The sequence below is a fragment of the Xiphophorus maculatus genome, chromosome 17 (assembly GCF_002775205.1).
Source record: "Xiphophorus maculatus strain JP 163 A chromosome 17, X_maculatus-5.0-male, whole genome shotgun sequence".
NCBI classification, from domain to species: domain Eukaryota; kingdom Metazoa; phylum Chordata; class Actinopteri; order Cyprinodontiformes; family Poeciliidae; genus Xiphophorus; species Xiphophorus maculatus.
The window spans coordinates 13,689,534-13,760,133 of NC_036459.1; the positions used below are offsets into that span (position 1 = coordinate 13,689,534).

Consider the following 70,600-nt stretch of genomic DNA (forward strand, 5'->3'; position numbering starts at 1 on the left):
CTGAGTACAAGTCCAGTTTAGAATTATTTTTGTTCCACAATGAGCCTCCACTTAGATATCTCACACATTTCTAAGGAAAAGCGGTTGACTTAATTGGCAAAAGCTTCCAGAATGAGTTCCATGCTTTCGGTGTTATATTTCAACGACGCAAATACATTTTGATCTAAATTGTGAAAATCATTTTGTTTTGGCCCATCACATGAAAATGTCAAAGAATGCAAGTTGTAGAGACACTTGCAAGGCAAACAGACCAAACATAGCTATACGTAATTCCTATTGCCTGAGCCAGATGGAACCAAAGGTTTGAGATTTTAAACAATCTGCGTCACCAACACTTTGAAGTTACACGAGAGTGGGTAAGGTCAGATGATTCTTAAGTGAGATGAGGACAAAATTTCTTCACTAAGCCAGGAACAAATAAGGTAAATTTTATTCAAGAGAGATGCAGCAACTAGACCCCCCATGACCAGCAGTCAGAGGTCTGACTCTTACATCTAACCGTGAACAACATAAAGGAGCCATTGTTTAGAGTGCAATTACCATCCGAGATGATTGTAAAACTCTCACAAGCAGCCACAAACAAGGTGAGAGAGAGGGACGACAAGAAAACATTGTCTGAGCGTTAGTGCCTGCTCAACAACACCATTGTATTGGCTTTCGTTTGATGGGTCCAGGTAGGGGGAGGTAGACGGACAAAGAGGGAAAATCCACTTCTAACAGCAATTTACCATGTCATGCGCTTGACAAAATCCACATTGTTCAACATTTAGACAGCTCTTAGAGATGAACTACAGAGAAAAAGAGAGAGAGTAGATTGACAAGAAATTGAGTTTGATGTTCTAATGGGTCTCAAAGGTGGCCATAGCTACTGGTGGGGTGGCAGAAAGTAACGCCGAACACGCAGTTTAGATCCAAATCCAGAGGGCTGATAACCTCCCTCACTAAACCTGTTGTTTAACTTAGCAAAACTACGAAGAGAAATGGGGAAAAATTGACAGAAACCATGGCGTAAGGGAAGAACATGAGTCACCGAAGATTAAGAGATGTGTACGTGGCAGAGGTCTCGTCTGTTCTCAGTTACCCCAACCTCCAAGCCCTTTCCTCCGCAGCTTGTAAATGGTAGCATTCTGCCAACAATGTGGGGTTGTGAGGGACAGTGGGCTTGACTGCCTGGCAGGGGAAAGAGGCGAGATGAACCCGATTAACAGTCACATCTTGTTCTCTTGTGATCTCTAGTTGCGTAAGCCTCGTCTTAGCAAAATGACAATTCGCAACCATTAGCCACAAGTCATGTTTATTGATTTGTTTCAGTGTTAGCCATGTATAAATCAGATTAGATGTACATTTCCTTTTATGAAATACTCTAATGTACTGGTAATAGACATGTTCTGTACAAAAGTAAATATAAAACGACTGCTGTATTTAACACATATTCTTGAAAAAAAGATTCACGCTTACTAAGTTACAACAATAAACTTGTTCAGATTTTATATACTAGACAAGTAAAACTAAGAAATGGATGAAGGAAAATGATAGGTGGCGTTCAATGTTTGATTTTAGGGTATGTCTGTAGCATCTTTGCTGCCAGATAAGGACGCCTGATGTTTAGCAGTAAATAGTAAAATGGTGGTTGGAGAATGATGTACATGTTCAATTTAGGTCTTATTTGAAAAACTTCTTCTACAAGATTACTGACTGCTTACATCCCCATGTCTGGCCGACCATGGAAGCAGACACCAGGATGCTAAGAAGTTTTACAACACCCTAAAATGCAATTATAGGACTTTGAGGCATAGAGTTGGAAGACCTGACTAGCTCACAATCAGAGGACCCACCATGAGTTGTACTGTGTCTCACAAGGTGTTTAAAATGTGAAACCATCTGGAAGAAAAACTCAAACTTAAGCAGAACTGGACCCTGCAACCTGAGAGTGAATCAAAACATGCCAGGAAATCCACCAACAACTGACTCAGAAGGACGAAATGGAAAGTCCTGGACCGAGTCAAAGCCCAGATCTTGATGTAACTGAGAGGACATGGGTTGACCTGAAACGGGAAACCAATCAAATATCTCTGAGCTGAATGTAAGGAGTGTGTTCTAACCTTTTCTTCAGCTAAGAACTCATTTTATATCTGCAGTTTAATCAGTAAAACAAAATTAAGTTTAGGTTGCCTACTTGCAAGTAATTAATACGTATTTGTCAATGATGTCTGAATATTTAATGAGGTATCCTAAACCTTTCATGTGATTGTAACAAATAGTCGACTCAGTTTAAATCCAGTTGTTCTTGGAAGGCTTTGTAGGATGGTTTGAGACTATTAATGGAAGAAGAAAAAAAGGAGAGATCAAGTATAGAGTTTTGGAGAAGTTTAAGTTCAATCCATTCTTCAAAATAAGAAAAGGACAGTGGCACAACTGCAAACCAACACAATGGAGCTGCATTAATTGTGGTGGAATCGTGCTTTTCTTCAGCGGGGAGCTAAATCCTGGAAGAAACTATGTTTGATGCTTTCAAATTAAAATTGATTTTAATCCAAAGAAGCACCAACAAAATCCATTGAAGTTTGTGATTGTAGTGTGATAAAATGTGAAAAATATCAGGGGATATTAATAGTTTTGCAAAACACACTGACAAAATTAAAGCCATACATCCCAAATGTGTTACCACAACTGACATAAATGACAACTGAAGGTGTGAAAAATAGAAGTTTATGTCACACATAAGAAAAGCCAGCCAATAGACTGATGCTCTATCAGCCACGCAAAGCATCGGTGTCTTAACATCGTTAAAAATCGTCTTGGTTCTCGCTTTAAAGTTTGCGGCTTGAAAACAGGCCTTTGTTATGCAACTGCTGCTCTGGTAGTAGTCCATCTGGGAGTTCTGTCCTGGCACGTACAAACATGTGTGATAGCGTGTCGGTGTGTAGGCGGGAGAACAAGATGGAAAGAGTCAAAAGATTGTGTGTAGCCCTTTGTATTCGGCGTCAGTTAAATTCACGTGCGATTTAAGGTTTGCAGTTTACGGTTCTCCACCTGATGGCTTCGGAGGTTGTGCATCAGCCGTCGTGGCTGCCAATATGTTCATATTCCTCACTACGTGCGGGGGTTTGTGTATGTCTGCGCGTGGGGGCCGCAGCAAGCTGGTGAGTGGGCCGCTTCGCCGCCTTTTCCTCCTCTCCGCAATCGGAGACGCTTCCACCGCGTTTCTCAACCGGAGCCATTCACAGCCGTGGCTAAATAGCCCCAGAAACAGGATGTGCGCCAAGTTGTAGCTGCTAGTGCTTGGCTACGGGAAACCTGACCAGCTTCCAGCATTATGTAAAACCTGCCAGATCAAGCTGTGTAGTCATTTGGTCACACGCTTAATTTACATTTTCTGCAACAGAATGAAAAGCACCGGAAGCTCTTTTTCTCTTTCTCTCTCTGCTTTTTTTCCCTTCTTCTTCCTCCTTGCTTGTGTAGGGACAAAAGTTTGGAAGGAAGCTAATTTCCTGATCAAATCTGCACATCAAAGACTGACTGAATGTTATGTCACCATCACTTAACCGATTCTTGGTTAGATTTTAGACCAGAAAGAATCTGCAACAAGGAAAGAAGGTTTTCATTGGACAATAAGTGTTAAAAGAATCCACCTTGCTGTGTTCATACCCCAGATTACAGGATCACTGTCCTGCTGGAAGCTGAACCTCAGTGCCATGTTTTTGTAGCTTCTAGCAGGTTTACTTTCAACTCTGTCCAGCTTACCTCTCCTTACTGAAGAAAGGCATCAGAGTCTGATAATGCCACTGCCATGTTTTGCCATGCCGACAGTCAAGTGGATATGAAGTGGTTATTTTTCCACCTCAAAATCGTTAAGCCAAAAAGTCCAGCTGAGGTCCCATCTGGCCAGAGGACTTTGTTATGCATCAGTCTTTCCAAAAATGCGTTTATTTGTGAATTATTAGTCTGTAAATTACTGATTACTGACTAATAAGTCTACCATAAAGTTTGTGACGTTTGTGCGATGATGTTCCCACCTGAGCCAACGTTCTCTGCTCCTCCTCCAGAGTTACCGTGGTGATCTTAGTTGCTTCTCAGATAGGTGATGGACTGAACAGTACTCTGTGAGATGTAAAAGTTAAAAGATATTGTATACGCTAAGATATTGTTTTATACTCTAATCCTGCTTTAAGCCACTCGCTGATGCCGTTTGTTCTGTGATGTCCTCAAACAATTTTCTGAGGTCCTCACAGAACAGCTGTATTTATACAAAGATTACACTGCAAACAGGTGGATTTCATACAAACAAGGGGACTTCTGAAGGCATTCTTTTGAACTTGATTGATTTGCGTCATTTTCCTTTTTAGTTGGCACTGTCCGATGTTGGTTTATCACATAAAATTCCAAAAGATACATAAGATTTCTGTCTATAATGTCACAATAAATGAAAAGGGTATTTTTAGTAACTAAACATATCTAAAATTACACATACACTTCTACTTTACCCAGAAACAAGGCCTATGTGACTAATGATCATTACCCAAAGGCCATATAAGAACTACAGTGAAGTTGTTTGTAATGCTACACCGAGGATCAGCCTCTTTAACACCATAATAAAAGATTCAAGTCCTCAGGAGAAGAGGCCCATGCAGCTGAGGACTGTAAAACAAGACAGACCACCCCTGCTGGCTGATTCCCGTCCACAGCTGTCTCTGCCCTCTCGACTTCTCGTGGGTCCACATGTTTTCTGGCCAGCAGCTCGCCATGTGTGGGCAGCCGTCCGAAACCTGACGGATCACCTCTTGCATGGAGGGTGACACCTAGTGTTCAAAGATTAAAAGACATACGACAAAGAAAAAGACAAAGATTAAAAGTGGAGAACTGGAGATCATCGAAGTCAGAGAAAAGCCACTTACTGGTGGTTTTATATGATTGAAGGAACAGTCCTCACTTTTTTTTTTTTTTTTTTTTTTTTTACATTAAATTGCATTTGGTGCAATAGCATAATCTCACTCAAAAAACAGCTTTAAATTTGAGTTAATTTAATTAGTGAGAACATTAAGTTTAAGTAAGAAAGTAAGTTGTTATAAGACAATTGCTTAACTTGCCTGTGTGAAACTATGTGAGCACTAGTTAAAAACTTAAAAACCACTGAAGCAGTGTCGAACAAAGCTGGATGAGGAGGAGACAAGTGGATCTCTGGGAGGATGGTAACAGAAAAACAGCAAAGTTCCCTAGTGGAGAACTGGAGTTAAGCCAAAGGAACACAAAGTCTCCTTTATAACAATTTATTTATATGGCTTCATATGGAGATGTGTGAGATATTGAAGGGTGGTATATTTAACTTGATTAACAAAGACAAAAAAATACCATGTTGAATCAAAGTCTTTTGGCTAATTTATGATTTCGTGATTTTTTTTTTAAAGATTTGACCTGCTGATTCCAGCTCTAGTTGATTTTGATTTCATTTCAGTGACAGAAGAGGGTAGAAGAACAGTGGTCACTACATCTTTGCATTAGGAGCAGTGGCGACATCACATGCTTTAAAATAGGCTTTATAGGGTAAACTCGGATTCAGACCAATGTTTGCTGTCACTACTGGTGACAGCAAACATTGGTCTGCTTGTGATTAATTTAAAAAAATTGTGGAACGTCAAGTTCTTTCATATCTTTGTAGTATGTGTGTTGGCTTTGATGTGCTCCCGCTGTGAAAGGTTTGTGTATATTGGGATCAGTGGTGTGGAACTCACAGTGTTCTGCTGCATAATGACCAAGTAAGTTACTTTTCTTTTGTATCTATGATTTTTTTCCCCACATTAAAGGATCATGGATCTATTTGGAAATAAATTTTCAGTGATTATTATCATTGCTCTCTGATAATTATTAGCCTAAATAATCAGGCACCATATGATGGCTAACCAACCATGTTTATTTTAGCTAAAACAAAAAACATTCTGTCCTATAGTCAGCTTTTCAGTGCACCTCTAGATTCCATTAGAATCTTTAAAGTTACATATTTAAGATATGTTGGATTCAGTCTTTAATCTGTTTTTGATTCTTTTATGTAAACCTGCAAATCTGAAAAGGCATTTCAGAAGCACTTTAGCACTTAACTTGAAAACCGTGAATGTGAATAACAGGATGCGTCGGGTACGCTTCAGTGCGGTGAGGTGCTGTGGGGAATGCCAGTGGACCGGCAGCTCTACATGGCAGATATATGCCCAGAAGTGCTGAGCTGACAGAGAGGTGACAGGCAAGGCTTAGCTGACCCAGCAGTGCTCACTCTGACTGCAGAATCATCAGCACAGACTTCAATACGGACCGCACTCTTTTTTTCTTCCTTCAAAGCCGACCCGCTGAGACGCTCGGAAGAGACAGAAAATGCCTAACTGGTGCTCAGGAAGAAGGCTGCACTTCGAAAAGAGGCTTCATAAGAAAAACAGCAGATTTTGTTTTTCCCCGAAGACTGTTGAACTGAACGCGAATCACCCTTTGTGCTGACCGAGAGTAGCCCTTTCCGTTGCATAACCGCCATCAGTGTGGTGGTCAGTGAGGATAAGCTGCTGAGCCCTCCTGTGATCGCTGCTCTCTCTTCTCTGGGGTCCCCGTCCAGAAAAAACAAAGCCATATGCACCGATAGCGGCCAGGAAATGAGTTCCACGCCGAGCGACACAGAAGCCCGCGAAGGGCACGTTGTTTGCTGCTCGCAATAGACTGCACTTCGCTTTCATGTGGCTTTTGAAGGTTCATAAGAGAACTGCGTCCCCTCTTATTATGTTGCGATGGAACACGTCCACTAAACAATTCAATAAAACGAGGATCAGAGTGAGCCACGTTTAGGAAGCTGGAGGAAGATGAGAGAATGTTTTGGAGCTCCAGCTGTAGTCTGTTGTATTCTGAGAGTACAGCTGACTGGGTCATGAAGTTGGCGTTTGAGCACATGCTGCTTAACACAACAAAACAGTTATTACAAATTGGATTGGAAGAGAGTAACTTTAAATGCACGTGAATTATCTCCAGAGTTAGTCAACAGCTTGACCTTTTGGCCTACGTGTAAAACACAATGTGAGGAGGAAAAGCAGCACTACTTGTCAGCTTCAATAAGTCAGTGGAACACAGAGGTGGAAGCAGCAGACCGTGGGGATACATTTCGTGGATGGAGCCAAATAGGAGACGATAGCAAAAGAAAACCTGTTAGAGGCTGCAAAAGACACAAACATTCACCTTCCAGCAGTTTTGCTGTACTTTGTGTTGGCCTATCACATGAAATCCATAATAAAGAACATTGTGATTAGAACATTGAAAAATGTCAAAGAAATTGTAAAAAAAGTTAGCATTTTCTCTTGCTTTGAGCATTTTTGTATTTATCAGAATAAAAATAACAATAAATTGATGCGTTAGAGAAGATAGTAAGACTAACAATTTATATAATTGTAATGACAGTGGAAACAATTGTGTCTTTTTGCTTTAAAAAAAAAAAAAAGGTTTGCCATCAAGACTTTTAAAGTAGCTGGAAATTATATTTTTACATAGCTGTGTTGGAATTTTGACTCATGCTTCTTTGCTTCTTTTAGCCACATTTGGATTTAAAACCATCCTAAAACCTGTTATTGGGTTGTTTAGAGAAGCAATTGTTTTTCACCATTGTTCTGCTACATACGTTTGAGCTTAAGGCCACAAACTGAAGAAACAAACCGTCAAGATCTAGACACCGCCACCGTAATGTTTGACAGTAGGCATGAGGTTTTCTACTGAAACGCTGTTAGTTTTATGTCAGATTTAACGGGACATAAACCTTCCAAAAGTTATTCGTTTTTCTTGTCAGTCAGTAGAATATTTCTTCAAAGTTGTGGAGATCCTCAAGATGATTTTTAAACCGTCCTTTCTGTGTTCTTTAGTCAGCAGGGGTTCTGGTCTTCTCCACCAACGAGGTTATTTGTGCCCAGTTTCTTTTCTCATTGTTGAATCATTAATGCTGACCTAAGTTGAAGGAAGTAGGCCTGCAGTGCTGGAGATACTCTGGATTGTTTTTCAACCTCATGTATGTAATGTGAATGCACTTTTGAAGTAATTTTGGTAGGCTAGCCTTCTCTTGGAAGGTCCACCACCGCTCAATGTTTTCTCCATTTGTTGATAGTAGCTCTCAAGTCAGTTTTTAACCATTTTGTTGACTTTTAGATATTCCTGATTTTGTTTTGCATCTGCTTTTGAATTTTTTTTTTAAGATAGAGGCAGGATGCGTATCTTTGTGAGGCCTACTTTGTATTGTAAGACAAGTTCTGTTTCAGTGATTTCATAATTACTCAAACAGTAATCAAACCTGGGTTAGTTAACAAGGCACCAGTTATGTACTCGCATGACACAATTTAGTTTGAGAGCTTTTTTTCCTTTAATAAGAGAAATCGTCATCTTTTATATTTATTCCGGTTATTTTTGTCTGATGTGTAAAGGATGTTTAGTAATCTAAAACATTAAATTGTGCCAAAAAGGAAAAACGAAAGAAATCTGTAAGGGACAAATGCATAGCTGTTAAAAATCCATAGAAGTTATTCCAAGTTATTACAGAAAAAGTTGCGGTTTATGAAAGGAAAAAAAAAAAAATCAAAACAAATAAAATAAAGAACAAATTCATGAGAAAAACATGTTTTTGTAACAGTAAGCATAAACTCTTGCTCTTCCACCCTCAGCAATGCAGTTTATCGCCAAGACTTGTGTCATCTGTGACTCCTTCTCTCCCCTACTCATCAACTCCTTGTTCCCTTCCGTCCTGTTTACACCCTCCAGTGTCAACACCACCTGAGCGCCATGGCAACAACACACTGCTATATGGAGAAAGGAACAGAGATCTCCGCCTCCACCGGGGTTTTACAGCTGGTTTTGGACAAAAAAAAGGTCTGGAAATCACTTTGAAGTTGGGTCCAGCAGTGCAGGAGAAAAATGCCTTTGATGTGGATAACCAGCAAGTGTCTTATAAATGCCCCAGGTGTTACAATAGGTGAACAATGCAAAATCCTGCTAGTTCATCGCAAACCCAATGCTGCATAGATCATGCTTCCAGACGCACAACCCCTGATGCAGCTTTTTTTCATATATATATATATATATTTTCTTTACATTTATTTCCAGTAGAAATATTGCTCAAAGCGTTTTTGACAAGGATAAGAACATACCCGACGTTGCTATTTCAACCAACTGCTGAACATCTGGCTCCGACTGTCCGTGACTTTATTGGTGTGCTTATGGGATCTCCGTGTTAGGTTCTCTAGCCATCCAAGGATGACTTATCTGAAGGGGGAATGTCTAACATTTTACTACCTGCACACATGCAACATTTGAGCGTTAGTTACACGGTGCCGCAACAGAGAAACCACGTGCCTGGTCCCAAAAACGGTTGTACAGGACTCCCTGTACTTTATAATGGAAGTATAATGCAGGTTATTAGGGAATTCCACCATGACAAAAGGTACTCTATAAAGAATATTTATGAAAACTATTACTCATTAAAGAATTCCAAGTTGATGAAGCAGAATTTTCCTTACCTGTCCAGGATGAATCCCAACTCTTATCCATTGACCACCAGAAAGATACGCAAACCCTGCAAGGATGAAGGAATAACAAAAAAAACTCAATGGATTTTCCTGCAGATTCAAACAAGGAATTGGTGAGGCACCATTGCTACTTTTGCAGTTTGAGCAGCAAGGGGACTTTAAAGCATTAAAACCATCTTAGTATAATACAAGAATATGTTGAGGTAAAACATCAATTGGCTAGGCATTTGATGCTCTCCAGCCATTTGCAAAACAGCTTTCTACCAAAGATTAACTGTTTGGACATAACACAGGGACTGAGGCATGCATCTGGACTCTAAAGCTCCCTGATAAAGAAAAAAAAAGGGATCTCATAGTGGTTTTAGGAAAGAAGCCCAATCAACATGGCTCAAAGGATCTACTGCTAAGCATCTTGGTCTGAGGCACTCCAGGAGAAGCCCAGATGTTTTTCCCCCCACATAGCTGAGCTGTCTGGAAGTAAAAGAGGTACCTGCTCAGTTTTAAGCATTTGTTTATGAATCTAGTGTTAAAAGGTGTGTTTGAAGGATTGCCAAAGAGAGCCTGAGCTGACTAATGGTAAAAAGGTGTATCTTGGGTGTAGATAGTCACGGTTTTTAAACCACAAATATTTCCTGTCAAATTTAAAATCCCTTTTGAAAGGGTTCTTTTCAGAGAAAGTAGAGTAATGTAACTCTGCCTTGCTTATTTCAGCTTGTTGTCTCCGGCATTCCTCCTTTTGGCCATGAGCTATATCTGATGACCGCTGGAGTTTCATTTTGATTCTCCTCTTTCTTCACCGTGACAGACCAGAGCAGTGACCACGTTACTCCAGGCAAGGTCTCAACCATCTACCCACCATTCTCTCTGGTGAACAAGACAAGTTATTTGAACATTTCCTCTTGCTTCACAGACTGATCCCTACCCTTAGGAAAGCAATCAGCCTCTTTCCTGGTGGTCCACTGCCACATGCCGTTAGAGCATCTGCAACAAGCTAAGGTGAGACCCTGAGGTTCCCAAACCCTCGTCACAAATGCACCTTGAGATGCGGTCCATAAACACCACAATCAGATATAGTACTGGGAACAAGTTCCACTTTGCGCCAGAAAAGCAGACACAGCACTTCCTTTGATAAGTACCAAACAACCCAGGAAAGATGCAGAATCCCCCACAAACCACCTTGACTGGACTGTTGTAATCCTTCTGCAGATGTGGACAATGCAACCAAAAGTACCATGAACAACTCAGCAATTCCATAAGCGTAAAGATCTGGTTCACTGTTCCAGCGCCAGTTTAGATAGTTATTTCATTAATGCAGTAATAGCTAGAGCAAAAGCAGATAAAATGTCTCAATGTTTTCATTTTTATTTGCATCTCAACAGACAAAGGACTTAAACCTACAGCACTGAGATCAAAGTCTCCTATCTGTCTCCTCTCATTCCTGATGGCTGCAAAAGATCAGAGGCCAATGATTCAGTCGTGACGTATTGCTGTACACGGAAAGCACACTGGGCCTAATCTCATCACCCTGTTATGCTCAGCACATGTGCACACCTGCACATGCAGAGACAATTCTAGACCTGGACCCTGGCTTCAGGATCAAACAGATCGTTGTAAGGGCAGTCTCTGTTCAACACTGAGAATAGGAAGGAATACCCTCCTGAAAACGGTCCAGCCACAGTGGATTGTACAAAAGAAAGTAAAACAATACAATTTTCACTCTATTGAAGCATATAAGAACATTACAAACAACAGAAAGATTGTTTTCATTCTCAGCGCAATGAAACAAGGCAACAAAACACACTGAATAATTAAAAAAGCTGGGATTGGCTCTGTGTTGTTATTGAGTTGAAATGGTCTCAGGTAGAATCTAATTTCTGTACATGCAATCAAAACAGCAGTTATTGAATTCTCTGCTGCTTAAGGGCCCTACTGTGTTTTCTTTTGGTGGGGAAAAAAAAATCTTGTGACCTAAATAATTCAGATGTAGATTATGTTTCCCTGTTTTTTCTCACTAAAGGTCAACTGAATTTACTCTGGGAAATACCAAATATATAATCCAACCGTGGCAGTCTCTTTAAGGAGAAAAGAAATCTGGATCAAGTGCTTTTGATTCTGCTGTTTTCTGCTAAGATGCAGCACAGATGGAACTGCAAACTTCATTGCATTACTCAAGATCTGCTGTGATGAGGGTTTATATTTTTGTTAAATTTAGGCAGTTTTGGGCATCAATAGGATGCATAATAAATAAATCCTAAACGTATTTCAACAAGTTGTTAGTTTAAGGATGCACGTTTATGCAACCAGGTTATTGCACTTCGCTATTATTACTTTTGTACTTTTTCTTCTCCTTATGAAAATTTAGGAATCTGTTCAATTGAGGGTGATATGGGGGTCATTTGAGCTCCAGGGGTCACACAAGCTGCGAGTCAGTGAGTTAGATGTCTTTCACAAACAAAGCAGATTTTCAATTTCCCCCTCCTCACCCCAAGGCAAATGGCTCCAGCTGTTCCACCCTCTTCTAATGCTTTCACTTCCTGTCAATGTCTACATCTTATAAGAAAAGAGGCCAGAATCAGGAGGGTTGGTGTCACTTTTTTGCACCTTGAACTAAAGATTCCACAAGAAGCCATGGGTCTTGAGCTCCAGCCCACGGCGTCCAGTTTGTCCGGCCTAATCGTTGGCGGCTGGGAGTCCAGCTGGCCGAAAACAAGGCGAAGCCGACCGCATCAGAGAGGGCAGCAAGTTTAAGGAGTGCCTGACATCAGAGGCTGTGCAGACCGCTGACAGACAACAAAAGCACATGGTGCCACATCTGGCTTCTAGTTTAACATGCAGTTTCCCTTAGAGCATCTCGGCACTGTGATTATCCCCGTCCCACCGGCCTATAATGGAACAATGAAGACTTTCGGCTAAGGATAGCTCTGGGAAAAAAGCTGGTTTGAGATGAAACCCTTGATGACTGAGGAAGAAGAGCAGTAGATTTAGATGCCCAAAAAATGCCACTGAACAAGAAGTGGCGAAAAACACTTTATACAGAATTTGGTGCCATCACCCTTGCGTCCCTGTGTTTTCCATCTCTGGAAGCGTCCTAGTAGTCGCCCTGCTACAGCTGGACCATGTGCTTCACAGCTGAGGTTTACTTACAGCGGAAAACCACCAAGGTTAAAAGAAAGTATCGGGGTGCCCCTCCAACCACAGAGTGAGCGAGCATGCATGCATGTGCAAAACTGAATCTAGGTCGCTTTACCGCACGGAAGGGGAGGCCGGCATTCAGAATAAACAATCCCCAACAAAAGGAAAGCCTGGTGGTTAAAGGAGCGGTCTTCAAACGGGTCACAAGTTCAAAGCACTGAAAATCAGAAAGTCATGAAGGAGCATCATTTTCTTTTCCCAGAGAGTGAAACATTCTTTGCATCATTTTCAAGTAATTCATAAGGTAAATTAATTTAAAACGTGGGCCAAGAGTAATTTGCCAAGTCAGAAGTGTACATACACAAAAAGCAATTTTAGGCAATTTGGGGAAGTCCACAAGGTGATGTCAAAGCTTTAGAAGATTCTGATAGGTTAATTCACAAAATCTGAGGTTGTTAAACATGGCCCCCGTGGACATACCTTAAGGAACTACTTAAATACAATGCTACCTTATGTGACATGATGGAAAAATAAAATCTAAAGAGATCAGTCAAGATATTAAAAAGACAATGCTGTACCTCTACAAGACTGGTTCATTTGCCTCCTGGCTCTTATTGGTTGTTTCTAGTTAGCACTGGGAGAAGGCATAAGTGAGGAAAAAGCAAATCTGCTTTGACTGTCATTAAGCATCAGGTTCCTGCAACAGACTTTCCCACTAAAGCTGTTAGTGCAGTAGGCTCAGTGGAGTACATCTCATCTCCAGAACATAAAACATTATATCAAACATGCATCTGATGAAGGCTAAATTCACCTAAAAGGGTGGCATCAGTATTAGGTACACTGACTCATGTATTAGTCAGGATGCTGACTCACGCTGATGCTCTCTTCTTGCCAAGTACCTCATATCATCTCCTAAAGCAAACACTTTCTCCTTTGCGTTATGGATAAAATATTTAATAACACGAGATAGTTCTAACAGTGTAATCCATGCCTCCGCAGTGATGAGCCCAGCATGCTGAGTGCGAGGGTCAGAGTAGGGCAACTCTGCATCTCTGCTGTCGGCTCAGACAGGTCTCAACTGGCTGCTCCTTCCACCTTCGGCAAGATCCGGCAAATCAAAACAACTTACATCATCCCAAAGATAGCGGAGAGGGTTGATCAGGAGGAGAGACTGAAGGGTGGGCAATTGTTGGTAAGAAACACGACTACCTCCACTTGTGCCCACCTCAAGGAAAGTAATTTAGATTAAGACTAATCTCTTAAATAATTAAGCTTTAAGAGTAGGGAAATGTACTTTTATTACCGCAGGTTGTAAAGGAAACTCCGGATCAATCTAGGAGGAAATACTGTATTATTGAGGATACTGAGTGCACAGTAAAGATGATTTAAAACACCAACACAGCATCCCTCGCTTTCTGGATCCATTCCAGACATGTGAGCGATGAAGATCGAAATTTCAACAGCCAGCACTGCCATCGTGTGGCAATCCCGAGTCACTGCAACACGATTACATTTAAAATGTCTCCTGCGTTGTCGGGCAGTTTTTCCTCAAAGCTTTACAAATGTAGGCGTGACATGTTTCTTTTGGGTTGCTAAAAAAATAATAAAATCTTTGAAAACTGTCAAATCAAATGGTTAATTCAAATAACTCAGAATAAAATGTCTATAAATCAATTTGTGTTCAAAATACTAAACGTATTTTTTACATTACAAAGCTACCCAACTTTAACAAAATTCAGACCTTGTATTTCAGTTTCATAGCATTCCAAAACACATTTAAATTCCTAAGATCTTTGTTTTACAGGAGCTGACTTGCCGTTTTGACTACCCAGCGTTTGCGTTGTAAAACTAACGTTTTACTTAATCATTTAAATTAATGAATATGAGGCTACCCATTGTATTGTGTCCAACCTTTCACTTGTGTAATTGCTTTCTATGCATACATTTATGCAACTTGTTACCAATTGGCTCCTTTACTATGAGCCTCTGAAAGGGAACTTAACACTGCCATCATGTGGTGATTTCAAATTACTGCAACAAAGTTACCATTTTCCTTTGATTTTCCAATAATTTACTGCTTCAGTTAAACTTGCTCCATTCTAAAAGTTATAAAATAAAACAGAAAGTATTTGATTAGTTAACATAGAATCACATTGAATTCAACATTATTCACGTTTATTGAAACAACTTTATTAAAACAAATGAACAGTGGCATAAAATGTCCTGTTTCTGTCCAATTCCACTGCTGGAAAACACTGGTGGGTTTTGAAAACATGTGGTATATTGATTGCGGTCAAGTTAAAAAAAAAAAAAGAAAAAAAGGCATGAGGTTCAGTTCGTTCATATACGGGTCCAAGTTTCAACATCAGAGCTCCCCATGTGGCCCTGGAGTCGTCTCCGATGCTTCAGACTCCTCCTTTTCATCTACAGACAAAGGAAGGAAAAAGGTGAGAGTAGTGCTACCAATGGTGAAATGTTTGAGTATTTAACGTAGTGACCCTCACCACTCTGTTGGACACACTCGCCATCTTCCTCCTCATAGCCACTGGAGCAGATGCAGATGAAGCTGCCTTTATTGTTGACACACTCCTGGTTCTCCTTCACACATGCAGGCTCCGACTGTGAACATTCATCAATATCTAGAAAGCAAGGATAGCAATAAGCAAAAGATATCTGCAAAAATGACTCTGTACACATGGCAATAGTCGTTTTCCTCGATAATTTACAATCTACTGAAATATTTCTATCCTACCAGTGCAGGTTCCTTCTACATCCTTGTATCCTTCAGCACAAGCCTGGCACTCATCAGGACCACCTCCAGTGCAGCCGGTGCACGCCTCGTCACAACCTGTGTGAGTGCAAGCCGATCAAAACTAATTAATTCAATGTTCAGCTGCTGCAAAAAGGTTGAAAATATTGTGACTATTTTATTATTTCTGAATTTTTTTCCAAGGAAACTAATCGCAACCTTACCATTGCAGGAGTAGGAACCTTCAGCATTAAGGCAGTATTGATCCTCTTTGCACGGTGAAGGCTCTTTGGCACACTCGTTCACATCTGCAAATCATTTGGCCGACAACACAAATGTTATCAGTTTCAAAATGTGCAACCCTACACCAAGTCTTTCTTTATAATTAAATCCCACACAGGGTTCGCAGAACAGGATGGTATTCCTCCTACCGACACAAGCTTCTTGGTCATCCTTCTCCCAGCCCTCCTTGCACTCGTCACAGTCCTGATTGGTTGCGCCGGTGCAGGTCTTGCACGACGTGTCGCACTCTGTGGCAGGATGTAAACCCTGAATCATTGACCAATTCACTGAACCGTGTCGCTTCCTATACAAGTTTGCCAAAAGTTTACCTGTACACAAAGAGAAGGTATCGTTTCTGACTTGGTTGAAATACCCATCGACGCAGTCTAAGCAGAACTCCCCCTTATAGGCGTGGTCGCAGCTGCACTTCCCGTTGCCTCCGCGGGTCCCGTCGCCGTCACACACCCCGTTTCCATGACACGGCCTCTCCGAGCCCCCTAGACAAGCTTCAGAAGCAAAATTATTATTATCATTGGTGTGTCAAATATTACAGCCAGATCTGTTTTCCCTCTGGTTTCATTAGAATAGTTCCTTACCATTGCAATCAGGTCCAAATGTTCCCTTTGGACAACAGACCTTGATGGTGTCTATGCAAAACCATTTATGCAGATCTGGATGTTTGGTTTTCCTGCATTGCAGAAGGGGTGAAATGGGAAGAGGTGGACTTCAATGAATGTAGAAACTTACTGCAAAAACTTGCTAAGTTCAGCTGGTTGTTCAATATTTTGGGGAATAGCTAGTTTGTTAAACCTGATCGTGAAATAATTCAGGTACAAAAAGGTCCCAGATTAGATAACTGCTAATGTTTAAACACTTTTCTCAACATCAGCTCATGCTCATCGACAGTTCCTCTGTCAATCTCACTGGACACCTACTTTTTAAACCACCAGGTCTCAAACTGCTCCTCGTGTTCCTCCACCATACGGTTGCACTCAAAGCTGCTGCTGTCACACAGATCCTCCAAGATCTCCATCAGGCGAATCTCACTGCAGGAAGACAGACATAGGTATATCCACACAGGAGCATAGAGGAAAAGGAAGCTGGGAGGTACAACACAGGAGGCGACAGGTAAAAGTAAAGGTTCTCTTTTTGGTGCAACCTTGTTTAATGATTTGTTATCTAAAATCGTAGATATGCTTCCACTGCCGAGGTCAAACTGCTCTGTACCAGGTTGACCTGGTGTTAGCAGAGGACAGGACAATCTGGACTCGTCTCACCTTGTCTCATACTTGGACAGTTTTCTCTCCTCCCATGCTGTGTTGCCTCCTCCAAAGTTCTGCTTTGCTGTTCTATCATAGCCCTGAAAAAAGAAGAAAATCACAAACCCAAGTTATTTATACCAAGTGGAAAGAAGTAGAGGTTTTGCACCTTGACCAATAAGGTCGACTTATCAGATGTGCCTTGCAGGACTGGTGGTTATTTAGGAATGCCAGATTTAAAAGGAGTGAGCACAAAATGCCCGCCACATATTTCAAGTAAAAAGCAGCAATTAAATGCATTAAAGCGTGAATGCATTTCCTTTCACCTGACAGTCATGCCTAAAATAGCATTTTGTTCCTTGAGATTGATTAGTTTAGCAAGGCAGTGCAAGCAAGGCGGGTGTTTTGAAAAGATCTCTGACCTTGTTGAAGTTCTCAGTAATTTGCTGGCAGGTGCTGCAGGCGCTTTTTAAATCTCTCTTGGTGTCGCCGGCTTGAAAAAGCAAAATAAGAAGAATGGAGCAGGAGATGAGTCGCAGCTGTGGAAGGCAGGGGGACAGCATCTCTCACCCAAACAGACTCAATCACGCTATCATGACAGTAGCACTCTTCACTAACTGGTTTACACCTAGCTATAATGTTCTGTAACGGTCGGATATATTTAAAAGAGCTATTCCTAACATCAAACCTAAGATAATTGTATCTATGCAAAGCGCAGCTAAGTAGTATTTACATGCCGGTTGTAGAAAAAAAGAGATGCTTTTCTAGTTTTCCGCGTCAGCCTCTAAGGCTGATTGTGGCTTGTAGTAATTGGTTAAAAGGCCTGTCAATCATTAAAGCAACCAATCACAAGCCGCCACGAGCGGGACATAAAACCTAGCCACACGTGGAAAATTTAGGAAACCGATTTGTTTTATTCAAAAACATGTTTTTTAATTTTAGAAAACCTCTTTATTGCAATACCAAACAGGTATTGACACGTTTTTAGATAAAACTAATAATATTATGCGACTTCAAAGCGTTTTGAGAGCGTTCACTTCCTGTGTTGACCGGAAGTAAAATCGTCGGCTCTCCAGCTGTCATGGCGGAAAAGAAGAATGTTTTGGAGAAGCCTTTGCTGCTTTTGTTAATTTTTCTGAGTTTCCTGCATTTATTCATTTGTCCTTTCACGAAAGTCGAAGAAAGCTTTAATTTACAGGCGACGCACGACATTCTGTACCACAGACTTGATTTTGACAAGGTAAGCAGACTTTCAATGATGTAGACTGTAAATCACACGCATGCGCACAGAAGAGACCAACCAAAACGCCTAGTTGCTGAAATGTCAACAGTTCACGCCACTATTTTGGCTGTTAGTAAAGTACAAATAAAATATATATTCATATTAAAATAAATACTTTTTAAAAATGAAATTTCTGTAAATTTCATTTGACGTAAATTTTCTGTAAATTTCTTGTTATGATGTAAAGCACTTTGAAATGCCTTGCTGCTGAAATGTGCTATGCAAATAAAATTTGATTGATTGATTAAAAGTTACATTTTATTTATGTTTACCTGATTTGTAGGTCTAATAGAACTTGTGCAAGATGGATAATATTTTTCTGACACATTTTGTTATGATATTGTTATAGTAATATTTTGCACTATAATATCTGTTCATTATAGTTCAGTAAGCAATATTTGAGATATTAAGGTTTTGATTCATAAATATCAGATTCATAAAAGATGTACAAAGGTACAGTATATCTGTGGCCTTATATCCAGTATCCTGGTATATTAAGGTTTTAAAAAGTTATAATTTCACATTTTTATTTTTATTTAATTTAATAATTTGAAAATATTCATACAGCTTCTGAAGTTCTTTCACTGAGAGCGAAAATAAAACTAGATAGAATCATTTGAGTTTGGTCCCCCTCCTCCACCTATTGCTGCACCCAGGTAGCTGAAAGAAGTCTACACATTTCACGCTATTATAGCAGAAACTTTAAACTCATTTGGAATTGCATCCAGATATGAAAAACAAGAACACTCAACTGTGGAAACGTAAAGACAAACAACACAGTTATTATAACATAAATCGATTTGGCTTATAACCTGCTTAATAAGCTTCTTTGCTCTTTAGCTAAATAACTACTTCCCATTCAGCAGGAAGGTTAGAAAAGAAGTATTTAAAATATATTCTTATACTGTAGTTTTGAGCTGGCTAAAGCCGGCATTGTGAGGTCAAAGCTTCGCAAAAAACTGAAGTTCAGAAATTGGCCACAAAATTGTGATTGGTGTATCTCTAAATAGTAATGTTAATAAAAGAAAAACCTTAGCAAGAAATGGCAAACTTGCATCTAGTAAATTACACGTGGCAATATTAATGTGTGTGACAGTACTGATTTTTATAAGGAATTTAAATATTCAAACAAGATTTTTGTTTAAAATTGGTGTAACAAATGTCTGTTTTCATGGTTTGATGTTTTGAAGTTGGAAAATGCACATTTTCTAGTCCGTTAGCATGTATATTTTAAAAAAGTTAATTGTTTTCACGATGTTTTGAGTGCGCTGGAAACTAGAAAATATCGCTTCTCTCTCAGTATGACCATCACGAATTCCCTGGAGTTGTGCCGCGTACTTTTCTCGGACCCCTGTTGCTCTCCACGCTCTGCTCCCCGCTCGTTTCTTTATCATCTCTGCTGGAGGCACCGAAATTCTACACTCAGCTTATAGGTAAGTAAACATACAGACAATGACTGCTTTAACCTGAATGTGAGGATTTCTAATGTACGTTCTGCTCAGTCCGGGCTTCGCTGGGGTTTTGCGTGATCGGCGCTCTGTGGCATATGCAGAGAGAAGTGCGGAGGCAGTTTGGCTCCACAGTTGCGTGTCTTTTCTGTCTGACCTGTGCCTCCCAGTTCCACCTCATGTTCTACAGCACCAGGACACTCCCCAATGTCTTTGCGCTGCCAATAGGTACGCTACACTAACGACACATCTTTACCGAAGGAATCTCTTGATACATTTCTTTCTTTATGGTTGCAAAATTCCTCCCAAAGTGCTTGTAGCGTTCACCTCTTGGATGGCTCAGAAACACGGCTGGTTCATCAGCCTCTCCGCTTTGGTCATCATCGTGATCCGGTCTGAGCTCTGCATCTTGCTGGGCCTCATGCTGCTGATGGCGCTGCTGAGCAGGAGGCTGGGGCTGCTGCAGCTGATTTACTACGCTGCTCCTGCTGGACTCTTGTCCCTAGGTGAGAGCAGAATTTACAATATCTAATGAGGTGGGCAGAATGTTTGGCATCTCTTAAGGTAGACTGAAAAAAACTAATTATTTTTTTTTTGTTTTATCCTTAATAATTGCATAAAATGAAACCAGAAATATGTTTGCTTTATTTTTTGCTGCAGCTCTGACGGTGGCTGTCGACACCTTCTTTTGGAGGAAGCTTTTGTGGCCTGAGGGGCAGGTGTTGTGGTACAATGCCATTCTTAATAAAAGCTCCAACTGGGGAATATCCTTTTAAAGGGAACCTATAATGCAAACGTCATATTTGGCATTTTTGTACTTCCATTTGGGTTTCTACTGCTTCTAAAAACAATCTAAGTGCTTAACAAAAACCCATGTAGCCGTTTTTTGGCAGTAAGTTCTTTTTTTTGTTTTTCTAGAAAATGAGCCGTTTCAAAAACTTACGGAATATAACGTCACAAACCAGCCGGTACTGCATCTTACCTAGAAACTCTAGGTAAGAGGCTAGGTTCGAACGGATCTGCTTGAACCTAGCAGCGCAAGCTGATCTCCAGCACGTTTGGTCAACTGGTTTTACCTCTGTATGCGGTGTACAATGCCAGCTGGAAAAGACAAGTGTTTTGTGTGTTGACTTACCATCCAGAAACCACTTGCTGAATTTTTGCTTGTTGTGCTGGAGGCTCCACTTCTGCTTTTCAAAAAGTACAATTGTATAATTGAGTATCTATTTGCAGCCATTTTCACGTGCAAGTGGAAACATTGAGTTGAGGAGGTGTGGCCAACAGCAGTTTGGATGGGTTTAAAGTGACAGAGACCTCAAAAAACAGCTCATTATCGAAGAATGATTTTGTGCAACAACTGCAATTAACATGATTTGTATAGGGAAAAAGTACAACTGTCTTCAGGTTTTTTTTTGTTGTTTTAAAATGGAAATCCTAATGATTTCCCCAAATATTTCTTTTCTGTCTACTCCCAAGTTCGCCTTAACTCCTCTCTCCATTAAACCTCGCCCTTTCTGTGGTATTTTTACTCTGCCGTGCCTCGATCCCTGGGCTGCTCGCTGCTCTTCGTGCCTCTCGGCCTCCTGGACAGGCGGATTAGGCTGCTGCTGCTCCCCACAGTTGGCTTCATCCTCATCTACTCGCTGCTGCCTCACAAGGAGCTGCGTTTCATCATTTACACTTTCCCTGTGCTCAATTTGGCTGCTGCACGCGGCTGTTCCTTCATGCAAGTTAAAGTTGATTTAAAAAAAATCTTATATCAAGTTGTATATATATATATATTTATCTTATTTCAGTCATTTTTTCCCCCTTCATTTTGCTTCAGATTGTGCAACTATCAGAAATCCTGGATGTACAAACTGGGCTCTGCAGTTGTGGTTGGCCAGCTGTTGATCAACTCATCGTACACTGGCCTTTGCCTGTATGTTTCCCATCACAACTACCCGGGCGGCAAGGGAATCCAGGAACTACACAGGCTGTTGCCGGCCACAGCAGGTCACAACTGCAATTAAGCAAATGTATTTCCTAATATTAACACACACGTCTGGATTTTTAACGCGGTGCGCACATTTTTCCTCAGATGTCTTTGTTCACATCGACAACTTTGCTGCCGAAACGGGAGTGTCACGCTTCTTAGAGCAAAACAAAAACTGGAGGTAAGTGTTGTGTAAATATTGCTCTTCACAGTTATTGACACCCCTGCTAAAGAAATGTAAAAAGCATTCAATTAAACCCATTTGTCATTGTAGTAGGAAAAAAATTCACGCTGCTGAAGTAAGAAAAAAAATCGGGTCCTGTTGCAGTGCTAGTTTATAAAGCTTTAAGCATTCTCAGACTGTAGCTAGAAGAAGTAGGTCCATGTCACCTCACCATTTCCCCAAGGAAACAAGCTATTTAGTTATTTTCTTCTACTATTTCATCACTTATAAAATCACATCTTCTTTGTAAAAATGTCATGCTTCCCCATTTTTCCTGTTTTGGAGAGGGGCTAATAGAAATAAGCCTTTATGTTGTTATATACGTTTCTTACTTCTTCCTACTCCTTTTTGAGAATGTCAAGATTAATGCGGTACAAAAACATGTCTTTTGCATTCCTTGTTCATGTGTGTGATTTTATACTTCTATCATGTTCGAGATAAATTAATAAATCTTTATATTTATGTCCCAAGGAAACAGGCAAGTAGCTTTCTTTTTCTTGCCATTTTCTGACTCAAAATGATGAACACACAAGCTGCTTGAATGGCATGTTTTCTTGTCTTTTCCATTTTGAATATTGGGTTTAGAATCAGGACTGTTACATAATGACACCCTAAAGAAATGAGAAGTTTTGCTACTAAATACAACTTCTATGGCGCTGTGCTTTAAAAGGTAAACTCCTCATTAAAAGGTTTCATATTTACTTATTTAAAGGGAAAAAATCTATTATCTCCAACCACTCCTCTCTCCAGTTTTTTTTTTCCACTGTGATATTTTGCTACAAGGTCAATCATTTTGATGCTTTTTACAAATCTTTATCAGATACCAGTGGATTGCGAGTGGGAGGATGGCTACTTTTGTGCCATTACATAAAAATGCTCCTCATTTTGGTTATCTTTCTAATAAATAGTCTTCAATTCTACAGATACGACAAAAGAGAAGACATAAGCACCAGAAGCCCTGAGCTCCAGGTGTACTCACACCTGCTGATGGAGGCGAACGACACCAAGATACAGCAGCTGCACAACACTCATGAGCCTCTGGTCTACATCGAAGGTTTCAACAACATCGCCTTTAGCAAGGCTCACTTCCCACCTGTCAGAGTTCACCTAGCGAGGAAAGCTGTGCTGATGCAGAGCAAGACTTGGGAGGGCACATCGAGAGAAACATGAGCTGAAATATAATTTAGAACTATCAGGTGACCAAAGACAATTAAAAATCATGCTGCTAGGTTGATAGAAAAAAAAAATGTCTTGGTGTCACATACCAGCACAGATCGCCTATGATCTTCTGCCCCAGCAAATGCATCCAGTTATTGTTTACACCAGAGAATCCTTTCTATATTTTGATTTGTAAATGAATAAAAGCCAAACAGAGAAAATGAAAGCATGTTGTTATCCTTACAGAGATAGTTCAGGAGGTTTTGGAGAGAGGTAGTAAAAATCCAGAGTGGTTGGTGCTGGAGATTAAAGCTAACGGCTTTAATTGGTTTGGGGCCAAGCCAAAACGCTCGTCGCCTTAAATAACATCTTAAAAATGTAATTTGCTTTGAGTAACAGCTAAAATTGCTAACTTTGCATTGGATGATCATTTTCACAGGAATTGCGGGTGCAGCAGCAATAATCTTCCTGTTTGAAACACTAAATGGGACCAAAATATCTAAGATTAACTGCATTATAAAGTAGTGGGTGACCTTGTTTCTTAATGGCTCATATAAGGAACCAGAGAACCGAACGCAGCACGGTCTTTGTCAGTAGCGGAACAGGAACTAAACTTTATCAAGATAACAAATTTTCCTTCTACAAAAATGTCAATTGAGCAATTGAATTTTTAATCTTATTTGAATTTTAAGTGGAATGAGCTGACATTTCTTTAGAGTACATCTCTAAATGGAAATACTTCTGAAGGTGCTGATGTAGCGCCGGAAATCAGGAATAACGTAAAAAAAAAAATAAAAATGCTGCCTTTAAAATTAGATTTTTGTATTTTTTTTAAATGGTTACATTCTTGAAAATGCTCTGGAAAAAAGCTGACAAACACAAGGCAGCATTCGCTTAAACTCCACATTTCACCCTTTTATAGCAGTTATTGTGAGCATGCCAACTCCAAAGTCTAAAGCAAATAAACATTTTTTAAAAAGATAGCATTTGCATAATCTCCTGTTTTGAGACTGGTGTTTATGATGGTAAAAATCAGCTTTGGGCTTAGCTCCTCTTAAACTAAATGTTCCAGTACATTAACTAAACTGGACCTATGCTAAATAGAGACAAGAATCACCTACTGCGGGTAAAAAGCTACTTGTAAAAATAAATAAGCAATAAAAACTCCCTCCATAAATCCTGAACTATCCCTTTAAATCCTTCAAAACGTCACACAAAAGCTAGAATAAAAACAGAGAATACTGTTCAAGAAAAACCTTTATTTACAAATGACCACAAAATTTGCATGTTTCCAGTCTGAATGCTAAACGTTTATCAAATTAGGTTCAGAAGTCATTTAATATAAAAATGTACAGTACACTGTTCATCAATAATAAACCCATAATTTAATCCCCTGGACATAAACTTAAATTGTGCTTAAGAGTCAACTGGTGTATTCCAAAAAATCCACCTTATTCTGAAAATACAGCCACATTATACATCATCTTATTAAAAGCATTTCAGTGAGTTAAAAAAAAAAAAAGACTTTCTACCGTACCGTAAGCCTCAAATTTACAAAGAAAAATTAAATAGCATTAACTTAAAACATATTTCAGTCACAGCATTTGTTTATGGGCCAAGTTGTCATTCTGAGAAAAAAATTCCTTGCATCTATGTTTAATTAATAATAATAATAATAATAATAATAATAATAAAAAAACGGATCCTGATGCGATCAGCACAATTTCTATAATATTTACAGCATTTTGACCTGAAGTAGTTTTGGTTAAGGCACAAGGAGAGAGTAGACAACAGAAAAAAACAACAATAACAAAAGATTACAACCAAACACATCATCACTATCCCCCTACAGCTAAAAAAAAAAAGAAAGAAAGAAAAAAAAATCCCTCCCTGATACACTTCTCACTGAGACGTTTCATCACAACAGCTCCAAGTGTTTAACAGTAGTACACAATACAAGAAACCCTCAATCTGGCCTTTGCATTAAGAATCAGTGTATAAATCCCTATCTTACAATTAGCCCCACACAAGCCCACCCATTTCACAGCTATGCAACTTGGTCCTTGATGGAACAGTTTTCAAATTAATATTCAATAATGTTCAGTACTGAAAATAGATCAAGGGGAGGTTGACCTTAAGGAACAGCAGTCCCTCTATGTTGTCCAGCATTGGCCTGGGCTGGTTTAGAGCACAGTTGACGCCGGCGGTGCTAAACAGCGTCTCTACTGGGACGATGGTGGGAGGGCAGCCCACGTAACGGGCGGCTACTTTGGCAAGATCGGGCCACAGAAACTTTTTCAGGTTCCAATAGTCGAGGGGGTCACAGCTTTGATCTAAGATGTCTTCCTCCAAATACTCCAGCACTACCATCTCTGCGGACTTTTCCTCCTCCTCCTCCTCTTTTATGTTTTGCCTGAATTCAGGCATCAAGGGCCAGAGGTTGTCTCTGGTTGAGTGAGGGTTGTCAGAGGAAACGGGGTCCTCGTCGCAGCCGTTGGGGAGGAGCGAGTCAACTGGAACTGAGGTAGAAGAGGACAAGTCCAGCTCCTGGATCAGATCTTGTTTGCAACGCTCTGCTTCTTCCTCTGTGAACAGTGATGTTTTGTATCTCGGGTCCAACATGGTGGCCCAGGTATAACGTGGGTCTTGCAGAGTAGCTGACATCCTGTTCATCATTGCTTCCTTTAGAGACATCAGCATATTGTCGATGCCAACAGTCTCATCAAACAAGAGATCTATTTTCCTGGTGAGAATGTGAATGAGCGGTATGACTTGGCCCAGAGTGGCAGTGCGGTTGCTCAGCTCTCTGCTGGCCACTTCAAAGGGTTTCAGTGCATTGCAGACTGAGAGCATCACCTCCCACTGGTCAAAGCTGATTATTTCCCTGAAATTGCACTCTATCGACAAGTCGTCGATAGCTATCTTTTGCTCAACCAGGCGTTCCAACATGAAGAAGGACGTCATCCACTTAGATGGAACGTCCTGTATCAGCTGGTTTTCTGGCAGCTGGTGAGTCTTTTGGAGCTCGGCCAGTCTTTCTTTTGCATTTGCCGAACGGTGCACACGTTCGCAGATCTTTCGCGCTATGCTCAGAAGGTTCTGAACCAATCTCTGGCTTTTTATGGCTTCGCTTACAATGAGGTCTATGGTGTGTCCAAAACACTGCACGGTGACATGGCCATGCTCCTCCAAGGTATTTTTGATGGTGTCGTTATCTGTTACTGTGAACCCTTTCTTCAGCCCTGGTGAGGTGATCCAATTGTCCCATAGGTACTCAAGCTGCTTTGGGATGTCGTGCATATCTTGGTCACAATCTATTTGCGAGACACTTAGGAGAGCTGAACAGTGGAAGTCTTGACCTTGAGGTCGGAGATTTGACTCATATGCTGCCCAGTGAGCGGTAAGGGTCAAGTATTCTCTTGTCTGGCTGCTGACCCAAATACTTGTTGTGAAGTGGACAACGCCGCCTTCGGCCTCTTTTAGGTGGGTCAGCACAACATCTTTCACCTTACTGTACATTTCTGGTATGGCGGTGCTGGTAAAGTAAGAAGAAGGTGGAAGAGAATACTGAGGCTGGAGGAACTCTATCAGTCTAGTCAGTCCAGAATTCTCTACCATAGCTGATGGCTGAAGATCCAGTGCGAGCATTTCCGCAATAAGCTTTGTGGTTTTTTTGGCAACCGGGTGGTGTTCATCAAACCTCTCACAGCTTTGCTCCGGCTGATAAACGGTGGCTTCCATCGGCTCTTGTTTAATGCGAACTTCAGCAGACGGCACAACACCTGAGATAGAACTGTTACTTTCAAGAAAATGTCCGTGGAACCTCTGCATGTGCCTGAAGAGGCAGCTTGTGCCGAGGTTCGTAGTCTTTTTGCCTCTGCTAATTGTGCGGCTACAGTGCAAACAATTCACCTTGGTGGGATCGGTGTCGGAAATGGAGAAATGATTCCACAGTTTTGACGTCCTTTTGCTAAAAACGGGCAGGTTTGGGGGCTTTTTGTCAATGCCAGAGTCGTCAGCTTCTTTGGCCGAGACTGGATCTGTTGAGGTGAGCATGGCGTAGGGGTGAGGGAACGATTCCTTCTCGTCTGTGCTTTTTTGGTTTTTCATGACGTCTGGGTGACGTCTCATCAGATGCCTCATCAGGCAACTTGTGCCAAAGTCGCCCCGCTTGCCCCGACTAATGACACAAGGACAGTAACGGCACAGTGCTTTTAACTGGTCAACTGGCGACACTATGAAATGTTGCCACACTTCAGATTTCACCCGTTTCATAAGCTTTTTATTCTGTTGGAAAACTAAATGGTTCTGACTGAGGCTGGGGCCTTCAGAGAGGTATGGTGAGGAAGTCAGTGGTGTATCAGCCCCCTGAGTTTTAAAGAAGTTAAAAGAGGAATCCTGCCCTGAGAGATGCATAAGGTCTCTCTCCTCCTTAATAAACATGCTTTCCTCTAAGCTTTGGGGTAGTTCATCTGATATAGTCTCTGGGGAGGACATAAGAAAGGGTGGCTCTTTTTTAATTTCCAGTGCATCATGTAGCTGTGAGCGGGACAGCAGCGAGGGTGGGTTTGTATAGGGTGGCGGAATGTGGTTGCCATGTCCGTTTTCCTCGATCACAACCTCTTTGTGGGCTCTCCACATATGACGAATGAGACAGCTTGTCCCGAGATCCTTTCCGTTTTTACCCCTACTGAATTCATTCATGCAGTGGATACACACAGCTTTGGAATTGTCTGCAGGTGACAAGTAGAAATGCTTCCACACGGCCGACCTGCGACGGGAACTGGCGCCTTTAGGGGTTCCCGGAGGGCGCTCGGGTCCTCCGTCTAATAAGTCGTCGTTGTTTTCGCTGGAATGTGAGGATGGAAAGGGTGGAAGGATGCTACTCAGAGGGTCGACATTTGTAAACTGATCTATTTTTTGTTCGACTTTGGGCAGCACTTCTTTGGATGACGGGCTTGAATTTTCAGCCGAGGATGTGGACGGTGATGTGTTCTTTGAGGGAGAAGTAAAAAAGTCTCCGTTTTTTGGTGAGCCTGGGGAGGGAGGTATCAACGATGAGGGAAAAAGAGGCAGGCTGGAGAAGGATGCATCTGTGCCGTCCTGTATAAGCACAGTCGGGTGAGCCCTTCGTACGTGCCTCATTAAACAACTCGTGCTGAGGTCTTTTTCGTTCTTGCCCCGACTGAACTCTTTCATGCAGTATAGACAGATTGCTTTGGTATTGTCCCGTGGCGAAATGAAGAAGTGATTCCACGCTTGAGATTTTTTCCTCGGGTTGCCGTGACCCCTCATCGACGACAAAAGACTTTGAGTGACGGCATCCATGGCAACATCATAAAGGGTGCTTGTGTATCCGCTTAATAAATTACTATAGTCATCACAGTCTCGGGTTAGAAAAGGGCCAATGGCGCCACCAAATGCTAGCCTTTCGTCCTCTTGCATTTCCTCTTCCATCCCATTTGCATCCCCAATATGATCTCTGACACTTTCACTCAGTCCACCACCGTTTGGATACTTCTCAATGTTTATATGTCCGTCATTGAGGGACGATGGCGCAATGTCACACACTTTCTCCAAGTCTAACCGTTTTTCTACCTGAGAAGATAAATGGAAACTAGGGAGGGAATCTTTATCCAGTGTTGAGGAGCAGCTTGGCGACTTTGTATCTGTGAGATCGTGAGGATGAAAGCTGTAGGACTTTAACACATAACCTTCCTGTCCCTCGATTTTCAGGCAGGTCCCTTTCGCCTCTCTTTTTTTACTTTCTGCAGAACTGTCAGAGACACAGAAGAAATCCTCACTCAGGCGAGGGATATGCTCTTCTCCGTCCATGGTGGCAGCCCAATCGTTTCTATGGATCAGTCAGGCTTGCGTTGTTGGGTGTAGTCACTTCGTTTCAGCTGCAGTCATTGATAAGGTGCTTCTTAAGCAGGTGTGGTATTGAGCGTGTTGCTTTCGTTGACCCCGAGTGCCTGCTTGTTTCCCTCCATTTATAGATTAAACATTTTCCACTTCTCTCCACACAACCTACAGAGAAAGGGAAAAAAAGAGATAGAATCAGTGCAAACAGTACAAACTGGATTCCAAAAGCAGGTAATACAAGTGTACCATAATGATGTAATCAAACCTGTATGTTTTGTTTTCTTCCCCCCCCCCCAGATCCTGTACAAGGCAAATAAATGAAACCAGTTTGTGAGATCAAAGCCAAACACTAAAAGCTTCACAGTGTATTAATGTAACAAAATTGTTCTGAGTAAAGGGCAGTTATTTCATTTCTATCATTTATACAAATGGCAATATTTTATATAAAGAAACTCACAACATATGGTGCTGAATTAAGTTGCGTTTCAGCTCTAAGTTGTGCAGGTTTTTGGCCCAGACAGTCATAGGTTTCATTTTTGAACACCAAAATATCTTTTTGCAGATAAGTTGTCTAAATTTTTGTGCAAATTGTGGCATTTTCTTATAAATTTGTTTAATTCTGCCTGAAACTGTCTCCGCGGAACCTTTCGTTGAAGGATCGCCGTTGTAGTTGAAATTTCAAATTGATGGCAACGGTACAGCTTGACGGCTGTACCGTTGCCATGAAGGCAACGGAATTTATCTGAATGTGTCTGGTATATGCCTTCACTCAGCATTTAGTGTCACTTTAAGAGGATGTTGCTTTAAAATCAGCTGGAAATCTACATGCAGGTTGCCTAATTGAGGAACTAGTCTGACTAATGAACCATGTAGTTTCTGCTTAATTAATTGATTGATTGTCCATGCTTTGGTTCAATATGCCATGCTGGTAACTTACACATTCAGGTACAGAACGGCCGTATTAGCTTTCCTCCGCTAATACGGATCAACCCTTAGAGCCTTTCTACTTGATGTTCTTTCTGAATAAAAAAAAAGGAGGACTTCTCACAGCATGTATATCTGGAACATGGATTTGTGGCACATCACTGAGCTAAAACCGGAGCTGGTACTGAATTCAGGAGGGTGCTGCATAGGCGTAAGGAGATGTGACAGATTCTGCTAAATCTGTAGAACATAAATAGGAAGATGAACACCTTTAAGTCTGTTTCAAGATCAAAATATCATAAATAAATGTGAAAAATAGCTTTAAAGAATAATGTTTTGTTTTAGAGACAGTGGGAATAGTTGTGGCTCTTATGACTCAAGTTACATCGATTAAATCATGTCCGCTTTTGTATTACATATTTGTCAAAATAACATGAAATGATTTCATACTGGGAACATTTCAAATTGATCTACTCCTGATTGCAATGTCGCATTCTTTACTCAAAGCAGAAACAGTTTTTGAATGAATGATAGAAAGCATTAAGCAACTTGATGTATTAATGTCCAAAATGATGAAGAGGACTACTTCAGGTCACATTAGAGTAACTTTGGGCCAACTGTCAAGAAAATAAGCCACTTTTTTTTTTTTTATTTAGCCTGTAATATTCTTCGTCGTCATTCAGAGAATACACACTAATTTGGTGACACTCTACATCAAGCATTTTTAACTATTTCACACAGTAAAACCTGCAAGAAGTCAACAACTAATTTGTGACTAAACTGATTAGGCAAGCAATCTAAAAAAAATTTTTTTTAAAAAATCAACAGTTCTCAGCCTTGTCTGTGGTTATGGTTCTGAAGTAAACAATCAAACCAGGAAGCAGAGTTCTAAACTACAGAAGCAAAACCAGAACAAAGAGACATGCACAGTATTGCAGGGAACAGTTCCTATAACGCAACAAAACGTCTGGCAGTGCTGATTTACATAACAAAGAAGCCTGCGTAGACCGTAACCTCTAACGGCATTAGCATTAAACTTATAGGCTGAAATGTACATATTGCTGGCTAATTAACTATTGGCGTATATTTTGTGAAACCCTGCAGTCGTAGACAAAAGCCTTTCAATTCTGCTTTGTTTGTATTTGGGTTGCTGACATCACAGAAGGTCAGGAACCGAGCCGACCAGCTGATTCTGGTAAACCCTGTGATAGAATAAAAAAAAAAAAGAGAGAGAAAAAAAGTTGCACTTTTGAAGTAAGGATTTAATTAAAAGAAGAAAAAAAAAGCGTGTATCCAATGAGGAAAAAAAGGAGAATAATAATACAAATATTCAAAAGAATTTGTGATGTGTATGTTATAGACATGTTTTTTTCATTCCTTATAGAGAAGTAGTCCGAGATTTTTGTTGATGTTTCCATATGAAAAATGGCGTTTCAATTATGAAAACGTTTGAACTAAACAGCCTAAGTGTCTGCTTGGTTATGGTTTCATCTACCTGTATTCCAGATATCAATTGAATTAAAAGAATTAAGAACCTTTTAAATCAGATTATTGTCCATAGCAATTAAGTCCTAGTTTTGTATTTTAATTGTAGGACTTAATTAGAATGACCTGTTGAAAGATAATGCGATCTTTGGCCTGAATAACAGGACTGTTAACTCTTCACATTTTTCTGAGTAAAAAGAAAGCCATAAATTCTCCCCAAATCTCAGATATGCTTGATTTTTCACCAAGACACCGGATCTTGATATCATTTATCTTTTTTTTAATATTCTTTAACAGCTCTGACATCAACTATTCTAAACTTCTTCAACCGTAAGTATTGAAACTATATAATTTCTCTGCAGTACGCCAACACGTGAAACCCATTGGAGTTGAAACTTTTAAGTGTGATCATAACAATTATCAAGCTTCCACAAATTCAATTGATCCATCATTTTTCCTCTCTAAACAAAAGCAATAGGCTGCAGGTTTTAGTTTTATGAATACGCTAACACGTTTTGTTTTTTTTTAATCAATCACGACTCCGTACAGAAATCCTTTAAAATGTGAAGTTTTCTCATTGATCACCGGCGGCGAGCTTTCCGGGTTAAGCTTTACGTGCTAAGTCAGGAAGATGCGAGAGGACAGCAGAAAATAGTCACGGTCGGCTAGCGATCACCTGCCCACAACAAACCTCACTTTAGATCAGTGTGCTTCCCTGCCGGCTCTTCGCTTGGCCACGATGAACTCGAGCAGCCACGATCGTCACACTCCTCCAGGCATCACATAATGGAGTAGTGTTAAATATTGTCGGCTATAAGGCTACATCATCAGTAAACACGACGGTGGCTATGTTAGAGCTAATAGTTAGCCAGAAGGCTAATAAATACACAAAAGCCACTCGCAGGTAAAGCCGTTCTGACGCGTGAAATCTCGCTCCAATGTCCACGGCTATGACTCCTCCACACACACACACACATATACACACAGGCAGAATTGTCGCCACACTCTTAGATATGCGCCTCGTTATGGTCGGACCGTACCACGTCTGCTAGCTGGTTAGCTGCCAGCTAGGCCACACACAGGACATGCAAGCTAACCTGGCGAGGCAGAACCCAGCCGAGCACACGAACCGCACGGGATCCGAATCAGGGAAGCTTCTCAACCACGACGTCCCGCCCGCATTAAGCCCCCGATTTCAGAGCCCCGCGTCGCCCCGGCGTACTTACTGTTCACTCTGGCGACGGGATCGCAGGGTTTCGGCTCGTAAACGGTTAATTGTGACACATCTGATTGATCCGGAGCGGGGTTCACTTTGTTGCTTTTGTCTCCTGGTTTGCTAGCAGTTCGCGTTCGGCCGGAGAAGCAGCTCCACGCAACGTCGGACGGAAGGAACGCGCTCAGTGATGTCACCGGGCTCAGAGTCTTCATTGTGGCCAAACGGCCGATGACTTCAAAAATGTCCGGTGACATCACGATTCCGTTTTCACACTTATCACTTTTTTCCCCCCCTGCGCTTCCAAAATGAGAATGGGTTCCATTCAGAAACGAGTTCTTTCATTGGTTATCATTGTTTCACAATCGATGTTAATTAGTTGTGTCAATCAATTAAAGTTCATCCTCCAAGATCAGTTTGTATGTTGAATGGTGCGTTTGAGTGCTGGTCGTCATTACGTGCTTTTAAGGTGTTTTGGTCATTTTGTAGTCCTACTTTAAGATAAGAAGATGCCAGTCCAGGTGTCTCCACATTGGCAGCGTTTCTGTGAAATTTTGTAGGTTGCTAGTTGTTTGATTTGGGGGTCAAAGAGTCCAGATGGGACAATTTCAACATTTTTTCTGACAATGAAACCAATTTTCTTTGTTGAAGTATGGCTGGAGGCCAACTTACTTCTTCATGAAAGAAAGAAATACAAGACATGACTTCTGATCAAACCAAAGTAACCAAGTGACTTCCTGTTGGTTGATGTGAGTTAATAGAATCGCATATCTACATTTTCTTCTTTGATAAGAGTACAGAAGATGACTTTGATTTAATATGCTGTCAAAGCGAAACACCTCATTGGTGGATATGAATCAATGTATTAGAGAATCTGTTCTCTAATGTAGCCTTTATGGAAGAATGAAAACAATAAAAGCTCTTTTTGAAAGAAAGAAGTCCTATTTGTCACAACCCATGTAAGGGACAAAGCAAATGCATGGAAGAAGGTACTCAAACGCACCATGAGACATGGCAGGAGCAGCATTATTCTATGGGGATGTTGGGAACAAGGAGGCTGTTTAGAATTGATGATGAAGGAACATAATTACCAGTAAAGTTTGTATGTTATTTAAAAAAAAAATAAAGGATTCTCCTGTGTTGCGTTCATCTTCTAGTTATCAAATAGGAAAAGAGAAGAATGAGCTTAAATATGACATTCAACAGGTTTTGTCCCAGAAATTGCCCCCCTTCTTCTTTATAACACAATCAACATTTATTTTATTGTAATTAAGCACAATGTGCACATGAACTTTGAAGACCAAAACAACAACAAAAAAAACAACAACCTGCAACTCCGTAAAGCAGAAAATCCTCCTGAGATCATGGGCTGCGATGGGTGGCGGCGGTTCGTGTTGCACCTGTCACCTGGGTGGGGCTTTAAACCCGCGACTCTGTCTGTGTAGGTTAGAGATTAACCCAAACCGTGACTTGCTGGTTTTTTAAAAGCCATTTCCGTTTGGCCAAGTCAAAACAAAACACGTCACAGCTTTACTCCCACTGCACCCCTACCCGAAGGCTTTGTGTAGGGGGGCTTTGTCTGTGTTTGGCTAGCCTGGACTGACAAAAAAAAAAAAAAAAGGGGGCAATGCATCGATTGTGTGACAGATGGGGGGGCTCTTTTGTATGAAATCCTCACCAACATGACCTCCAGCGTCATGCGTAGAGTTGTGCGTACGAGTGGGAGTTGTCTGCTGCTGGATAAACGCATTGTTGTGCTGGGGGGATGTTCCGTCCTGTAACGCTGCTGTTCCTGCTGTTTGCCTCTGCAGCCTTTGAATGGCCTACAAAGGGAGGAACTGTGTCTTCTCTGTAGAAATCTGCACAAAAACCAGCACGGGCGCCAAGCAGACCTCGTTCTGTTTTACCAGTAGGTGAAAAGACCAAAGTGTTTCTCCCCCCCTCCGCTGGATGATAACATTGCGCAGGGAATGAGAACCGTTTCTCGGGCCGTTGCTTTATAAGGCTGCTGGCTAGCTACCTACTAGCAAAACTGCCCGTTTATCCGAGGTATGTGCTTTTCGTTTATCATGCTTTTTTGCGCTTTGGAGTCGCGCAGTGCGCCCCGTGGGCTTCATATTAGCCAGATGTTTGACTTGAATTAGGCAACATTGTTTCAAATGGCTTTTGGTTTGTTTTGACGCCATTTGGTCCGTTTCGGGGGGGGGCGGTTAGCTTCTGATGCTAGTTAGCCTACGTTATTGTTAGCATCTTAGCAGATTCTTCCTGAGGCTAATTAGTGAGTAAAAAGTGTCAACTCCGTGTGCATTTATGTTGTGAAAGCACTCATTGGGCACCACCCATTGCATTTAAATGCCTCAGCTGACTAACTAACGCCCTACTGAGATACTGTTTACAGAATAGCTAATCACCGAGCTTTGAAGTACTAGCATAGCTGATGGGTCGTGTGTTTTGTGCGTTTATTTACATAAAAAGTAATACTAAAAGATAGTTTTTAGCCATTTTATTCGCCTTACTGAATATCACAATGTGGAAAACTGCTCAAGTTGATTTAAGTACTTTCCTGGTTTGAGTAAGTTTGAGAAAAGGGAATGGGGGCCATAGTAGAGGAAATGCCCAGACCTCACAGCCTATTCCATTTTCTCAATTTTGCATCTGCAACATTAACTGATCTAATTTTGTTGCATTCACCTATTAATCCATGTCCCTACTTCCAGCCATTCATTCAACTTCAACTCATTCACTCATTAATCCACTTGTGTATCCTTTCACTGTCCTTCAGTATTTGCGTTCTGCAAAGATAAACCTCCGTAGATGCATCGGCCACAAACGCATAGTCAAGTTTTGTATTCATTCAAAAAATAAAGAAAAACACAGACTGAACAGGAATTTACTACAGCGACGGTATTAGTTGCAACACAAACCATTTCCTCACACCAATCTTTTCCATTCTCAATACCAGTCATACAAAACAAGCATAATTTATATTAAAAATGTACATTGCAACTACCCTAATAATCTCAAATCTTTTGATATTTATTGATACTTTCATTGAACAAACAGTGGAGAAAATAGTAAAACAAACAATCCCGACAATGTGGACGGTTTTGGGGGTTTTAAACATCATTAACTGGAGTTTATCACGGCAACGTTGAATCAAAGTTTTTATCTTGTTAAGAAATTTATCACAATAATTTAAAAAACAATATAACTGCCCATCCCTAGCCATTACTGGTATTAATTTTGCATTGATGATATCCTAACATCAAAAAGCAAATTGGCAGTCAGTTTCAATTGACGTTATTAGTATAGTTCTTTTAATATCTGAACCTCAGCCATCTGCAATTTTAGCTTTTAGAATAAAATTCACGCAACACGTTTGCATTATGACAGAAATATAAGCCATGGCTCTGTTTTGATCCCTTAAATTGAGCATTTGCATTGCACCTTGCTTCTTCTGCATGCGCTCTTGAACTATTTCATAACCAGCTAGATAAAAGTCCAACTGATTTTGGTAGTAAGTAAAGAGACAAATAAATACAGAATGTTGAATATCATGTATAACTTTCCTTCCACTTCACAATCCTGCACTAATTTGTGTTGGTCAGTCATGGCCTTCCTACAAAACACCTTGAATTTTGTGGTTATTATACCTCAAACTTTCCATGCTATCAAAAATGACCTTCCGTCTGTCACTCCACAGCATCACGGAGCGTCAAGATGAAGAAGAAAGCTCGGCAGCACCGGACGGCGGTGCCGCAGAGGGCGCAGTCTCCAATCAAGCCCTCTCCCAACAAGCAGATCCTGACCTACGCCCAGGCGCAGCGCATGGTGGAGTTCGAGCTGGACGGCCGCATCCACCGGCTAAGCATATACGACAAGCTGGACGTGATCTCTGACGACGACCCCATGATCCAGGAGATGATGGAGTGCACCAGCAACAAGGAGAACGCCGACAAACCCCAGCAGCAGGTCCGCCAGAGGTCGGCCAGACTAAAAAGCAACCAGGAGAAGAGAAACGCAGCACTGGGCATCGCCGGCAACGCGGAGGGCGGCGGGCATCACGCCGCGAGTCCCGCTGCGCCGAAGCTCCCCGAGCCGAAATTTCGAGTCGTCGAATACAACCTTCCCGCGGTTCCCAAGCGCCCAGCCTCGTTTTACAAGTACATAGAGAAGACGGAGGAGGAGCTGGACGAGGAGACGGAATACGACATGGACGAGGAGGACTACGCCTGGCTGGAGTTGGTGAACGAAAAACGCAAAAGCGAAGGGATGAGTCAGGTATCCCACAACGTTTTCGAGTTCCTGATCGACCGCTTCGAGAAAGAGCTTCACCTGGAAAGTCTGGACCAAGCGAGCGAGAAGCAGCCCGCCGTCGACGAGGACGCGGTTTGCTCCATCTGCATGAGCGGCGAGTGCCACAAAAGCAACACCATCCTGTTCTGCGGCATGTGCGGCGTGTCCGTGCACCAGGAGTGCTACGGCGTCCCCTACGTCCCGGAGAGCCACTGGCTCTGCAGACACTGCCTCCAGTCGCCGACCCAGCCGGCAGACTGCATCCTCTGTCCCAACAAGGGGGGAGCAGTGAAGAAGACGGACGACGATCGGTGGGGCCACGTGGTCTGCGCCCTCTGGGTGCCAGAGGTCGGCTTCGCCAACACCACCTTCATCGAACCCATCGACGGCATCGGGCAGATCCCGTCCGCTCGCTGGAAGCTCACCTGCTACATCTGCAAGGAGAAGAGCGTGGGCGCGTGCATCCAGTGCCACAAGGCCAACTGTTACACGGCCTTCCACGTCACCTGCGCCCAAAAGGCCGGGCTCTTCATGAAGATGGAGCCGATCAACGAGGTGACGGACACGGGGGAGCCCATCCTCTCTGTCAAAAAGACCGCCTATTGTGGAGCGCACACGCCCAACGGATGTGTGAGGAGGCCGCTCTCCATCTACGAAGATGCCAAGCGGAAAAACGGACTCTGTAAGAGGGCGAATAAAGGCAGGGGAGATGATAAAGAACATTGCAAAGGAAAGCAGCAGCAAAAGAAGAAAGGCAAGAGCAAGAAGCCTGAACCTGACGAGGAAAGTGAGGCTGCAGCTCCTGCTACTGTGCCTAGTTTTCCTGCTCACAGGTATAATCAAGTGGAGGCTCTGTAAAGCATTTGAACCATAAGTGTTTTTTTATTCTAAAGGTTTGAAAAGAATGGTGTTTTGAGTTTAGTATTACCTTAGAGAATAAGTTACTTTTATGTGTTTATCCTAATTATGTCCTGCCCTGTTTCCTTCCTATTTTCATTCTTGTATGTTTTCTTTCTTTCTTGTGTCCTTATTTCTTCCTTCCACTCTAATTTTCCTCTTTCCTGTTTTCCTTTTGCCCTTCACATTCCTGCCAGCCTTCCTACCTTGTTGCATACCTACATTCCTTTCTTTGGTCCTTCCTGTTGTCTTTACTTAATCTGTTGCTCTTCCTTAATCTGACCCTTCTTCTCCTTCTTCCCTTCCTTTCTTCCTTCCTCCATGCCTCCATTTTTCTTCTTTCCTTTCTTTTTACTTGTGTTTTCATTCCATCTTCCCATGTGTCCTTTTTTCCTATACCTCGTTTTTCTTTCCTTAAAATGAAAGAGGATCGTGGGAAGTTGAGTTTACATAAACTCCAGTATTAATCCTGTTATTTGATGATCAAAAAACAAAGCAGTTCTGAATACTTTTCACCTTGTTCTATCTCACTGGTTCTAATATATTTTCTTGTGCCTTGTTAAGGCTCCAGACCATTCTGAACCAGGTGTCCATACAGAAGAAGAGAGTCTTTGTGGAACTGGTCCTAAATTATTGGACCCTGAAAAGGCGATCTAGGAACGGAGTCCCCCTGATCAGGCGCCTTCAGACCTGCCTGCAGTCACAGAAGAACTCACAGCCGGTACGATTCACATGCTCATCTGTTTTTTTTGTTGCTTTTCCTTATATTATTTAAATCTCATAATTTCTGCATTCACCTATTGCATTTTTATTTGTTTTTTTGTTCCTCCTTAGAGGCACAATGAGGAGGAAAGCAGAGCGCTGAAGGAACAGCTGAAGGAATGGCACCGCCTCCGACACGACCTGGAGAGAGCTCGACTGCTGCTGGAGCTGATTCGCAAGAGGGAGAAGCTAAAGCGGGAAGAGGTAGGAGAGGACACATTGACAAATTTCAGGCCCATTTTCACCCGTTCCCTCATATTTCTGTTTTCCTCATGGCTCTGTTGCAGATTAAGCTACATGAGACCGTCCTGGAGATGAAGCTAACGCCGTTTAGCATCTTGCTCCGGGCTCTGTTGGACCAACTTCAGGCAAAAGACCAGGCCAAGATCTTCACCCAGCCTGTGGATGTCAATGAGGTGATCTACAAGAGAGGCTTGAACATGTTGTTTTTATTTTTAGGGTTCCTTGCATTATGAACAAGGCTGGGCTTTGATTTGACTTTTACCACGTTTGGATAATTGGAGAAAAGAAGATGTTTTATTCCTCTTGGCATTTCCCAAAAGACTGTATTCCTCTATCTGTCCCCTCAACTGTTCATTCAACTGTTCATTCAACCGTTCATCAATTTTCTGTACGCTCCACCATCCAACCAATCCTTTTTCCATTCATCTAATTTTATCCATTAATTTTTATTTATCCATGTGTTTGTCTAATTAAAAAGGTACATTTTTATCTAACTTTTTCTACGTTCCCTGTGTATTTGAAGAGTCCACGTAGCCTTAAAAAGTCTTAGATCATTTTATCTAAAATCAAGGCCTTAAATTAATTAAAAGGTAAGTTGGGCTGGCTAATCACAGGCCTTAAATTTTGTCTTGTGTTTCAGTCATACACTCATACAAAGATTCCACATACCTCCTTAATACATTTTTAGCGAGCCACATTTAAACTGTGACAAAAAAGAAAACATTTGTCGTAAACCTCGGCATCAAATTGTTTGATTTGTTAAACTAATATGCAGCGACTCGCTATGTAAACATCCCAACTGGTGGTGGGATCAATGAAATTTTCTGTAAGAAGTAATAAAAGCATCTCAGTTTTGTGGATTTGAATATGGATAGAGTATATTTCTTAAAATAAAGTTACGTTGTCTCTTTTAAGTTTGTGGAACCCTGCAGCTGCTGGCTTCAGTCTCGCACTGAGCCGTGATTCAGGTCATAAATCGCAGCCGCCCACCTGGTGGAGCCCGGGTTACGCAATGCGGTTTCCTGCAAAGTGGAATTTGACACTTGAGAAGTTTGCTTGCCAAGCCCGGCTAGCTCAGTCGGTAGAGCATGAGACTCTTAATCTCAGGGTCGTGGGTTCGAGCCCCACGTTGGGCGCTGCATTTTGTTTCAAGCATGAAGTCTTTAAATCTCCTTCCGAAGTCTAATATTAACCTCCAGTGACATTGTGTCAATGACAAAATACTTCCTGCAGGTTCCAGACTACCTCGACCACATCAAACGCCCGATGGACTTCTCCACCATCCGGCAGCGCATCGACGCCCAGGCCTACACCAACCTGGACCAGTTCGAGGCCGACTTCAACCTCATCGTCGACAACTGCATGAAATACAACTCCAAGGACACCTACTTCTACCGGGCCGCCGTTCGCCTCCGAGACCAGGGCGGCGTCCTGCTCAGGAAGGCCCGGCGGGACGTGGAGCAGATGGGCTTCGACGCCGAGAACGGCATGCACTTGTCGGAAGCCCCCGAAGTCAAAGCGCCGCCGTCGTTTTCTTGGGAAGACGGTGAGAATCTTTGTCTTCAAAGGTTCAGTCTGAAACGGTTGGTCGATCTTCTACTGAATCTCTCTTTTTTTTTTATTTTTTATTCCTGTACCCTCAGTGGACCGTCTGCTGGTGCCGGCCAACCGGGAGCACCTTCCCCTGGACAAGCAGCTGCAGCTGCTCCTGGAGAAGTTCGACCTGACCTGCGCCATGAAGACCAGCCCGTCCCGCAGCAAGCGCCTCAAGCTGCTTAAGAAGACCATCAACGACATGCGAAACGAAATCAGCCTGAAGAAACTTCTGCCCTCTCACCATCACAGTTCCGCCTTCGCAGCCACTCCGTCCCCTCCGGAGCTGGACAAATCCACAGAGGACAGGCAGAAACCCAACGGGCATTTTCAAGATGACGAAGGTACGTATGCATTCTCTGTTTTACTCAGTTTTTGTTCCTGAAAGGCAGAGACAACATTGTTATTGATATGTGACAGCTTTATTGATTAATTGTCACAGTGATGGATGTTTCTTTAAAGCAACAAAAGGCAGGTTGAAGGAGAAATTTGTCCTTCTAAGGAGTGGAGGTGTGGCACATTTTGATAACACATAAAGACGGTTTTATGTAAACTGCACCTCAAAGGCCATCTGGTTAGAGTGACTGTGTTATACCGGATGACTTCAACAACCTCCTTTTTTAATTAAACAAATATCACTTGATTGAACATGCGGCTTTGTTTCAACAGGTTTTTGTCGATGGGTTCCAAACTGTTTTATCCATGTAGAGGAGAATAGAAGTTTTCATTTCCAACCAGTTTTTCTCTGCAGTACATTTTTACAATCTTTTTCAAGCAGATTCTGCTTTAGACCTGGGTTTGAACTTTGAGCCGTTCCAACACATTAAAATTCCCAAGATTTTTATCCTGTTGTGTTCATACTGAGCTGGACTCTATTGGCCAATTAGACTCCTGGAAGCATTTGATTAAATTGGATTTTCAGTCCTTCCAGGAGGTTGTGATGTTTTTTTTTGTGATTCTTGGTGCCTAAAATTAGCAGATTTCTTTTCACCTTTTTCAAAAAGTTACGGTCAAACTTGCAATTTTTTTTAAAGCTTTGTTTTTGCCACAACGTGGTCTTACAAAAAAGCTGAAATTGCCACACATGACGTCCCCAAAAAATACTTTTAATAGTTAATATTTGAAGTGCAAGCAACATTTTCACCTTCTTGAAATAGAACCTTGAATACAAATGTGTTCTGAGGAGTTGTCAAATTGCAAAAGAAGAATTCCAGTTTGGTCATTCAAGTTGGCATGAACCGTATGCAAAGTGTATGCAAGTCTTACAAAACAACCAAAATGATTTTTGGAAAAGGTCAAATGTTACTGTTTAGCTTCATGCATGCGTCTCACAGATTCAGGTTTCACGAGAGATCATGAAACAGGAAGTTAAATCAGAAGGGGACTAAAGGGATTGGCTCATTCCTCCCAAAGTGTTTCAAACACAGAATTATGTCAAGTGCTTAACACCGGACTCTGAATTCTCTCCCACAAATCAAAATATAATTATTTGAGAAACCTTCTTGTGTGGTTCATGGAGTTTTGCTTAAAATGTTACAGATTTTGTTGTACTTGTGATCCTATGGTGTTGAATGTGTGTTTACGGCCTGTTTAGTTTGAGCCGGCTGTAAAAATGGAAACATTAAAGGAGAGCAGTTGTGTAAAAAATACAAAAAAACCTATTCTTTCATTTGTATTCATAAAAAGCCGTCAAAAGATATAGAGAAATACACCAGCTGTGATAAAACGAAACCCGCCGGCTTTGATTTGTGTGCTGTAAAGGACGGCTTCGCTTTAAACTCGAGTTGTTCAAAGGCTTGCTGATTCAAAACAACTTCTATGAAGTTGTCCTTCCTGACTGAGCCACACTGAAACGTGTGGAGGTTTCCACGCCAACGATGGTGGCGCTGAAGCGGAGGAAAGGTGCAACCGCTTTCTGAACTTGGAAATTTGCATTGTGAAAAGTGTGAAATTTTGACATGGAAAATTGTGTTGGAACTACAATATTTTGAAATTACCCGAAAGGAGAATGAAATCACAAAAACTAAATGGACATAAAGCTGATTGGACTTGGTATTAGACAACATAAATGTTCACTTTCCAGGTTTTGACTGTTTTGTGCTGACAGGTTAAAGATTGCTAGCTGAAAAATTAAGATCCCGTCATATCTTCTTCTTCGCGTTACCTAGAATTGAGGAGAATGCATCTTTTCTTTTCTGGGACAGAGAAGATGGTCAGATTTTATAAAAAGAAAATGGATGGAGATTAGGCATGGGCTATTTGGCTTAAAAATAAAATTTCATACCAGATCCTGTAACATTTTTTTTTTCTTGCTTTCTTTTCTAAAACTGAAATTACAAGTGACAAGACAAAAATGATCCCTTCTGTGAGTCGTACGATGGAGTATCAGGGCCAGGCTGCGAGAATTTTTGTTGAATTACAAAATGCAGTCACCATGCTAGCAAAGCAAAGACGCATGTTTACAAGAACGTATTCAAATTACAAGAATAAACTTATTTTTAAAAGAAAAAACTGTGCGTTATAAAGACCTGACGAACATCTGTGTGATTTTCTTTTTTAAAGAGACTCTGACTTTGTCATTTGCTCAATCATTTCGATGTCCTGTATGTGACAATAATTTGACGCTGATGTGTTAGAAGATTAAGTATTTCCTCATCTGTAAAGCTTATGCCAAAGTATAGCGCCACAAAATGCTCAACTTTCCTTATTTTTTATTTTTTTTGCTACTTGTCTTGTCATGTTGAAGTTCTCACAAAATAGCTACTTAATTTTTTACTTAACTTTATTCTGGTAATTTTCTGACTGTAGTCTTGGAATATTATAACTTTATTTTTGTATGTTAAAACGCCTGACCTCACTCTTAGTAATGGAAACTCAAGGAGTGCAATGGTGGGGGGGAAAAAAATAACCAGCTTTTCAAAAAAAAAAAAAAAACACAACATTTTTTTTCACAAGCCAAAAGGTCATTTAATCAATTAGAATTGATTGATGGAGATGAGGTGATTCTGCCTCCACTCAGCTGTGCTTCCATGATGTCCACTCCACAGGAGACAAGTCTCTTCCTCCTAAACTGGAGCCGCCGGACGCTCTACCCCCACTCCTCCGCTCGGATGCCAATTCTGAACCCCCCACCCTCAAACCGATCGACGACGGCGCGGAACAGACTCGCGGCAAGCGACCGAGGTTGGACAGGGACGCGGCGGAGCTGCTGTCCTCGGCTCCACGCCTCAACGGCCACTCCCTCCAGAGCGCCCTGTGGGACGGCGACGTGAGCGTGCTGGCCACGCCCACCTTTGCGGAGCCCACGGGCGCGGCCAACCACCGGACGGCCGTCGTCTTCCGCAAGTCGAAGGCGGCCGGAGCGCACGGGCCGCCCGAGGGCGAAGACAAGGAGGACGACGGGGCCGACGGCGGGTCAGGCGAGCAGGACGGGGAAAATAAGGACGGCTCCCAGCTCGGCGCCAAATCTTTCCTCTCGGTTGTCATACCGCGGCTGGAGACGCTGCTTCATAGCAAGAAGAGGAAGCGCAGTGGCAGCAGATGCAGAGAGGTGGAGGAAGAGGAGACTGAACACACAGAGGAGGGGGCGTCTCCCGGGAAAAGACTACATACTGGTAAAAACATCCTTAGGAACTATTATTGGTGAACAATTCAGTAAGGAATCTGTTGGACCACAGGCCAAAACTTTCTTCTTGGCTAACCAGAATGTTACCATCTAGTTGTCAGATATAGAGAGTGCTGTTCTGTCTTCTGGCTCCTCGCAGGCCTGTCGAGAGGTTTCCTGGGGATGGCCGAGGAGAAAGAAGTAGAAAAAACACGGCGGCCCAGCAGAGTGGTGGAGCCGCGACGGCGCTGTGCCTCCGAGTCCTCCATATCTTCATGCAGCAGTCTGCAGGGAAGCGCCAGGTCAGACGGCCAGAAACACAGATGAGAGACGAACCTTTGAGGCTCACCCTTATGTTTTAGTTACAGCTGTTTATCCAAAGAAAGGTTTTGTCCAAGTAAGCTTGTTTTCATCTGTGTGTTTGTGTGTGTACATTTTGCTCACAGCACCATTCTCAGTCTTCCAAAATGTGGAATGGGGAAACCAGCTTTAGTCCGAAGAAACACTGTGGATGATAAGAGGGAACTCATTGCCTGCATTGAATCGGGGAACTTTGCCAAAGCTGCTAGAATTGCTGCAGGTAAATAAATACTGGTCAAAGGCAGCTTGATAAAGTTTCTGAAGTGTACCTTTAATGCATGGTTGCTTTTTTTCTGAGAAGCTAATATAAATTAAAAAATTATGATGAATGATACCTCGAATGTTTCTTATTCGTTGGATTGATACCCCTTGACCTTTTTCACGTAGTTTTGTCATGTTAGGACTACAAATGAGCACAAACTCCAGATTTGAGACATTATTTGAAAACAAAAAGTTGCGTTTTGTCAGGTTAAAATCTAAAAAGAATGCTGTGCTTTTGTTCAGTTCTCCTGGCTCAACACTGATGGATTTTTGTGAAATAAAAAAGAACAGGCTCAAAATCAGTCGAATGAATACATTTTTAGGACTTTCCGCAACTTCCTAATTTGATTTAGCTGTTTGCTTTGACTATGCCGTCTTTTGTTTTTAGCTAAATATGCTTTGCTCTAACCCATTTCAGTGGAGCTCTGGGTGTAGTCATTGTCAGAAAAAGAAGTTGGCCGATTTATAGCCTCAGGGTACCCCACACAAAAATAGAAGGAAGGAGTAAAGATCACTGCTGTGCACCAAGTTTCCCTCAAATAATGCAAAATAAACCAAGCAAAGAGCCTTTTCATTGTGCTTCAAAGTTATGCACGACTTTGTTTTTAGTATTTCATAAAAAAACACAGGAGGTTTTACTTCTAATGTGACAAAAGGAAAATTTCAAGGGGAACGGATGTTTTTGCGAGACCAAGGCACTTATTGGACTAAATAGATTAGCAGCATCCCTGATGTCTGCAGATATCTCTAAATTATCTTAATCTTCTTCAGACTTAATGTGATCAAACCTGCAGACATCTGGTTTCAATTCATGGCTAAAAAAACCAAAAACATATTTGGAAACGAGGATCCGCTACAAGCCAGGGTCTTTTGAGTGTTGGCAGTGACCGTTTATTTATTTATTTCCCTGCCTGCCACCGTCGGCATCAAACCAGTCCGCACCTGGGCGCCCCCCCTACCGTCATCTTACCTTCGTCTCAATCTCTCATTTTTCAAATTAAGTACTTAAACACTCCTGGCTAATTTAAGCGTTCGCTCCTCGCTGTACCTAATTTTCCCACTAACAGTTTTGAGAACACGTCTCTCTGTGTCTTAACTTCTCTGGTGTCGTTCCCGCTTCCGTAGAGGTCGGCAACAGCAACATCTGGATGCCGGCTAGTGCTGCAACAGTTGCCCTGGAACCTTTGAAGCTAGTCTGGGCCAAATGCAGTGGCTACCCTTCCTACCCTGCTTTGGTGAGTTTTATTTTTTTAATTGCTATTATCCTATTTAAATGTCACCTTCACGTTCAGGACTCACTGAAGCCAAATTGGAACAGTCTTCCTGAAAGTTGGAAGAAATTGAGACCGTTTGTCCACTAGATGGCACTCCAAATCAACTATTTGATGTTTGCCTTGAAAGAAATCCAATTGGGTTTCTTTTTTTAATGTAATCTTTATTAACAAATGACAATCGCACAAAATCAACAAGTAATCCCATTGGTTTAAGCTAGCGGTGTGCATAGGATTGTTTGTGTTAACAGTTTCGGCTGTGTCTCCCAATCCCCCCCCACCCTCCACTGCTGCGTGGCAGATCATCGACCCCCACATGCCACGCGTCGGCTGCCAGCACAACGGGGTGTCCATCCCCATCCCCCCCATGGACGTGCTCCGAATCGGAGAGCAGATGCAGTACAAGGCCGAGGAGAAGCTCCACCTCGTCCTCTTCTTCGACAACAAGCGCAGCTGGTGAGTGCCGCCCCGTTCGTCTGAGTGATTTAGGCCGACGCCGGCTCCTACAAGGGTAAACCTGTCAACCTCCCCGTCAGCTGATCGTTATTCTCCTCTGGCTGCGGAGCATCAGTTGTCAGGAGAAAACAAATGGCTCTCGCCTCGAGAGGCACTTGATATGTTCACCTCGGCTCCCATTAAAATACTGCGAAAGGACGCCGGGCAATTTCAGACGTGCAGCACGCGCCACAATTACCGGCGAGCGTCGGCAGAGGTTGTGTAGAACGCCTTCAGAGTAAATTCGTCTTCTGCTGGAATCTCTCGCTGGAAAAAATTGAGGAAAATACAACGTATTTATCTATCTACGTATATTCAGTTTTTAATTACTACTTTTAGCAATCTTCTATTGTTTATTTTTGTTGCCAAAGCTTTCTAGATGGAGCGAAGTTTCTCTTGTGCTCTTCAACTCTCCCTACATCTTTTCTGTAGAATGAAGTAAAAAAACTCACTGCAGAAAACCCAAATTCAGTTTTCTTGCAGAGGTTTTATTTAAAATAATAACAGCAATAAAAATATTTTTCCGGAATAATACACCTCTCTCACTGTTGCAGTGGGTTTTTATCCCTGTGTCAGATTGAATCTGTGACGACGCATTAGGGCCATTGTAGTAAGAAAAGACAGTAAATTTCCACCAAAAAAGCCAACTCAGAAACTTTGAGATTGATCCCAGACGGGTTTTTTTTAGAAGAAACAAGAGCATTTCTGAACTCCAAAAAGTTGAAAATTTTCAGGAAGAAAGCTCAGAAATGTTGAGATAAATCTCAATTATGATTTTTTTTTAGAAAAAAGTTGTTTCTTGGGGGTTTCAAATTTTTATCTTTTGAAGCTCCGAAATGTCTCCTTTTTTTCTCTCTTTCTTTTTCTAGAAAAATTCTGAAATTGATCTCAAATTTTCATTTTTTTTTGTTTTGTTTTGTTTTGGTGAAGATTTACTCTACCTACATTGGCCCCAGTACGCCATCGTTGGAATCCTTGTAGAGTTTAACTAACTCCAAATGTTTACACTTGTGATGGTAGGAGGACTTTTTAATTTTACTTTCTGACATAACTCTGACATTTTTAATCGGGTTAAGATTATTACCAACATAATTTTCTTGAATTATGTTAAGTATGACAAACGTACGTGTCTCTGTGCAATAATTTATAATAAGCAAGACATTGTTCAGTTGAAAAATTGTAAGCAAGATTTCTGCACCCAAACCAGCTTTTGTTTAATTTATCACATTTGGCTAAATACAGCAAAGAATTTGAAAGAAATTGACCAAAACCCTGTTCTTATAGCAGATTAAATTTGTTCAACGTAGCCTAAGAGGATTTGAAAACTTGATTACTGTCTGTTAATACAGTAAACGTGCAAAATCTATTTTTACATTTTGGATCAAACAAAAAGAATCAGACAACTTTGCTGTGTTTTGAGGTTTCTTTTTTCTTCCTCTTCATGGCCCGAGAGTACCATGAGTACATGACAGAACGTTTGGACTCTCCTGATTTATACCGTACTGAAACAGAAAGTCGCGGGTTACAAATTGAATATTCTCAGACACTCAAGTCATTGCTGCAAATGTGATTTGGTGGAGGGGAAAAAAAAATAATTGTGAGCATTGGGATCTCCAGGCAGTGGCTTCCCAGGTCCAAGATGGTTCCTCTTGGCGTCGACAAAACCATCGACAAGATCAAGCTGATGGAAGGCCGCACCTCCAGCATCCGCAAAGCGGTCCAGATCGCCTTCAGCCGCGCCATGAACCACCTGAGCCTGGTGCAGGACGAGCAAGTCAGCGACCTCAGCGACGTCGACTGAGGATAAGACCACTAACCAAAAAACTTCTCCCCCCTCCACACACACACACACACACACACACACACACTCGCTCCTCATTCCCCTCCTTCTGTCTCTGCGGGAGACTTCGATGTTTACTGGGCACCTGCTGTAACAGGTGGTGTCAGAAATGAATGTGTCCGTATTTTCTCTCCACCCTTTCTTTCAGCCCTGTGACTGTGCCGAGGTGGAGGCGACCCCCCCTCCTCCTCCTCCTCTTCCTCCTCCTCCTCCACTCTCAATCCAAACACCTCCTCTGCCATTGCTGATGTAGTTTGTTTTGGTTGCCTTACAGAATCCCGTTAATTTGAATAAAAACCTATTAAGCTTACGTCATTCCCACAGGTTTTTACGTCTGTTGTTTTCTTTTGTATTTAAACTGTAAATAACCTGTACATTTGCCTGACACTAACTTATTTTTTATTTGTTAAACATGCCGTTGGTACTGTACAGTTGTTGTTTTTTTTTTTTAAATATTTAGTAAGTTTTGCTTGAATGATCGAAAAGAATAGAAAGTTAGGGCTCAAGTGTCTTGTTTAAAATAAAAAAAGAAGAAAAAGAACAAAAAACTCCAAAAGCCTTGTTTTTGTCTAAGTTATTATTTTGTAAACTTCCATTTTATTTTATTTTCTTGTATGAAAAATAATTTTGGTATATTTTTGTTCATATAAATACAGTATTTATATTTGAATACATTGTATGCTGTCTGTTTGTCTCTGTCGGGGGGGCCAAAAGCTCAATTCAGTTCGCAAATAAGTTGTTAAATAAGCATTGGACAGACGTGACAGTAAAACAAACGAAGCCTACATTTTGATATGTTAGTATTTTAATAATGAAGTCATTCTGAAAATGTGTAGGAATGAGTTTTCATTCGATAACAAATCAATTTCTTGTCGCGGAAGATTATAAATCGATTTGACCCGTCAACGTCGAGGCCTGTTTCATGAGACTTAATTTAATCCCACGGCGAACTGATCCGTGATCCGTTTATGTTTTAAGGCGTGAAGCATATCTGTGGACACAAATGCGTATTTCACAAATTATCGTGCATTGGATTGCACCACTTTGGACTCTCGGTGTGCGTCTAAAGCTCACGGTCTGTCGTAAACACGGAACATTTTGTTCTAAAGAAACCAAAAATGTTGCTACCCAGATGATTTTTTTTTTGTTTTTGTCGTGTGATTTTTATTTTTTATTTTTATTTTTTTCTTTTTCGGAGAAATTGTTGCCAAAAAATAAGAAAAAAATGTCAACTGTTTTTTTTTTATTTTTATTTTTTTTTTAAGGAAAACAATTTGACTGTTGCTTTGCTGTTGTAAAAGAATGTGCCTCTGTTAACTTATTGTAAAGTACTTGCATTACTTTATATGTGAAGAAAGACATGCAGAGTGATTGTGAAGTGACACATTCTGTGGTGAATATCTGCCTTTTTTTTAAATGTAACCCTTTTCTAACTTTTGTAGCTGTAGACTTGAAAGACAATTCTTCTGTTTTTTGTTTTGTTTTGTTTTTTTATATGAACGTCTATTTTTTCTGGGTAGCACCGGGTAGTTTTGATATACTTCATTTTGTACTTTACTGTAGTGTTATTTTTTAATGGGAGGGGCATACAGAATATTGCTGGGACTTTTTTTGTAGTAAAAGAACAATAAAAATACAAAATAAACAAAGTGAAAGTGATTTTTGATGTCCTTTTCAGTACATTTGATACTTTGCGTGCTTAAAAGTAAACACTCACGGTTGCGTTTGTGTTACGCAGAGATTCATGCTGTTTGGTTTAAATACATCAAAAGTTTGTTTTACCAATCTAGGAAGTCAAAATTGCAAGTCGGCTGCATTAAGACACAAAAACCAAGGAAAGTTACATTTGTTCTGGAACGCAATAAAACTGAACTATGAAGTCTGAATTTTGTTAAAAGTTCCTGTGAAGTCGCATTGTAATGTAAAAACACAGGCTTCACCTTTTGAGAATTTGGAACCAAAACAAGGCATATTTCACAGGGCAAATTGAGCCAAAAACATGACTTGCTGTGTTTGGATAAAAAAAAAAAAAATAGAGGTCAGAAAACACAATATTTTGTTTTGGAAACATTAATTCAGCTTAGATCTTCAATTAATAAAGGAGCTGCTGGAATCTTTGTTTATAACTTTTTCCTTTTGTAATATAACTCTAGATGGTGAAATCATCCTTTTTTTACTGTCACGGATGACTGCGCTTTTGAATTTAACCATGGTTTTTGGTCATAAGTCTCATATCTAAGGTATTACGAAGTGCCTTGGAGGACTTTCAAGAGATTTTGTGCTGGAATATCACCGGCCTTCATCAATTGTTCTCATCTCTGGTTGAAAATGAGTCATTATGCTAAGAACTGGATTAAAGACTTCTGTGGCTTTGGGGGTGATTAATAATAGATGCCATAATTTAACGTTACATTTGTACACACAACAAAATTGAGTTAAGTTTGGGTGGTGATGGGGAAGTTTACCAACTTTTTTTCTGTTATAGCTAACAAAATTATGTTTACAGTCATTTTATCTTCCCAGAAATTGGTTTATACTTTTAAAAACATCCCTTTTTTAATTTTTTTTTTTTTTAAACAAAGTAACAAATGAAAAATGCAACTTTTTCATAGCACGATTGCTAGTAATGACCAATTCAGACAATTTTTTAGAAACTGAAAAAAACGACCTGGAGATATTCAGATTTATGTTATTTCGATATATTGAAAAATCTGCTGCCGCACACCTGATTTAAATAAATGGCTGATTAACGAGCACTTTACGGCATGCTGGAGGAGAAACAATGACCTGTGTCAGGTGTGCTGGAGCAGACACACCTAAAACAAGAAGGAGTCTATTTAGAGCAGCAAGAAGCCAACAGGTAGCTAATTGTGAATTCATTTAAATTGAAACTGTGTTGGTTATTATTATTTTTTTTGTTAGCTTATGCACTTATGATTAAGGTATGTGAATTTTGACCGGGAAAAAGTTTGTTTACAGCGCAAATCAACATGTGAAGAATATAGAAACATAAAACGCATTTAAAAAAAAACAAAGTTGAATAAATGTGTTATCTGGACTGCAATGAATCATAATTGTGAAGTTTGAATTAAGAAACTGCGCGAGGTTCTTATTGTTTTGGCTAACAAAGACACATTTGCCATTAGCTTATCTCTTCGAACAGAAGAGGCTGCAATTACGGTGCTGTCCCGAGGGGGTCGCTGTGGTACTACATAAAAAATGCTTCCCACCTCGTTCACCAACCCAGCAGACCTGCATGTCTACCTGCTCTTTTCAGCCAGAGCCACATTTTTTTCCTTCTCCTTCTTCCAATTGGGGAATTAAAAATCAGCATATAAACTGTACTGAATCGGCAAAGAGTCAAATTGGGAAGAATGCGAATTGTTGCTATATCAAGTTGGAAGACACGGTTTTCTGGTTTTGATTGTGGCCCTCCTTCACACCAGCCAAAAACGTTGTTTATGCCAGAGGCTGGCACGTCTCCTCCTTCAACAAAGTGAGCGCACAGCCGTCCTCTGTAACTGCTTTACGTGTTTATATGCTAATGATCAGGTGAAACTGAACGGGACTGGACACGGTGCTGCTGTGTGGGCAGGCTTTGGACCCCGCAGGGCCCCGCTCCTGGAGTCAACTCCACAACCCCGCTCACCACCGTCGATGACGCGCGACCTCACAAGCCGAAGCCGGGTTCGCCTCTGATTGCAAATTCTGCAGCCATCTGTTGAAATAGGCATTTTTTTACTTAAGCCCGACGCAGCTTTAGTCATTTGGCGCTTCTGACATTCAGCGAGGTAAGCCCGCTTTATGAGGATTAAATGAGCCGGTAATGGGGGCGGGGGCCCCGTGATATGGAGAGCCACCTTCAAGACACGTTTAAAAGACATCTCCCATCTTCATAAACAACTGGAGCTAATGTGGTCGCACAAACAGCAGCAGCAGCAGCAGCAGAGGAGTATGTCTCCATCCCTCTCTCGTCTGTCTTCAACAGATACTAATTGTGTGGGGAGGTAAACACCGCAGTTGAGCGGAGAGGACGGCGAGTCAAGCGTGAATATCAATCTCCCCACATCAGTGTCATCAGATGACTTTGACTGAGCTGAAGTGGGCTCATTAGGGTGCAGCGGGCGCCAATAACATCCAGGTGGAGAGCTGCAGTGTTGTGGAAACCTGTGGTTTGCAGGTGTGTGTGTGTGTGTGACACGGTTCTGGATGTATAATCCAGCCCACCTTTGGCAGAGGTGTCGCCAGAGTTCAGGGGAGGAAGTGTCATGCTCCCACGCAGGGCCGCTGTCAGTATGAGGCACGAGCAGCCACACAAGTTCGTGCTGTAATGTGTGCCGCTGTGTGTGTGTGTGTGTGTGTGTGTGTGTGTTTTTGACGTTTGCTTGACTGCGCTCGCGAAAAGTTTCCCCACCTCTTCGGCTTTTCTTGCCTTTCGTCACGCTTACAGCCACAAACTTTAGCGGATTTTCTCTCTGCATTTCATGTGACCCGAGTAAGACAAAAGTGGGGCAAAGTTGTAAATTGGAAGGAAATGAACAGAAATTAGTCTGGTGACTGAGTTCATTGCCCATTCATTAAAAAAAGAGAGAGAGAAAAAAAAAGCCTTCAGCTCGGTTGGATGGTAAGCATCTTTTTGTAAATTGGTTTTTAAGGTTTGTCACAAATGGAGCCATTCTGACACATGAATATGGTTTGATGTAACGATGACTTTCGAACAAACTCTGGAAAAAACATGGAATTCACCTTTGTTTTTTCTAGATATGGAGAAATGTTTATGTATTTTATAAAACTACCACTTGACCTGTTACTTAAGTAGGTCATTGCATAGATTGAAGGTGTCAAGTGCATGTAAACACTCTGGTTTTCAGGACTTTTTTTAAAATGTAAAAGTGATCAAAACTATAATTTTCCATACACTTTAGAGTTATGTGCAACTTTATGTTGGTCAATCAGATAAAACTGCATTAAAATACATTTAAGTTTGTGTTGACGATCATGTGAAAATGTTAGCGATACGGGCACCTTTGAAGGACATTTGCTTCAATGTTATGACTTTTTAGAAATCAAAGCGCTTTATTCAAACAGAATCAGACATGCAGGAATATTTTTAAGAAAAAAAAAAATTGCTGTTTCAGTTTGTGGATTCCACAGTTTGCATTTTCTGTGCATTTCTACACTTTGCAAAACTGTTACTTTACATGAAAACAGTAAAATTACAAACAACCCTGAGCATTCTGTTCATGATTGTCATAGGAAAAACAGAGCTTCTTCAGATTCACTCTATCGCAGACTGCTATGGTCAGATCAGCATCTACTCTTTGCAGAACCTTGAATAATATGAAATGCAACATATAATTTACCTTTTGGAATCACAGAAGTGTTTTTTTTAATTTAACTCTGAATGCGTGGCAACAGTTTTGATTAAATTCTAAAGTAACATTTGTCCTTTTAAATGTGGACTAAACTGTGTTTCATTCGTTGCCATATATATATATATTTTTTTTTTTATCAGAAATGTCTGGAGTTTGATTGAAGTTAGCCAGTAGCACAGAGGAGCTCCCATCGCCAGCTAACCTGGACCGCTCTGTGGCAGCGGAAACACCCAGAGAAAATGGCAGGAACACCAGGAGAGGTCAGATCAATACTTTCAGTACATTGGAGGAGAACAAAAGGAAGCAGTGGTCAGCCTGGCATCATGATGAGCTCAGCCTGGATGATAATGGCGGATGACTGCAGGTAAGGAAAGATTCCTAAAAATAAATATCCTGCCAAAGCTGTTGCAGTACCAACCTCTGTTACCTCTTCCAATAAGATCAGTTTAACAGAAGCACTCAATCTCAGTTAGATATTTGAATATATTTGTTGCTGTATATTTAAATACTTGCAGTACTTTTTTTTGAATTAGCCCAGTGTTGAGATAAGACTGCAAGGTAAGAATGTGTGTTGATTTTTATCGGTCAGGGAACGTCTACAAGAAAGTATTTACTGTTGAACCTGCTCATAACTAACATGTCTAACTAAACCGCATACAGTAGTTAGAAATAGGTTTTTCTTGCAACAGCTATTTAAAATACAGCAGATCTGAGACGTCAGAGCTGCTTTCAAGTATAGCCTGAAATAAAGTTATATTGATTTAAACAGTTTGAAAAAAAGCCTAAATATTGTAGATATCTAATTCCTAAAGTTTTTGCTTTCCTTTTAACTTGAAAAGCCTCAGATTTGAGACGAAAGTCCGTAAACATACCTTTAGGTTTGATTTTAATTACTGGTTCTTTTTTGCAAAAACAGCCTCAAGCTCAGTCAGGTTGGTTTGAGAAAAGTTGTTTTTTTGCTTTGTTTGGGATTTTGTTTTTGGAGGGTCAACCCTGCATTTAGCTTCACCCAGTTTCCCCATCATCTCTGAGCCACTTTGTTTGTCCCACCAAGGAAAAGCTTCTAAACAGCATAATGCTATCAACACAGTTTTATGGAAGAGGGAGAGATTTGGTTGAAGTGGGTTTATTTAAAATGTACACACTTTTTATCTTTCTTTTGTTCCCAACTTTGAATTTGTGAAAACATTTCCCAAACTATTCTTCCACTATGTGCACTAGTTTGTGTAGGTCTAGCATAAAATCAAATACACTGGAGTCAGAGGTTGAAATATGATAACGTGTTAAAAAGTTAGGTGGGAAATAATACCTCTGGACAGTGGGTGAAAAGATTCCTCATTTTCTAACAAAAAACATTTTGATTACAGTGAATAAAACTGAATACGGATGTGATTTTTAGGGACAGAAAATATTTCCTTAAAATTAATACGAGTCCGTTGGAAAATTTGCAAAAGATGTCTGGAAGCTAATGAGAAAGAAATGGAGCTTTAAAAAGGCAACTCCCACACCACAATGCTGCCATCACCGTGTTTTAGGTGGTAGTGGTGTGTTCAGGGTGAAGTTCAGTGATAGGTTTCAACCTTTATATAGATTTTTTTTTTGCATGAATGTTTAATAGCAATGTCTGACTGTTCCTTCCACTACACAACTGCACACTACTTTGTGATGCTGTAGCACATAAAATGCTGACAATCAAAGAAAAATGGGAAAATTTAATGGGGGTGTTCATACATTTGCAAGGTTTATTTGGACTGAATCACCAGGTGTTTTTCTCTTAGAGTCTGAAGCTTCAAAGAGCTTCCTCTGAGCACCAAAACTCACACAAAAAAAAGAAATGCAGCACCTAGACTTGTGTGACTGAAGTTTTATGAGCGTGTGAGGTGACTTGTAAAGGAAACAGACTCTGAACCGTGCAACCATTCTTCTGCATTAAACATTTCGCGAACCCTCCACTTTCCATTTTGGGACCTGCACAAAAATATTCTCCAGCACCACTTCTCTCCTTCAAGCTTTCTTCTTTTGCTCTTTTTCTTCTTCTTTTTTGTTCTTCCTCCCCTCTCTCGTCGGCGGGTCCTGATAGGCCCAATCTCCAGTGGCCATGTCGAAAACACCGGGCCAGAATAGCATGGGCTCAAGGTGGATAAATATTTATGGGGTGCGTTTACTCCGCACCGCAGAAGAGAAGTAGAAATAGCGTGTTTCCAAGGTGAGCAAAACAAACAACTTCAAAGGAATTTAAATGCACTCCATGTAAATTTCCCCCCAGCAGTCGCATGTTTTCTGCAGAGATTACAGTTATACTGTTAATGAAGGATCTGTGCTTGGCGCCAGTTGACCTGATTATTGTCTGTAGCCCAGAGGTATTGACAGACAAGGCAGATAATGTGAGTAAAAATCAAACGCACACAAATATGAGTTCTACATTCCTATTTTTTATTTTTTTTTTGCTATACATTCATTCCTTTAAGGCTTGAGTTTAAAAAAAACTCATTGATCTACACAGTTACAGCCAAATAGTGAAAAACAAATAAACGACAATCCCTGCAGATGTAATTCATTTGCAGATCGTCTGTGCAGGTAAAAACATGCGAGATCTCTCTTCAGTCTCGGTTCCGTGATCTCTCAAAATTCGGCAGCTCTGATGCCAGACGGTTCTCTTCGTCACATGTTGCCCCCCCCCAAATCAAACCCAGTCAGGCGATCGGCTAATTATCCACTAATGTCATGATTCAGCTGGCTCGGGAAACGTGATGATGGCGACGGCGTGTGTCGGGGGCCAGGCAGGCTGGTTGTTTGGGAGTGAGAGACGGAGGGAGGGGATCAGCAGGGCTCAGAGCGAGGCCCTTTGATGTGGAAGATAATTACTTGTGTAGTTAAGATAATTAGCACAAGTCCAGAATAAAAGTAAATAGGCTAACTGTCGCTTCCACTGCAGCTGCAATGAAGTCAAGCTGCGAGTGGAACAGCATGTAATTTTCCTGTCTGCTGAAAGTGAAGAGAGATTAAGCATATGCATTTATTTGGCTGAGCGCGGCGTATACTCGTAGTACACAGTGGGGATGAAAGATCGGGGCCACGGGTCGTGCCTTTGAAAAGTTTTCGCAACCTTTTTTTTGGAAAATATTTGCCACGCTACAACAGTGGGTTTACAGTGATCAAATCAAGCAATATAAAACACAAAATCTAATTGTTTTTTAAAATTAAATTATTAAATTAAATTATAAATTATTTTTTAAATGTAAGAAGCTGGTAATTTTTGGCAACGAACAAATGCGATTCATTCCCACATAAATGGCTAAAATTACACAAAGAGAAATCACATCAGGTGCACATGAGAACATTGCTAGTAAGCATTTTTCCAGAGGTTTGCCCTGTTTAAACCTCAGACGTTTAGTTTGCTGCGCTCCCGACTGTTGGAAGTAGAGTAAACTCCACAGTGGGATCCAAAAAGCCGTCTGAGGCCTTCAGAAAGCAGGTTGTAGCTACTTTTTGACACTAGAAAGGGATCATATAACTTTATATGGTGCAGATTTATAATTCAATAATATGAAAATGATGATCTTTAAGCATGCATAAAACATCCTTTTCATCAATTCCACATATTTTTTGTTACTGTTCTGGTGTAATATTCAAATCTTGCATGTTTTCATTAAATGTAAGTAGAAAAATATCATAATTAACACAAAGACTTAAACAACCAGTGTGTGTATAATTTATCTATATAATGTGTTTCACTCAGTGAATTGATTTACTGAGTTAAATGTGCTTTTCATTTGGATCGAATATGACTACAAATGAGACATTCCCAGCCAAGGTCTGGACATTCAAGCTAGTTCACTCCAAAGCAGACCGCAACATGCTAAAATAAGTCTCCAAAAAACCTCAGACGTCGTCACCGGTTTGGCTCTTATTAGTGTTTATGTCAGAGTACATGTTTGTTTGTTCATAAAGGGCCTAGTAGGTAAATAAATGAAATTTACAGATAGAAAATTTATTACAAAGACAGTTACATTAAAATATGTGTAACTAAATGATTCAAATAATAAGAAGTAAAATATCTTAAAAGCTGCTAAGGCGTTTTTGAATAAGAAAGCATTGAATTGTTTTTGAAAAGAGACATTTTCGGAGGAGCAATACAGCTGAATGTCATCTGCATGAAGGTGATGGGATATATTGTGTTTTCAATACTCAGTAATAGTCATCCCTTTAACAATTACCGTCCATCAAGCAGGTTACTCATATTCTCTCCAATAGCTTCATAAGCAAAGAGCATAAATAGCATATATGAACAATAACTCATCTCTGCAAAATGTAAATCAGAGTTGAATATTTTACACAGAGAAATTTTAAATTAAAGATAATTTTGAAGATGAATAGTGTATTGTATTTTATCTTTGGTATTATAGTTGTGTATATGTCATGGCATATTTTGTAAATGTTACCTTTGTGGTTGAGAGGTGCCTTATGCAGACATCTGTGCAGCCTGAGGATGTAAATTGCGACCTGTTTAGTGAATATAAATGGTCTTGAATTGAAAAATGAGCGATGGAGTTGAGTACAGGGGACCCCCCAGGATGATGCAGGTTCTTGAATGTGCCAAACCAGATTTAAGAAAGGTTCATCCCCGCTTTCGTGCAAAAAGAGACTCCCCTGCTGCTCTCATCACCATTCTGCTGCTTTCCAAGGGCACTATTGTGATTGACGGGGCTTAATGTGTATCTTGCCAGAATTGAATTTGATCCTGGGGGCTCTGCCACGGGCCTCCTATGTTAGATTTAAACCCCCACCCTCCTCTACCTCTATCTTTTTCCTATTTTTTTCCCCCTCCCTCTCCGTCAAACAAACAGAAACAGAATTACCTCGTCTGGAAAAGCTCCTGCATGCTCGCTTGCTGCATTCTTGGGAGATCATGTGCGGATCTGTGTCACAGAGTGATTGTGCTGCTTGTATTTTATGTTTTGCTTTGTTTTTTTCCAGGGGTTGTAGGAGGAAAAGGATTTGTGCATTTATTCAGAATGACAAAATGTGACTTTATTTTTGTGACGCGTGCTATATTTATTTATTTTGGTACGTACAGATGCGCATTTTGGCATATGTGCTTCCATGCCCATGCACCTGTTTATGCCTGAGGCATGGGGGGGCGGGAGGAGTATTTTTTCCATGCACCTGCTGTCTCAGAGCTGTAATTTCCTCTGCAGAGTTTAGCTGAATAATCGCGCTTCCCCCTGCTGGCGCTTCGCAGTTCAAAGCACTGACGAGATGAAACAAAACAATGACTTGTCAGAAACGCCAAACAACGCTCAGGTTGAGCTGGAATGGGCAGCTCCTAGTTACGCAACACTCTAAATTCTGCCCACCCTGCACACATCAAGGCCTAATCGCATCTGTAATTGTCAGCAATATGCTCGTGGGGGGGAGACGTCACGCAGGGCACTTCAGTTTAAGGATTCAAATCTCTATAAAGAAGCGATATCAGCAAGCAGTAGATAGCTGCGTTTTGCACCAGTTAGACGTTTTCCTCTCCCAAAGCGGTGGGCGAATCGACAAGGCCTCATCCTCCTCTTGTCTCCCACGGATCTGTGACAACCACATTCTTATTGTTTGTAAAAAGCCTGCCATTCATGTATATCCATTTGGCTGAAGACTGATATTACCGCTGTAGCACCCCAACCCCACTTCCCCCCTTTCCCTTCATCTTTATCTTCCAGTGAGGCTGAGGAATCGCACGCGATCCAAGACAGATTACTACTTCAGCTAAGAGGGAATCAATGGTTTTCTGTCTTGGTTTCTTGTGGAGGCACCGTTGAAGTGGCATCTGTTTTTCATTCATACACAGTACAATGTGTTGCTTTTAATCTGCCTTTGTAAGCTTTTACTTTTAACAAACCCATATCTTTGACAAATGCTTCACAGATATTTTTCTAAACGTTTAACAAAACAATGCATGTCCACACGTCACGATGTGGCCCCACAGAAAATGATGTAGTAGATATGCCGGGCCAATCGGTGGCGCTGTAACACTGCAAGAGAACAAAACAAAAACACACGGAATGGCGCCCTGTTTGTGAGAGTGCGGGAAAGAGAGACATATTGTTTAGATGTCATCATTTAAAAAAACCAAAAATGGCCGCAGGGAAACGTGAAACGTTCTGAAATGTATCTATTCCAGAACCCAGTTTCATAAATGATTGTGTCTGGTCTCCCAAGTCGCTGATTCCTCAGAGATTTGGGTCCAAATCCACGATGCAAATATCTTGTTCCACCTCTATTGGATTGAGATTGAGGGACCTTTGAGGTCATTGAAGTACAGTGACCCCTCCGTCACGTCTAGGAAACCAGTTTGAGATGATCTGAGCTTTTGTGCATTATTCTGCTGTAAGTATCCATCAAAGATGCACAAACAATGCTCAGTTGGTAAGAAAACTTCTCCTATACCACTACTCTATCACCATCATCCTCAGTGCAAGGTGGGATGGATTTATGCGTTCATGCTCATAAGGCCAAATTCTGACAAGACTACTAAGAATAATTGGACCAATCTGTTATTGTCCAGCCGTGTTAAGCCAGTGTGAATTAGTGTGAATTGTTCTCTCAATTTTCTGTGATATTTTGCTTCAGTGTTTGATGTATTGTGTGTTTGGAGAGGGCATTCTGCATAGTAACAAGTGGATATTTGCTCCTCTCTTGACTTCCCATCATTCTGAACCAGTCTTGGTCATTTTCTTCTGACATCAATGAGGCGTGTCCATCAAAGTAACTTTCTCTGACTGGATATTTTCTGTCTTTTCACTGGATCATTTCCCGGTGGAGCAGTGATTTCTGAGATACTCGGCCCAACAATCCTAACGCATTAAAAAAATCACTCATTTGCTTTTTCTGTTCTCATTTTGAGCTTCAGCAAGCCTGAATGCTTTTAGCTGCCTCCATGTGATTGGCTGAATCTCTATTTGTCTTAAAAGCAATTGAACAAATGCTTTTTTTTTTACCCCTAGTTTACTCTGTCTTAAATGTTGTATTATCTCTTCCAAACTGCTACATTAGCTGAGAATAACTTATGTAGGAACCTGTAGCTACCACTGGAGATTTATCTGATGCATCTGACCTTCTAAATGTTACTATTCAGCTGGGTATTTTTGCGCTCCCAAGTGTCTGGATATACTTTTAAATGTTTAATCCCACACATAAGAACTTTTTCAAGTTCCTTCTCCTATCTCCGTCTCAACTCTGTTGCGGCTATTGATTGTAAAACAAAGGGAACGGACGAAGGCTGACCCCCACATTACGAGCGTGCGGCGTATAATTACCTGTGCCGCTCTGTGATTGTATCCCTTAAGAGAACTCCGCCCCAGACTCCCTCCTGCTCCTTCAACCTCCACCTTTACCTTCAGCAGCAGCATCACCCTTCCTTTTAAACAAACCCTGCAGCCGAGCCAGTGGGGCAAAAGCATCTCAGCTAAATGAAACATGTCAGGTTTCTAATGGAGTTTGTTTACTTCGCTGTGTTTACCTATTAATGTCATCTATGATTTCATCTGCATACAGGTCCTGTGTTGAACGAGAGTATCAATGTGTGTGTGTGTGCGTGCATGCAGGCCTGCCTGCCTGCCTGGAGGCTCACTTTAATTAATTAAAACCTAAAAATAAGGCTCTTACCACCATAACCTGCAAGAAGCAGGTTGTACATTGCAACTGTCCTGGATATCTTTTTGAAAAAGCCTTCAGTAGGACCAATGTGCAAATTAGCCAAAGCAAAGCAGTTAGTGGAAATATTGATCACATAAGGATAAAAGGGGAGCAGTTTTGCATGTTGTAGCTCATTAAGTAGAATTGCTTGCATGAAAAATAATTAGTATTGATTAAACGACTGCAGCCACTTTATACAAGAAAAATAAGTTAAACTTTTGTTTTAAGGTGGCTTTGTCGAAGAATTTATAGAGTTTTTAGTGGTTGAATAAATGAATTAGTTATTTTTTAAAGCATCAAAGAGGAGACTTTTTTTCTGGTTTTGATGTATTTATCAGTCGGCAGCAAAGAAAAGCTGTTGTATGAAAGACGGGACATGACACTGTCTTACCAGCATCTTCGCAATGTCTTTTGCGCGATCTGCACATTTTGGACCAAAATACAGAACCCGTCTCCTTCCTGAGCGGTACGATAGTCTGACATTCCCTTCACGACTGTATTTGCATGTAATTGTTTGAACAGATGAAGGCGGCACCTTCAACCATCTGGAAAGTGTTCCCAGGCGTGAACTAGACTTGTGCAGCTCCACAATTCTCTTCCTGATATCTTGGATGATTTTTTCATTTTAAATTTTAAGTTTTTGACTTTTGACTTTCCAATCATGTCAAAGAAAAATGCCGGTATGACCATAAAATGCATCAAATTAACTCAAATACCGTTAATCTAATATTAGAGAATTGTTGATTGAAACCTAAAATGTTTGACTGAAGTCATTCAGTATAAAAGACAATTATCCCTGATAATGGCCAAATGTATGTAAACTTATGAATTTGAAGAAAGTTACAAAAGAAACCTCTTAAAATGTTGTCGTAAAGTTTTCTGGTATTAAGCAAATGGAAATAATTTTGGTAACTCTAATCTAAAACGAGACGTTTGGTCAGATTTCACTTCAGTGAGAAAAAAAACTAGTATGTCTTTTTATTTCTGTATGTGAATATCTAGATTTGACTGTCTCTGTGTTAGAATGGCCCAGTCAAAGCCCTGACCTAAAACTAGTTGAAAGTTTATGCCACATATTCTCAAAGACACCATCTATCCAATCTGACTAAGCTTGGAACAATTCAGCAAAGAATATCTAGATTTGTGTGTGCAAATAATGTACAGTTGTCACATTCTAGATGTTTATTTAAAAAAAAAGGTGTATCCTTCGTCTCCTTGTATTTATAATAAATTATTTGTGCTAGTTCATCCCCAAAAAACGCCTCCGAAATAAACAAGTTTGTGATGGTAACGTAGCAAAATGTGAACAAGTCGGAATACTTATGCAAGACACAATAATTTTCACAACAATGGAATAAATTCTTACTGAAGCACATAATTGCAATCTATCTGCTCCGTTATGTGTGTTAGATGCACAAAAAGATTCTAATTCTGAAACTGTGATTCACAACCTCGAGTACTTGGGCTCCGTGGGGTGCATCTGTTGTTGCCAGAGGGAATGTTGAGAGATGGTAGAGTTGTCCAAAAGCTGTGGGGGGAAAAAATACAGCAGCTAACATTTGATTCATTCAAATGGGTCACGAGGAAATAAGTGGGAAAATAAGCCCCATCATACGAGACCGTACATCACCAGGCGCCAAAAAAACAAATACTCTTGGCAAAGAAAGCGGATGACAAGTATATTTATTCGAAAAGCTCTTTTTTTTTTCTTCTTCTTTTTTTTTGATTTTTTAGCGGAATGAGGAAACAAAAAGGAAGGCCCACCATCCAAATGCTTAGGCACATCAAGAGGTTCTTATAACTCTCATAAAGCTTTAATCAAGGTCTTAGTCTTAATGAGCTTGCTAGGGAGAAGAGTGTGTTATTGCTGCTAAAGGTCATGTAATGCAAACTGTAGAGCTAAATGAACACAGCCCATTTTCCCAACAATTAGCAAGGATGATCGTCTCCAAACAGTTGCCCCGTACCACCAAAATAAAAATAATTGCCGCAGAGGTCAACACCAGAAGCCTATAAGTTGATGGTTAGAGGTTTTAAGGTAGCACCTGATGACCAATACAACTTGAAAGGATAAACTTTATAATTGAGTTTGAAAGACACATAAAACCTTTTTTTTTTAATGGGACATAGTGTTTTATTGTTTGGAACCAGCAGTACAAATGTGATCTGATAAGGAGCCTTCAAAATCTGCACATGGGTCAAAACAGATTGGATTTGTACATTTATCACACAGTTTAATCAAAAAGTTAAACCAGAATTTTTGAAATGTACAGTAACCATCTTCAGGCATAGAGTTGGATTGACAGTGGTTTGATTTTGGGTTGCATTCAGCGATGCATGGAGAGATTTTGCTCCGGAAAACATTTTTTAAAAATAGAATATAGAGTTTGAATGCAAATTAAAATGTGCAAGCAGCTTGAAACGTTTAGCCTCAGACCTCACACTCCACTGGTCTAAAATGTCAAAATGTGCATCTGAATTTCCCATGTTGGACGGCAGCCATTACACATTTGCCAGTCGATACAAGAGCACAGAAGACAGTTTGATTGTTGGATGACATTTACTTACCGTAATACTACTGTACCTTTTATGTTAATACTAAAACCCAGATGATGTCATGTCTTATAAGCTTAATTTTACTATATTTATGTTGTTGTTGGGAACAGAATGGCCAGGCCATTGTTACCCCCTCAAGACGTTTGACAAAAAGAAGTTTCTATTGAACAATTCATGTTTTTTGTTTTTATATTAAGGTTGCGAATGGCAGGGTAAAAAGTCTTAACATATTTGAAACTGGAAGAATGTTTGCTAAAAGATTCATCACTGTTATGTCAACAGCCAGATGTCAAAAAGTCTGCTGGTGCAAAAGTGGCTTCTGCTGATTTCAGAATAACAACCACAAGGTGAATAAGCAGAGTAGAAAAGTCTGCCAGCTCAAATAGCGGCTAAAAGCTGCGACACAATGCCTCTTATATCCAACATCCAACACTTGGTTTTTAGTTATCATTTTTATTTCTAACACGGCCGTTGCAAACTGCTGGCAGTCGGCATTTATACCCGATCCAATGAACACATTTGCCCTGTCACATTGTGAAACATGGAAAATCCCCCAGAAACACATTTCAGACGGAGACATTTTTATTGTTCAGTTTGTAATTTTGTAACTGCCATGGGTTTAAAAAAAAAAAAAAATCCATTTACCAGGGGTCCTTTATAGCAGCCAGAGGAACGGAAAATGTGTTCCCCTCCCTCCCTTATCATCGCTTCTCACAAACAACAGCATGAGATTTAGCACAATAGTTAGCACATTGTAACACCACACATGTCAGCGGTGATTAAATATGGGGAAATACAATGAGAGCTTTCTCGTATCACGGTTGCATTCCTGTTATTGAGCTGTATCATCCAATTTCAACAAATTATGTCTGTTATCTCCGAGCCTAAGCAATGTTGTTTTCCTTCTTCCCCTTCTGTTTCATACTTATGCAAAAAAGAGGTGAGAAGAAAAACAGGTTCCCGATAGACTTCAGTTGTCTGTTTATATTGTGGGGAGATTAGGAGACCTGAACAATTGCTGCTTTGTTTATGTTATTGATTTTTGATTTGAATGCCTTGTGAAGCCAGAATTGGCTGGTTCTTAAAATTTTCTCCATTACATTTTGAGATGCTTGTTTTCTTCATGGTCTAGAAAGAGACTGTTTCCATTTTTGGAAATTAAGGACATTTTAATATGTCGGGCTACGCTGCTAAAATCGCCAACTGTATAGATCCAACTAGCTGTAAGTCATAAGGTGGGTTTTCAGACTATTATACCTGGGAAAGCAGTAAAACATCCAGTGTTAAATGGATTTGTACCAACTTGGTGGAAGTCCAACCTTTTAGACGAGGCTTAAGTAGTCACAGCTAATGGGGGAGAGATTGTTGTGCTAGCTAAACGGCATTAAACTGAATAAATGGCTCATACAAATCTTTATTATTTATGATTTCAACATTTTTAAACGGAGGGTAAAAAAATCTAATGTTTTACTTGTAGGAGGCCACTATCTTTATATCTTTGGTAAAAATCCAGATTAATTTGTTTTAAAACATTGCAGTGCTATACAGTGTAGTTCTGTCATTGGGCAAGACACTTCACCCGCCTCTAATTGCCCCAGGGCAGCTGTGGCATCTAGTAGCTTACCACCATCAGGATGTGAATGTATGCGTGAATGGGTGAAAAACTGAATGTTGTGTGAAGCGTTAGGTGTCATCTGGACTTTATAAAGCGCTATTTAAGTATCAAGTACCCATACCATTTTATTCAAACACCAATCATTGCATTTGGATGGGATTTATAGAAAGCCAGGTGGTTAGTTACAAAGGAAGTAGCAGTAGCAAGTGATGCGTAGCTGCTCTGACTGAAAGTGTTTTACATTTTCTGCTTTAAGAAGATCATTGGTGGTGCACTGCCTCCTCAATTTCATGTTTTTTCATAGGTTAACATCAGAATTTCACCATCATCAAATACTTTTACTACTACTATTTTTTCCCCCGGCCCAAAATGTAAGACATAAACGGGTCTGGTCTTTGGAGATGCCAGGTTTTGACAAATTTGCTGTGAAATTTGTCAAATGAATGCCAGTGCCAGGAATGAGAGGCACCATTTGCTAGGTAGAACTATTTTAGGAGCAGCTCTATCTTTCCATCTAGTTTCAGAATTGTAAGTAAGGCAAAAGTTTGCCCAGATTTGGCATTTGCAAATATTTTCATGAAGATGCCCCCCAAACAAAACAAAGGTTTCTTATTTTTCTTTTATTTGCTGTAAGTGCTTTATCAGAGTTTCATTCTGTCCCTCTCATCCTTGATGCTGAGGCTGTCCTGGGTCAGGGCGAGTTCTTTGAGCTTCCATCCATCTACCGTTTGACAAAGCCTGGCTGACTTCCAACCCTTTAGCACAGCCATCAAATGCCAGCTACCAAAGTGGCCATATGTACTCCTGCTCCTCAAGATACCAGAGGTAAAAAGGTCTGAAGTGCAACAACTTGATGCATCACCCACTAGGTACAAATTAATGAACAACACAAGGGCCAGAGTGAAACACTCGCACTGAATTACTTTATCTTGCAAAAACAAAAATCAATTAAAACCCTGATAAATATCTGATGTAACAGCTTTTATGTTGCAAAGGGAAAATGAAGCGATTGGGCACAAAGAGTGTGGTTTTCAAGTGATTATTTGCATCAGAGAGCCAACTAGATAGAGGTATGCAGAAGGTCAGATTAAATAGAGCAAAAAAAAAACAAAAAAAACAGACCCAAACATCTTTCTCTATTGTTTACCTGAAAAACAAGTTAAATCAACAAGCAGGAGCTGATGGAAATTGGATAAAACCGTCAGGGCTGACCCAAGAGAGGATTCCATTTTCATTACGTTTGGACAATGTCGTAATTCAAGCCCCCGTTTGGGCCCTGCTTTTAGAAAACAACAAAAGAGAAGAAGGCGCGTCGGCCCGAGAGGTATTTCTCATTTTTCCCAGGCATTCACATGAAATGGGAAGGGGCAGGCAAAAGGGAGGAGGATAAAGTGGGGAAAAAAAGAGGTTAGTTAAGGGGATCAAGTCACCACCTGTGATCTGAAGTAAAACTAAACCCTCTCATTCCCCATCCTCTCCTCCGTCCCTCATCCTTTTGTTTTTTCTTTTCTTTTTAAGGTCCTCCGAGGATATTGCCGCCATATTCTTTCAGTGGTAAAAATGTCCCCAGGCACAAAGCTATTTCAGATCCTTTACCAGCAGGCCCATGGTGATAGAAAAGGCGTAATTTGTTTTGACTTTGCCTCTCTCGCAAACCAATCTCCTGGTGTTATTTAAGTCCGCACTCTTGTCTCGCTCTCAGCAGCGTGTGGCGGCAAACAACAAATCTCAGGTTGCCATGGATCTCTGCTATTTATAAAGCGTTTGTGTGGCTTTGTGCAACTATTTCCCCCCCTTCTTCTTTGTTTCCACAATTCATTTTAAATTCTGTTCCAATGGCCATGGTCGCGCACACCAAAACGAAAAAATAAAAACAGAAGCTTTGAATTAGACTTTTATGAAGTATTGCTGCCTTATTCCCAGTGTACTCATATCTATGCTTGTACAATCTGAGGAGGCAGAAAAGAAGTCTGCACAAGTCCTCAAAAAACAACCCACAGATGGTCTTAAAATAGAATAGCTTCATTGTGCCAGAGCAAACAGGGATCCAGCCGTTTGCCTGTTGATTATTTCCCTCTGGTGACTGCTGAAATGCACTCTTCAACCACAATGCAAGGGTAGAGATTAGACCTACAAAAGCAAGTACATCCCTTACACATTTTTCTAAATATTTTATCATATCTTTTCATGGGACTGCACTGAAGATATGGCTTTTAAACACGTAAAGAAGTCTGTGTTCTGCTTGTGTAACAATGTCAACACACAACCATCAATGTCTAACCCATTGGCAACAATAATGAGAACAGCCCCAAGTAAAAATTTGTAAATTTTACCCAATTAGCCATTTTTCTTCCCTAGTGTTATGTGATGCGTAAGTGCGCTCTCACACTCTCTCAGTCCGGTCATTGGAACTTCAACATAGTACCTCATGGCAAAGTAGCCCCTGAGGATCAGAAGAAAAATAATTAATAAAAATGGCATAGGCTGTAAGAACATCAACACCCTGAAACTGAGCCGTAGCACTGTGACCGAGACTATATAGCTGTTTTACGAGACGGATTCCAACGAAAACAGACCAAAGAAGTTGAGCGATTATGCGCCGCATCATCTCAAGAGGTTTCCTTTTTTTTTTAAATAGATGAATGAGTGCCGGTATCTTTGCTGCAGAGGTTGAAGGGATAAAGGTCAGTCTACAAACAATTTGATGAAGACAAGCAAATGTCTTCAGTTTTTCAAACCCATTGAAAAAGGAGACTCTGAAGAGGCTCTGCCACCTCTGGCAGACATTTCTGTAATAAAGTTGGCCAAGCACTCTGTTTAAGTCACTCCATTCTCCACAAAGACCTGTCTTCTCTGGAAGCTCGTTGCTCTGCGAGTACACCTTCCCTCTAAATCGGTGTATAGATACCACATACTCCACCTTCTTGTACGTCAGTCCCTGGGGCAAGGACAAGAGCCCGTCTAAGTACAGCATTGCCACAGTGATTTTCCACCACCACTTCATTGGTCAATTCTCCAGAGGTCTTGGACTGTATCAGAATGCGAAGGAAAGGAGTTTCTCCTTTTAGGCAAGAAGAAGACAAGCCCAGCACAAAGAAACAGATTTTCCCAACAAACTTATAAAGTGAACTGATCAGAAAGTGGTTATGTTGCACTTGTATGTTCAGACTGACATGTTTTTAGCTTGACAAGTGGAATAATTTCTCTTTACCCCTAATATCTTCATCATGTCAGGGACACCAAACCAATCAGTCAATGACTCCATTTCTGATTTGTGTTGTAGTGGACGGGTGGAGCTCATGTCATCTATCCCTATAAAGTGGGAGAAAGTTTTTCTTCACAGAACTAGGGAAAAATCCTCTTAATTTTTTAAACCATCAAACTAGACGTGGAAATGACCTGGCATCAATATTTAAAAAAACGATTCAAGTCAAACTCACATTAACTGAAGCATCGCATTCCTTTAAATGTGTAATTAAAGCTTCAGCTGATCAAACAAGATGATTAAACTGTTCAAATTTGTCAGCTAGAAGGAAGAACATTCTGTGCCTTAATGCTGCCAGAATTCTGTATATTTATCATTTCAAGGTGTTCAGCTTAGTCTGAAGAAACTTTTTGTCCAGTGGAGACCAGAATTATTGAGGTTACACTGTGCATGACCTAAGGGGAAAATAAAAGGTCAAAATGTCACACCTTGGGGAACCTTTACGCCCCAATAATGTGTTTCAGAAACTGACCTACACAGTAAATTAAATCAGATATCCCCTGGCTTTTTATTAGCTAGGTGAGATTTAAGAGTCTTACCAACCCTGGCGTGTCTGCTGCAGCAGCAGATGGTTAAAAATTATCCCTTTTCAGACTTGCAGCTCCTGCTTTTGTTAGCGCCTTGTCTCAACAAGTATTTGGGGAAAATGAGGTGCCGCAGTGGAAAAAAAAGGAGGTGGTGCTGTACATGAAACCCATCACATATACGGGGCTCTAATTACTTCCACGCTCCTCCCTTGTGTCTTAGATGGATTCTCATGAGCCAGAAGTGGAGGATCAGCACTTTCCATCCCTCCTACTAACTCCGTTCTTCCTTTTTTCTTCTCCCTTTTCACAGTGGGGCTTGTGTTATTAACCTTCTGTCTGCTCATGCAAATAGGACTCTATAGCCTCTTTTCCCCCTTCTCTCTCTGGAAGCTCATTTTAGACAGCTGAACTTCCTTTACAAAATTTACAAGTGTTGTTTCCTGTTATGGAAATAGTCCAGCATTCGGCCAGAATCCAGAGCCGATGAGAATGGGGAACCGATTGGGAAAGTGAAAGGAGAGAAAGAACACACTGCTGAGACCGTGCACGACTCATTTTGCTTGATGATGAGGCAGAAATGTGGAGAGAAGAGGAGGTAGAGGAGTTCAAGCTGAGCAGAAAGAGGATGAAGTAAAATTTTTCAGTCTTATCTTTTAACCCAATATTGACTTTTGAAGAAGACAAATGGGTCATGGGTGTACTTAGTTTTGATGGTTTGAACTTGTCCACCCACTCAGCTGCTATTTCCTCAGGAAACTTTCTCTGTCTCATTATTGGAGGTACTAAGCACCTCTTAAGGTGGTTACTGCTCCTCTCATCAGGAAACAGTGCAGAAGGGGCGATGGCGACGGACGATTGCTGGACAGAAACAATGGGAATCATTAAACATGAGTCACACCAAGCTTTTGTAACGTATTAAACCACTGGCTCCGCCTCCAGTGCCGCTACTGATGCTAAACCCCGTCCTACATAAAAATGACAGCTGCACAAAGTGCTACTTTAGAGCCTTTTACATCAGACTCTGTGAGAGAAACCGTTGTTAAAGCCCGCTAATGGGACAATTATGGGAATGGAAATGCTGCATACAGAGAGAGAGAGCTGAATTTCTGACCAAATGTTACCTTTTTAGTTTTTCCATCAGCACTACTATTGCACATTTTCTGCAAATGCACTCACATTTTTCTTTATCAACACTTCAGATTGTCTTTGTAAGCTATTTTCCTGCTGCAGCCACAGTAAACCTTCAAGATTGTAGAATAAAGTCCCCCATTCACAGACACTGAAGATTCAGAATCAAAACAAGTTTGATGCAGACAACAGGAAAAAGTGTTTAGTTTGTTTTTTTTGGTTTTATATAAAAGAAAAACTGTTCATGGAGGTGCTCTCATGTTTCACTTCAGTGGAGTTGATTACTGTTTTTGTTTCTTGGGCAGGA

At 40.9% G+C, this 70,600-nt stretch overlaps 4 protein-coding genes and 1 non-coding gene across 8 annotated transcripts; 3 read left to right on the forward strand and 2 right to left on the reverse strand.

The window, feature by feature from the left end:
• Positions 1–14,820: 14,820 nt before the first annotated feature.
• Positions 14,821–17,709, reverse strand: creld2 (cysteine rich with EGF like domains 2). Of its 2 annotated transcripts, XM_005797211.3 has the most exons (10): positions 17,372–17,705; positions 16,968–17,050; positions 16,626–16,736; positions 16,287–16,378; positions 16,020–16,196; positions 15,840–15,938; positions 15,633–15,716; positions 15,412–15,507; positions 15,164–15,298; positions 14,821–15,083 (listed from the first exon to the last, which is right to left on the reverse strand). In XM_005797211.3, exons 1-10 carry the CDS (start codon positions 17,510–17,512, stop codon positions 15,025–15,027), a joined length of 1,077 nt encoding a protein of 358 aa, XP_005797268.1. In that variant the 5' UTR covers positions 17,513–17,705; the 3' UTR covers positions 14,821–15,024. The 2 variants fall into 2 exon arrangements, with proteins under 2 accessions (XP_005797268.1, XP_023205880.1); XM_023350112.1 differs by having other exon boundaries at positions 15,840–16,196; positions 17,372–17,709.
• Positions 17,710–17,847: 138 nt separating this feature from the next.
• alg12 (ALG12, alpha-1,6-mannosyltransferase) lies at positions 17,848–24,989 on the forward strand. Its single transcript, XM_023350111.1, has 9 exons — positions 17,848–18,189; positions 19,532–19,664; positions 19,734–19,907; positions 19,991–20,185; positions 20,340–20,443; positions 21,182–21,405; positions 21,505–21,674; positions 21,760–21,835; positions 22,801–24,989. The coding sequence occupies exons 1-9, from the start codon at positions 18,031–18,033 to the stop codon at positions 23,045–23,047; spliced, it is 1,482 nt and encodes a 493-aa protein (XP_023205879.1). The 5' UTR covers positions 17,848–18,030; the 3' UTR covers positions 23,048–24,989.
• zbed4 (zinc finger BED-type containing 4) lies at positions 24,275–32,746 on the reverse strand. 2 transcript variants are annotated; one of them, XM_005797265.2, is made up of 2 exons: positions 32,536–32,746; positions 24,275–29,065 (listed from the first exon to the last, which is right to left on the reverse strand). In XM_005797265.2, exon 2 carries the CDS (start codon positions 28,868–28,870, stop codon positions 25,136–25,138), a length of 3,735 nt encoding a protein of 1,244 aa, XP_005797322.1. In that variant the 5' UTR covers positions 28,871–29,065; positions 32,536–32,746; the 3' UTR covers positions 24,275–25,135. The 2 variants fall into 2 exon arrangements, with proteins under 2 accessions (XP_005797322.1, XP_023205878.1); XM_023350110.1 differs by lacking the exon at positions 32,536–32,746 and adding an exon at positions 32,006–32,516.
• A 1,413-nt stretch (positions 32,747–34,159) lies between these two features.
• brd1 (bromodomain containing 1) lies at positions 34,160–49,803 on the forward strand. 2 transcript variants are annotated; one of them, XM_023350202.1, is made up of 13 exons: positions 34,160–34,431; positions 36,226–37,651; positions 38,280–38,436; positions 38,550–38,681; positions 38,765–38,893; positions 39,954–40,266; positions 40,364–40,657; positions 43,361–43,927; positions 44,078–44,219; positions 44,364–44,497; positions 45,664–45,773; positions 46,111–46,265; positions 47,922–49,803. In XM_023350202.1, exons 1-13 carry the CDS (start codon positions 34,341–34,343, stop codon positions 48,103–48,105), a joined length of 3,834 nt encoding a protein of 1,277 aa, XP_023205970.1. In that variant the 5' UTR covers positions 34,160–34,340; the 3' UTR covers positions 48,106–49,803. The 2 variants fall into 2 exon arrangements, with proteins under 2 accessions (XP_023205970.1, XP_014331522.1); XM_014476036.2 differs by having other exon boundaries at positions 34,343–34,571.
• Positions 39,784–39,856, forward strand: trnak-cuu. The gene has a single exon. It is a non-coding gene; the product is annotated as a tRNA-Lys (tRNA).
• Positions 49,804–70,600: the final 20,797 nt, after the last annotated feature.

Bases quoted from the DNA above. Each gene is read 5' to 3' on its own strand.
- creld2 (XM_023350112.1), bottom strand. From the start codon at position 17,512: ATGCTGTCCCCCTGCCTTCCACAGCTGCGACTCATCTCCTGCTCCATT. The intron at 17,051-17,371 runs GTCAGAGATCTT...TTCTTTTTTCAG, and splicing joins TTACTGAGAACTTCAACAAG to GGCTATGATAGAACAGCAAA. The intron at 15,299-15,411 runs GTAGGATAGAAA...CTTGCTTTCTAG, and splicing joins TGTAGAAGGAACCTGCACTG to ATATTGATGAATGTTCACAG.
- alg12 (XM_023350111.1), top strand. From the start codon at position 18,031: ATGGCGGAAAAGAAGAATGTTTTGGAGAAGCCTTTGCTGCTTTTGTTA. The intron at 19,908-19,990 runs GTACGCTACACT...TTCCTCCCAAAG, and splicing joins TGTCTTTGCGCTGCCAATAG to TGCTTGTAGCGTTCACCTCT. The intron at 20,186-20,339 runs GTGAGAGCAGAA...TTTTTGCTGCAG, and splicing joins TGCTGGACTCTTGTCCCTAG to CTCTGACGGTGGCTGTCGAC.
- zbed4 (XM_005797265.2), bottom strand. From the start codon at position 28,870: ATGGACGGAGAAGAGCATATCCCTCGCCTGAGTGAGGATTTCTTCTGT.
- brd1 (XM_023350202.1), top strand. From the start codon at position 34,341: ATGGCCTACAAAGGGAGGAACTGTGTCTTCTCTGTAGAAATCTGCACA. The intron at 38,437-38,549 runs GTACGATTCACA...GTTCCTCCTTAG, and splicing joins CACAGAAGAACTCACAGCCG to AGGCACAATGAGGAGGAAAG. The intron at 46,266-47,921 runs GTGAGTGCCGCC...TGGGATCTCCAG, and splicing joins TTCGACAACAAGCGCAGCTG to GCAGTGGCTTCCCAGGTCCA.